Source organism: Erythrolamprus reginae, chromosome 3 (assembly GCF_031021105.1).
Source record: "Erythrolamprus reginae isolate rEryReg1 chromosome 3, rEryReg1.hap1, whole genome shotgun sequence".
NCBI classification, from domain to species: Eukaryota; Metazoa; Chordata; class Lepidosauria; order Squamata; family Dipsadidae; genus Erythrolamprus; species Erythrolamprus reginae.
Genome location: NC_091952.1, coordinates 92,693,406 through 92,765,494, shown reverse-complemented (window position 1 = coordinate 92,765,494; position 72,089 = coordinate 92,693,406).

Below are 72,089 nucleotides of genomic sequence, written 5' to 3'. Positions count from 1 at the left end.
CAGTGAAAAAAAAATCTTGCAAAGGCTTAGAGCTTGGCAAACATTTTTAGCAGAGAGTAACAATGAAAGAGCTTATAAACCAGTAAGAACTGGGAACATTGTTAGCACCTAATTAGGGCTGGGGGAAAAAACTTTGAAAAATGCTACATTCAGAGTATAAGATGCACCCAAATTTTCAGCCTCTTTTAGGGAGGAAAAAGGTGCATCTTATACTCTGAAAAATATGGTACATGATCACTATTTTTACATAATTTGCAGCAACTGCTATATAGCACAAGAATGTGTGCCATAAAATTAAGGATACATAATCAGGGGTAGCAAGACATCTGCAGGAATCACTTTTGAAGGGTCCCAAAGTTCCTCAAAAGTTAAAGCTGAAGTGTAAAGTTGAATATGATAGAACGGGAATATTCTACATATATGGTTTTTAATCATATTAGCTGTAATTAATTCATTAGATTAATTTAACGTGAAAGAACAACCCAAACAGGTTTTGATCCTAGCCATGGTGTGTGGTCTCTAATAGGCCACTCAAAGATCAACTCAAAAGGGCAGAGGTTTGGAAAAGAGTTAATATTAATTTAAGTAATTGACCATTCCTTGAATTCCTCTGAAGGAATTTACTATGGAAGAAGCTTCTGAAAGAAAGAAAAAACTTTCCTCATGAAAAGAAAGGAGGTTATGTTACATTTTCAGAACATTTTGAATTTTAAAAAATGGGTCGTATACATGACATTATTCTTTTCCTGCCAGAGGCAGGGTTATAACATTAACCTTACCATATAATTGTTCTTTTTTGAAGTAACTATGGAAATTTGGGGATTAAAGATTGTAGTAATATTTGTCAGTGTATTTCAATCATACATACGTGCATAGTAGCTAATATCCAATAAAGAAGTGGCATAAATATTCACATTTACATAGAACAATATAATTTGCCAGTTTTCTTCTTGAATATGTCTCCTGGGAAGTATAGATTCTTGGCTGATTTTAGCTATACAGTAGTACCTCAGCTTAACAGGTCATTAGGGCTGGGATATCTATTAAATCCAATTTAAGATCATTGATGTAATTTATGTCATTTGCGTAATTACATGATTGCTATTTTTACATCATTTGCAGCAACTGCTATCATTTGCCTCACGCAAACAGCATCAAGTAATTTCAATGAGGTAAAAACATCACTCTGAAAATTATGCTAATGGACTAAATTAAGCAAGTTATGTCAAATGTCCAAGCTGCTTCGGAATTAACATCCTTTGTCCATTATTTGAAAGTGAAATGCAAAATAATGTTTTGTCCATCACATCCAAGGTGGATAAAGAATTAGAAAATCAAGACTGCATTGTAATGAGTTAGAAAAATCAAGATTGTATTGTATGAAATCAGTTATGCTGCTTACTTGAGGGACAGCTTTCATTTTTGCTGCCGATTAATGCTCTTCCCTTTCTGTATGTTTAAGCTTATAAAATGGCAACAAGGAAAGTCCATAATCTTTACAAGTTAAAGTTGATGTTCCTCTTCCTTCTCTTTCTCATCTCCTCCCCCTCCTCCTCCTTTATCATTCAGTCAATTTTGACAAGGCCCTGAAATTTTCTCAACAAGATTTCAAAAGTGACTTGCCAATTCCTATTTCTCTCATTGGCTAAGAGAGAGGGACTGGCCCATGGTCACCCACCTGATTTTGTACCTAAGGCAAAACTAGAACTCATGGTCTCCTGTTTCTAGACACTACACCAAGTTGGATCTCTGTTTATCTTCTTGTCATATCCATTTATGAATAAATATATATATTTAAAAACAGTTAAATTTATTTATTTATATATATTTTTTTATTTGTTTATTTTGTCCAATACACAATAATACACAATGAAGGTTATAGAGGATATATACGAGTAGAATGTATCAAAGAGAGTATAGAAGAGAAATATAGGAGTAAAATATAACTAGAGAGAATAGCAAAAAAAAAGAGATAGAAGAGATAGAAGAGATAGAATGGATAGAAGAGATAGAAGAGAAGATATATGTGATATAAAAGATACTATAGGACATGGGATGGTAGGCACACTGGGGCACTTATGTACGCCCCTTACTGACCTCTTAGGAACCTGGTGAGGTCAACCGTAGATAGTCTAAGGGTAAAGTGTTGGGGGTTATGGGATGATACTACGGAGTCCTGTAATGAGTTCCACACTTTGACAACTCGATTGCTAAAGTCATATTTTTTAGGTCAAGTTTGGCGCTTAATATTAAAGCTTGAATCTGTTGTGTGCTCTTGTGTTTTTGCGGTTGAAGCTGAAGTAATCATTGACAGGCATGGCGTTGCAGCATATAATATTGTGGGCAATACTTAGATCATTTTTGAGGCATCGTAGTTCTAAGGTTTCAAGATCCAGGATTGTAAGTCTTGATTTGTAGGGCATTCTGTTTCGAGTGGAGAAGTTAAGGGCTCTTCTGGTAAAGTATTTTTGGAGATTTTCAATGGTGTTAATGTCCGAGATGTGGTATGGATTCCAAACAGATGAGCTATATTCGAGGATGGGTCTAGTGAAAGTTTTGTAGGCTCTCGTAATTAGTGTGAGATTTCAGAAGCAAAAGCTGCATAGCATTAGGTTGACTACACTTAAAGCCTTTTTGGCGATGTTGCAGTGGGCTTTGGCACTTAGGTCATTTGATATTAGTATTCTGAGGTCTTTTATCTGCAATATTTTGTTTGTTCAGTTTATATTTGAAGTTGATTTTTTTTACTGATATGGAGGACAGAGCATTTGCTGGTTGAGATTTGGAGCTGCTGGGTGTTAGACCAATCAGAGACAGAGTCTAGGTCTTTTTGGAGAATAGCTGTGTTATCTGTGGTGTTGAAGAATTTTACATTGTCGCCAAAGAGAACTCAGTTGCTAGAGATGTGATCACAAAGGTTATTGATGTAGAGGATGAAGAATGTTGGTCCCAGTACACTACCTTGGGGTACATCGCTTTTCACAGAGGTAGATATGGTACTTCCTATTTTAACCACTTGTTGTCTGTTTGACAGAAATGCTGTAATCCATCCGTGTAGAGATCCTGTGATGCCATAGGCTTTGAGTTTTAGAAGTAGTTTGTTGTGGACCACTGAATCGAAGGCTTTGCAGAATTCAATATAAATTGCATCTATAGATTTTCCTTGATCAAGTTGAGTTGTCCATATGTTTTTGCAGTGGAGAAGCTGCAGGTCGCAGTATAGTTTTTTCCTGAATCCAAATTGTTTGTTAGAGAGTAGATTATTAGTTTATAGGTGGAGAGTAATTGATTGATTTATAATTGATTCCATGACTTTACACGGGGCACAGCATAGTGATATTAGTCTGTAGTTATCGACAAGAGAGGGGTCACCTTTTTTGAAGATGGGGATGACCATAGCTTTTGACCATAGTTTAGGAAGTGTGCTGGTTCTGAAGGATTTTTCGAAGATTATGCTCAGTGGTTCTGCTATAGCAGAAGAGAGCTTTCTTAGGAAGTATGCACATAGACCATCAGGTCCGACTGATAGAGAGAGTTTAAGGTCACGGAATGCTTTTTCAACTCGGTCTTCAGTAAAGAAGACTGAGCTGAAAGAAGTAAAGACCGAGTTGAAAGAAGTAAAGTTTCTTCCACTTTTTTTCCTGTATCATCATTTAAGGGACATTCTCGCTTTGTTGAATTTATTTTTTAATAAACCTTTCTATCAAGGCTACCATTTCATGTAGCAATAACACTTAGACATATACTGCTTTACAGCCCCCTCTAAGCGGTTTACAGGGTCAGCATATTACCCTCAATAATCTGGCTCCTCTTTTTACTGACCTCGGAAGGATGGAAATCTGTGTCAATCTTGTGCTTGGTGAGAATCGAACTTCCAAACTGCTGGCAGCCAGAAGTCAGCAAGAAGGAGCCTGCAGTTATAGATGAGAATAAACTAAGAGGTGTTGCTATCCATCCTAGAAAAGAATAGGTGAGCGAAGTTATTCATTGACTTATCCATGTATGTAATTAAGAATTTGTGACAGCATAAATCCTTCAGAAAGTGTTCAGCAACTAAAACTTGCATATTCCACCAAAACCAATATTCCCTTCAATATCTATTGAATACCAACTTCAGTTTTCTCTGTAAAATGCTGTAGACTAGAGCAAAAGTACAGATAAGCAGGGCTGATAATCTTGGAAATGTAATAGAGAAGCAAAGAAACTAAGTTCATTTTAAATTATAGCAACTCTTCATGGCCATTACCCAGAGCAAATCTGGGATTATTATTACCAAATGCTAAACAGTTTTAAGATTATTCTATTTGTGTAATAATTTAATTTGCTGTTAATAATTTAGTTTGGAGTGTAAAATGTAGATATATATATTTTAAGCATTTTAACATCATTCCTTGTTTCCATGTTATTCAGGCAAAATTTGATAGCCCATTTCCACAATAAAGAGGAAAATAAACTGTTTGGTACAGATATCCAAATCTTGAAAAGACTGTTTTTCTGCAAGGAAATTCTGCCTTTTGAAAGATTTCTCCCAAATATTGTAGCCCTGGCTGTGGTTCTTTGCTCAGCAATGTGCCTGTATGAATACCCAGAACAATGAGTTGCGGAGAGGGGCGGCATATAAATCCAATAAATCTAATCTAAATCTAATGTGTAATACTTGGACAAGAATCACTTTGTTGAAGTGAAGAACTTAATGAAATTAGAATGAGCTCATCTCACCTCTTTGCTGCTTTCAAAGCAGAATGAGAAATCTCAACAACATACATTTCCTTGGTCAGGTAGATCAAAGTCATCTACACTGATCTAATATGATCTTTTTTTCTGACCATTAAGATCATGACCAGCTTAAAAGAAGTGACTATTTTGTTCTATGGGTAAAATAAAAATTTATAATCAATAACAATATTTCTACAAGGAAATAAACCAAGTAGAGTGATACTTCTATCTAATAACGCCTCTACTTAGGACCTTTTCTAGATAAGAACCGGGTGTTCAAGATTTTTTTGCCTCTTCTTAAGAACCATTTTCTACTTAAGAACCCGAGCCCGAAAAAAATTCCCAGGAAATTTGAGAGCGGCATGAAGGCCCGGCCAGTTTCCTGCCATTCCCCCTTTAATCCCAGCCATCTCAGGCTTTTCTGGGCTATCAGAGGAACCTTTTGATGGCACTTAAGGAGTGGCAGTGCAGAACAAATGGAGCGTTTTCCTTTCTCTGGGCACTTGGAGAGGGAATAAACCACTTTGCTGTAGTGATTCCCTCATGCTGCCTCCCATACACCTGGCGCGAGTTTGTCTCCGGGAGCATCTGGACATGGAAAGGCAAAAGGAAGCACTTCGCCCTGGCTGGATCAACTTGGCTTCAGCTAAACTGAGGAGTTACCACAGTGAAGGAAAGGCACAAGCTACAAAGCGAGTGAGCAAGAGGAGAGAGCATGGGAAGGAAGAGGAAGTAGGTAGCAGCAGCAGCTGCTGCTGCCTTTTGGTCAAAGGAGCAGGAGGTTCCCCACTCTCGGCCACCTGGGTCTCTCTCTCTGGTGCAGTGTATGGGAGGTAGCCTCGCGCTTGGTGTATGGGAGGCACGTGCTCCTTCTTGCCGCCTCAGAGAGCCTCTGGTTTTTTTAAGCCTTAAAGTTTTGGGGTTTTTTGATTCCCTTCACCTCATCTTCTTCCTTCAGCAGCGATTGTTCTCCTCCTCCTCTTCTTCCTCCTCCTCCTCCCATTCAAATTCCGAGCTTTTATTTCTTTCCCAATGAGTTTGCATGCATTATTTGCTTTTACATTGATTCCTATGGGAAAAATTGCTTCTACTTACAAATTTTTCTACTTAAGAACCTCGTCATGGAACGAATTATGTTCTTAAGTAGAGGTACCACTGTAACTTACATTAACCTTAAAATAGTTTAGACAATATACAAATTTAGTCTTGAGAATATCTTTAAGTTATCTTATCAAAGTTGGACTTGTTTTAAACTTATCTGTGTGGAATATACAGTATATATAAAACCAGAAAGCCTGAGGAGAAGGGGCCAGTACATTGTGCTGGGGCCCATGGAGGGAAATGTTTTAATAAAAAAAATTTAAAAACCAAATATGGGAAAAAAAGACAAAAACAAGTTGGTGACCACATTCACAGTGCGGGAAACTCAGCTTTTATTTTTATTTTTATTTTTATTTTTATTTTTATTTTTATTTTTATTTTTATTTTTATTTTTATTTTTATTTTTATTTTTATTTTTATTTTTATTTTTATTTTTATTTTTATTTTTATTTTTATTTTTATTTTTATTTTTATTTTTATTTTTATTTTTATTTTTATTTTTATTTTTATTTTTATTTTTATTTTTATTTTTATTTTTATTTTTATTTTTATTTTTATTTTTATTTTTATTTTTATTTTTATTTTTATTTTTATTTTTATTTTTATTTTTATTTTTATTTTTATTTTTATTTTTATTTTTATTTTTATTTTTATTTTTATTTTTATTTTTATTTTTATTTTTATTTTTATTTTTATTTTTATTTTTATTTTTATTTTTATTTTTATTTTTATTTTTATTTTTATTTTTATTTTTATTTTTATTTTTATTTTTATTTTTATTTTTATTTTTATTTTTATTTTTATTTTTATTTTTATTTTTATTTTTATTTTTATTTTTATTTTTATTTTTATTTTTATTTTTATTTTTATTTTTATTTTTATTTTTATTTTTATTTTTATTTTTATTTTTATTTTTATCTTTATTTTTATTTTTATTTTTATTTTTAATAATAATAATTATTATTATTGTTTTTTAATTGGATTTGTATGCCGCCCTTCTCCGTAGACTCATTGCACATGCTCAACCTCACTGTCAAATTTCCTCACATATTTCAATCCCATCTTCTTTTTCTCTAACATTCCAGCATTGAGCAAAAATGTTCGAGGGAAGGATTTCATATTTCCTGAACAGAAGTACAAACTCTATACAATTGTGCCTTAGATGAATTCCTTGCATTCATACAGCACAAGCAAAAAAAAAATTATACCACCTTATGCTTTTATACTCAAGAATTTGAAAAGGGAATTTTGGTTTTAATCAGTGCCTAAAGTCAAAGACTATCTCTATGTACTTGTTGTGGTTCAGCCTGGGACCCCTCCGGGAATGGCTGATTTGCTGTCGGTGTCCGGCTCAGAGGCTGAGGACCAGGAGGGGCAGACTGATGAAGAAGCTGAATCCCAGGCTGAAGATGAAGGACAGCCAGAGTTCCACCAGGGGGAGCTCTCCCCAGCAAGCAGCCTGGATTCCCTGGGGGAAGATGCTAGTGACTTCATAGATATGCGACAGAGGAGAGCTAACGAGAGAAGAACGCAATTGGCCAGATATTTCCAGCATTAGGGGTCGCAGCTGGGTTTGGGTGTGGTGCTTGGGAAAGGATAAAAGGCGGCCCCACCCTTCCTGGCTTGTGGAGTTTTATCTTGGAGATTCGTGAGACCTGTTTGTGAACTTTGGTGGCTACAATCCTGGTTTGTGCCTTGGACTCTTGAAACCTTGGGGGGGTGTGCCAGCAAGAAGCTTTTGGAATTGACTGGACATCAGGACCCTGTTGTAAAGTATTGTAACCTGTCTGCTGTGAAGACAGGTTTTCCTTTGTGCTTATTTTTTCCTGCTATAAATTACTTTTGGATTTTACCAGAGTGTCTGGCTATTTTTCAGTGGGTGTGGAGGTCTGGGAAAACCCAGACAGAACAGAATAAAACTCCACCAACCACCAGACACCTGGTGCTCATTTTGGAGGGGTGGTTTGGTTGTTTTGTTCCTTGCTCTTTGCTGCTGGTTCCTGGTTGGACATCTTTTGTTTTTCGGCTTCCTGTTCTTGCCTGTCACCATGGATGTTGCTGCAGCTGACATGCAGGCTGTCTTTGCAGAGTTGCGAGGGGACATTGCTCACTTGACCCAGACAGTCTTGTTCTTACAACGTCAAGTGGAGGTTTTGTCCCAGGCGGCCCCACCCCAGGCGGCACCTGTGGTACCACCTCCAGCACCTGTGCCCAGAAGGAAATGTTTTGTGGCGATGCCGGAAAAGTTCTGGGGGGACCGGCGGCTGTTTTCTGCGTTCCAGAGCCAGGTGCAGCTTTTTATCAACGCGCAGATGGTGCACTTCCCAGGGGATGACCACAAGGTGGCGTTTCTGTGCAGTTTATTGGCTGGCCCTGCAGCGTCGTGGGTGGCACCGTACCTGACCCGGGATGATCCGCTACTCCAGGACTACAATGCTTTTTGTGACTTGCTGCGTCACCAATTTGCGGACCCGGTGCAGGAACAAACGGCCACGCGGGCGCTGAAGCAATTACGCCAGGGTTCGCGCCCCCTGGTGGACTATATGGCTGACTTTAGGTCTCTGGCCGGGCACGTTCAGTGGAATGAGGCTGCCCTGATCGAGGCCTTTCAAGATGGACTATCCGACACGATGTTGGACGCCTTAGTGCATGAGGTGATGCCCGGCACGTTGGACGGTTTGGAGCGGCATTGCTTGGCAATAGAGGCCAGGCTGTTGGCCAGGGAAGTCCGTCGAGCGGGACGGTCCAACCCCCGTGCGTCAGGCGTCCCGCCGACACCTGTTTCGCGGCGGGGGTTGCCAACCGTAAGCACCCCGGCTCCGGTCCCTGCGCCCCGACGTTTTTCACCAGCGCTGCCTCCACGCTTGATGGATCGTGTTGCTGCCGGAGAGCCGATGGACGTAAGTTACGCCCGACCCCGACAGACCCCGGAGGAACGAGGGCGTCGGCGGGCAGCTGGGTTGTGCTTCTATTGTGGGGCCCCGGGACATTTTGCTGTTGTTTGTCCCCACAAGAGGCGGAGCACCGTGGCTGCCGTCGTTCCTGTACCCTACAGCCCTCCCGTGCTTCCCATGGCGTCCCCTGTGCAGTTACAGGAGACAACCCCTGGTGTCCCCGTTCCTGCCCTGAACTCTCCGATGGCGGGGCCTTCGTCTGGATGTCCCCCGTCGCCGGAACGATCGGGAAACGAGGGGGGCCCGGCTTGGTGGCAACACTAGGTCGGGCGGGGATCCCATTTTCGTCTGACTCCACGACTCCCGAATTCGGACCGTCTCGACATTTGACGCTTGCGGTGACCTTGCATATCGCGCAATGGACTCGGACTTACCCCGCGTTGGCCCTCGTGGATTCGGGGGCGACGACAAACTTCTTAGACGAAGCCTTTGCCCAACGTCATTCCTTGCCCCTTTGTCCTGTTACCCCGCCATTAACTGTGGAGACTATCGATGGGCGGGTTTTGTTGGCTGGTCCCATCCGTTTCCAGACCCTGCCGGTGCGGATGTGCATCGGAACTCATGAGGAGGCCCTACAGTTTTATGTTACCAAGGGGCTTCATTTTCCCCTCGTGTTGGGGTTGTCATGGCTGCGTGCACATGATCCACAGGTGGTGTGGTCTCAGAACTTGGTCACCTTCTCCAGTTTGCAGTGCGTGGACCATCACCGACATGTGTGCGCAGCCCAAGGCCCAGTAGTTCCCGCGATTCAATTACCCCGTTGCCTCGAGGAATTCGCCGATGTGTTCAACGAAAAGGAGGCGGATCGGCTACCACCACATCGGACGTATGACTGTGCCATTGACCTGCTTCCTGACGCCAAGCTCCCGGCTGGTCGTTTGTATTCCATGTCCGAGCCGGAGCTTGTGGCGCTCAAGGAGTTTGTGGAAAAGAATCTGGCCAAGGGATTTATTCGGCCATCCAAGTCCCCTTTGTCTGCCCCTGTTTTGTTCGTGAAAAAGAAAACAGGCGATCTTCGCCTCTGCTGTGACTATCGCCGCCTTAACGCCATCACAGTGCGGAATAGGTACCCCTTGCCTTTGATCCCTGAACTCATGGACCGGTTGCGGACGGCAACGGTATTCACCAAAATCGATTTGCGCAGTGCGTATAATTTGGTCCGGATGCGGGCCGGGGATGAGTGGAAGACAGCGTTTGGCACGCGTTACGGCCACTTTGAATATACAGTGATGCCATTTGGCCTCACCAACGCCCCGGCCGTGTTTCAACATCTGATGAACGACGTGTTCCGGGACATGTTGGACCATTTTGTGGTGATTTACCTTTTTGTGGTGATTTACCTTTAGTGTATTCCCCGAACCATGCCTTGCATTTGACCCATTTGCGCCGGGTCCTGCTCCGGTTGCGGGAGCAGCAGTTGTATGCCAAGCTGGAGAAGTGCCAATTCTTCCAGACTACCGTCGAATTCCTGGGGCACATTTTATCTCCAGGTGGCATTTCCATGGACCCGAACAAAGTGGCCGCACTTCAGTCTTGGCAACCTCCACGACGGGTGAAAGACGTACAACGTCTTTTGGGGTTTGCAAACTACTATCGGGCTTTTGTTCCAGGGTATGCCACGTTAACCACGCCCTTGACTCGGTTGTTACAGAAACAAGTCCCATTTGGTTGGGGGGAGGCGGAACAGCGGGCTTTTGATGCCCTGAAAGCGGCGTTCATGGCGGAACCGCTTCTGCGCCATCCTGATCCCGCTCAGCCGTTTGTGTTAGAAACCGACGCTTCAGATGTAGCGGTTGGCGCAGTGCTTCTCCAAGCCCAGCGGCCCGGTGACATGTTGTTTCCGTGTGCCTACTTCTCCCGGAAGCTGTCTCCCTCGGAAAGGAACTATACTATTTGGGAGAAGGAACTTTTAGCGGTGAAGGCCGCCTTTGAGCATTGGCGGCATTACCTGGAGGGGGCCCGTCATCAAATCGAGGTACGGATGGATCACCGGAACCTTGAGTATTTGCAGACGGCCCGGAAATTAAACCAGAGACAGATTCGCTGGTCTTTCTTTTTCGCGCGGTTCAATTTCCGCATCAGGTACACTCCCAGTGCCCAGAACCCCCGAGCGGATGCCTTGTCGCGCAAGCCAGAATACACGCACCCGAAAGAGCTGGCTCCTCTGCAGACAGTGTTACCCCCTGCAGCGTTGGCTGCCACTCAGGACCCAGTGGACTTGCGTCACCGTTTACGGGAGGCGCAGCGTGGGGATGGGTTTGTAGCGCAGAGAGTGCGGGAGTTAACACCCAATTCCCCATGGACGTTTCAAGATGGGCTGCTTCGGTACCGGGGGCAGCTGTATGTTCCCGCCGGCCCAGTGAGAGGGTTGATTATGACCCAGTGTCATGACTGTCCAGTGGCGGGGCATTTTGGGCTGTTTAAAACATTGGAGCTAGTCTCTCGGACATTTTGGTGGCCACGCCTTCAAGATGATGTGCGTTCCTATGTGGCCACCTGTGTCCAGTGTCGTACGGCCAAGGGGGTGACTGGAGCCCCACCGGGATTACTGCGACCTTTACCCACGCCTGAGAGACCCTGGGGTGCCGTGTCCATTGACTTTGTCACTCATTTGCCTGCCTCTGCTCGCTTCACGGTAGTTATGGTGGTGATGGACATGCTCACCAAGATGGTGCATTTTGTCCCTTGCACTAGGGTGCCCACTGCCCAACTCACGGCTCAAATGTTTATTAGTCACGTGTTTCGGTTACATGGGCTTCCGGATCGAGTGGTCTCTGATAGGGGCACACAGTTCACAGCCCGGTTTTGGCGGGAATTGATGTCGGCCCTGAATGTGTCCGTGTGCCTCGCCTCGACGCAGCACCCCCAGACCGATGGCGGTACAGAAAAAGTGATCGGGATATTGGAACAATACCTGCGGTGTGTCATGGCGGATCGCCAGACGGATTGGTCCCGGTTTATCCCTGTCGCGGAGTTCGCGTTCAACAATTCTCGTCACTCATCGACCCGGCTCACGCCCTTTTTCGCAAACTATGGATTTCACCCTCGCTTCTTTCCCTTGACCCTCCTAGATTCCCCGGTGCCTGCTGCTGAGGACTTTCTCTCAGAGCTGCAGGCGGTTCACGAGATGGTGAAGAGATACCTGAATAAAGCCAAGGAGGACTACAAGAGGGTGGCTGATCGCTCCAGGCGGGATGTGCCCCCCTTGGTGGTGGGGGATCAGGTGTGGTTGTCCACAAAATATGTAGCCTCTGAACTACCCCGGCACAAACTAGATCCCCGGTTTTTGGGTCCTTTTCCCGTTGAGCGGGTGATTAATCCGGTGGCTTACCGGCTCACCCTGCCGGACAATTTGCGGGTTCACCCTGTGTTTCACCGTTCGCTGCTAGTCCCTGTCCCTTCCGATTGTCCGCTCCGTCCCAATGTTCCCGTGTTTCCTGCCCCGTGTGTTCGTGATCACCTCCCTGAAGCTATGGTACATGACATTGTGGATTCCCGTTGGGTGGATGGGTGTTTCCAGTACAAGGTGCAATGGGTAGAGGGGGATCCGGATGATTGCTCCTGGGTGGAAGCGGCGTTGTTGGACGCTCCCAATCTTCTTCGGGCTTTTCACGCCCAGTTCCCTCAGAAACCGCGTCCTCTCCGCTGGCAGGTGGGGAGGGGCCTTCCGAGGGGGGATGGTGTTGTGGTTCAGCCTGGGACCCCTCCGGGAATGGCTGATTTGCTGTCGGTGTCCGGCTCAGAGGCTGAGGACCAGGAGGGGCAGACTGATGAAGAAGCTGAATCCCAGGCTGAAGATGAAGGACAGCCAGAGTTCCACCAGGGGGAGCTCTCCCCAGCAAGCAGCCTGGATTCCCTGGGGGAAGATGCTAGTGACTTCATAGATATGCGACAGAGGAGAGCTAACGAGAGAAGAACGCAATTGGCCAGATATTTCCAGCATTAGGGGTCGCAGCTGGGTTTGGGTGTGGTGCTTGGGAAAGGATAAAAGGCGGCCCCACCCTTCCTGGCTTGTGGAGTTTTATCTTGGAGATTCGTGAGACCTGTTTGTGAACTTTGGTGGCTACAATCCTGGTTTGTGCCTTGGACTCTTGAAACCTTGGGGGGGTGTGCCAGCAAGAAGCTTTTGGAATTGACTGGACATCAGGACCCTGTTGTAAAGTATTGTAACCTGTCTGCTGTGAAGACAGGTTTTCCTTTGTGCTTATTTTTTCCTGCTATAAATTACTTTTGGATTTTACCAGAGTGTCTGGCTATTTTTCAGTGGGTGTGGAGGTCTGGGAAAACCCAGACAGAACAGTACTGTTGCTTTTTTGTTCAGGTAGGATAGCTTAACATGTTTCTAAACATAATGGAGCACATTTAAATATTAATAACACTACAGTAGTTAGTAGTATTTTATAACTAGATATGTTAGTTTTGGGGGTTCAGGAAATAAATCTAATTTACAGGAAGAACCATGTATATCCAATTTACTCTCCCAACCCAACTAATTTTCTACTACGGCTTGACTTCCTGGCTCCAATCCTTCCCCGTAGGGAGGCGGAACCAATTAAGATGTTCCGCCCCAGACGCCTTAGGGACCCAGAGGGCTTTCAGACGGTGCTTGGGGTCATTACAGATGCACTCGTCCACAGTTCGGCGGAGTCTCTTGCGGAAGTCTGGAACAAGGCTGCAGTGGAGGCTCTCGATCGGATTGCGCCTTTGCGACCTCTCCGTGGCGCTAGACCCCGTAGAGCTCCATGGTTCAATGAGGAGCTCCGGAAGTTGAAACACCAGAAGAGATGTCTAGAGAAGCGATGGAGGAAGAGTAAGTCTGAATCCGATCGAACATTTGTAAGAGCTTTTATTAAGACTTACAAAGTGGCGCTCAAGGCGGCAAGATGCGCGTATCATGCCGCCTTGATTGCATCAGCGGAATCCCGCCCGGCTGCTCTGTTTAGGGTGACCCACTCCCTCCTTAACCAGAGGAGAGCTGGGGAGCCCTTACAGAGTAGTGCCGAGGATTTTAACACGTTTTTCACTGATAAAATCGCTCAGATCCGGGCGGACCTCGACTCCAATTGGAAAACAGAGTCGGCTGACAATGAGTCAGTCGAGGTGACTGGGGCCCGTACTTGTCCACCTGTCTGGGAAGAGTTTGATCTGGTGACACCTGATGAAGTGGACAAGGCCATTGGAGCTGTGAGTTCCGCCACCTGTTTACTGGATCCGTGTCCCTCCTGGCTGGTTTCGGCCAGCAGGGAGGTGACACGGAGCTGGGTCCAGGAGATTGTCAATGCTTCCTTGGGGAGGGGATCCTTTCCATCATCCTATAAAGAGGCTTTCCATCATCCTATAAAAAGTATCAGGAAAGACTTAATGAACTCAATCTGTATAGTCTGGAAGACAGAAGGAAAAGGGGGGACATGATCGAAACATTTAAATATGTTAAAGGGTTAAATAGGGTTCAGGAGGGAAGTGTTTTTAACAGGAAAGTGAACACAAGAACAAGGGGACACAATCTGAAGTTAGTTGGGGGAAAGATCAAAGGCAACATGAGAAAGTATTATTTTACTGAAAGAGTAGTAGATCCTTGGAACAAACTTCCAGCAGACGTGGTTGGTAAATCCACAGTAACCGAATTTAAACATGCCTGGGATAAACATATATCCATTGTAAGATAAAATACAGGAAATAGTAAAAGGGCAGACTAGATGGACCATGGGGTCTTTTTCTGCCGTCAGTCTTCTATGTTTCTATGTTTCTAAGAGGCGCTCGTGCATCCCCTCCTCAAGAAGCCTTCCCTGGACCCAGCCGTACTCAATAACTATCGTCCAGTCTCCAACCTTCCCTTTATGGGGAAGGTTGTCAAGAAGGTGGTGGCATTCCAGCTCCAACGGTCCTTGGAAGAAGCTGATTATATAGGTCCCCAGCAGTCGGGTTTCAGGCCCGGTTACAGCACGGAAACTGCTTTGGTCGCATTGATGGATGATCTCTGGCGGGCCTGGGACAGGGGTTTATCCTCTGTCCTGGTGCTTCTTGACCTCTCAGCGGCTTTCGATACCATCGACCATGGTATCCTTCTGCACCGGCTGGAAGGATTAGGGATGGGAGGCACTGTTCTCCAGTGGTTCTCCTCCTACCTCTCCGGTCGGTCGCAGTCGGTGTTAGTGGGGGACCAGAGGTCGACCCCGAGGTCTCTCCCTTGTGGGGTGCCTCAGGGGTCGGTCCTCTCCCCCCTGCTATTTAATATCTACATGAAACCGCTGGGTGAGATCATTCAAGGGCATGGGGTGAGGTATCATCAGTACGCTGATGATACCCAGCTTTACATCTCCACCCCTTGTCCAGTCAACGAAGCAGTGGAAGTGATGTGCCGGTGTCTGGAGGCTGTTGGGGCCTGGATGGGTGTCAACAGACTCAAACTCAACCCGGATAAGACGGAGTGGCTGTGGGTTTTGCCTCCCAAGGACAATTCCATCTGTCCTTCCATTACCCTGGGGGGGAATTATTGACCCCCTCGGAGAGGGTCCGTAACTTGGGTGTCCTCCTCGATCCACAGCTCACATTAGAGAACCATCTTTCAGCTGTGGCGAGGGGAGCGTTTGCCCAGGTTCGCCTGGTGCACCAGTTGCGGCCCTATTTGGGCCGGGACTCACTGCTCACAGTCACTCATGCCCTCATCACCTTGAGGTTCGACTACTGTAATGCTCTCTACATGGGGCTACCTTTGAAAAGTGTTCGGAAACTCCAGATCATGCAGAATGCAGCTGCGAGAGCAGTCATGGGCTTATCTAGGTATGCCCATGTTTCACCAACACTCTGCAGTCTGCATTGGTTGCCGATCAATTTCCAGTCACAATTCAAAGTGTTGGTTATGACCTTTAAAGCCCTTCATGGCACTGGACCAGAATATCTCCGAGACCGCCTGCTGCCGCACGAATCCCAGCGACCGATTAGGTCCCACAGAGTGGGCCTTCTCCGGGTCCCATCAACTAAACAATGTCGGTTGGCGGGCCCAAGGGGAAGAGCCTTCTCTGTGGCGGCCCCGGCCCTCTGGAACCAACTCCCCGTGGAGATTAGAACCGCCCCTACTCTCCTTGCCTTTCGTAAGCTCCTTAAGACCCACCTTTGTCATCAGGCATGGGGGAACTGAGACATCTCCCCCGGGCATATACAATTTATGAATGGTATGTCTGGATGTATGTTTGTTTAGAAAATGGGGTTTTTAAAATATTTTTAAACAGTAATTTAGATTTGTCGTAAATTGTTTTTCACTTTGTTGTGAGCCGCCCTGAGTCTGCGGAGAGGGGCGGCATACAAATCTAAATAATAAATAAATAATAAATAAATAAATAAATAATAATTAATGCAAATTCATTTTCATTAGACTTTGGTGGTACTATTGCTATTCTTGTAATTGCAGAAAAATATACCAAGATACATGTATTTCTTGACAATCCAAAGATAGTCATAAAACGCCTAAATCACATTGCATTCTGTATTATCATTATATCTTCCATCGTTTATGATCAACATATGCTTTTAGTCATTACCTTTCTGATGAAATGTGTTTAGATGTTTATAACACATTTGTGATTTTTAAAAAACAATTTTTTAAAAAACATTGTATTTTCAATTCTTCTATTTAAGCTTTTACAAGCTCTCTTATGACCAAGTGTAGTCACCTGAGTTATGAAGGTTTTCTCATAATGCTACCATGTTTTCCTGAAAATAAGAGATACCCTCCAAAAAATAAACCTTTCCCAACAATATTTTAACACATGCACAGCCGGTCTCAGTTGTAATGTCCATAGCAACAGCAGAGGGCGCCATTTGGCAGGAAGAATATAATGTTCTTATTGGTTGTCGTTAAAGTATAAATAACCTGTCACTTTTGCTGTTAACCAGTTCTGAAGTACTGTAAGCATTAAAGTTGTGTTGTACCTGCTGTTCTGGTCTTGTGAGTTACTACACCCATCATTTTCTCTGGTTAGTGTTCTGTTGGGCTCTCTGGTAGACTCCTCCCATAAATTCACAGGTACAAATTTCAGACACACACATGTTTGAAAATTCAAAACAATGTTCTTCATAATGAAAATTCACTTAAACTAAGCCCTCTTTTGGTATAGCAAAGAGCACTCGTCTCCAAACAAACTGGTAATTTGTACAAGTCCCTTATCAGTTCTGTGATACTTAGCTTGCAGTTGTGAGGCAATTCACAGTCCTTCTTCTTTCACAAAGTGAAACACACTTTGCTCTGGTTTAGTTTCAAAGCGGGGGAAAATCAGCACACAAAAGGTCAAAGTCAGTAAAGCAGTCACGAAACACAACGATCAGATAATCCTTCACAATGGCCAAACCCACAGGCTGCTATTTATAGCAGCCTCACTAATTACCACAGCCCCACCCAACCACAGGTGGCCTCATTTTCTTTGATAATAATCTCTCAGTTGTTGTTGCCTATGCATCGCTCTCTGCATGCGTGGCTGTCTCATTAACTCTTGTTCTGAATCCAAGGAGGAGCTAGATAATTGATCTCCTTCTGAGCTGTCTGCCACACTCTCCTCTTCCCTGTCACTCATGTCTTCTTGGCCAGAGGAGCCTTCATCATCAGATTCCACCGGGGGCAAAACAGGCCTGCAGCATGTGGATGTCTCCCCCACATCCACAGTCCTTGGGGCAGGAGCTGGGCCAAAGCTAACCACAACAGTTAGGGAGACAAAGCTGGAAATCAGTTAAGATGGCAAGATGAGCCCTGTCTTGTTCCACATGCCCCAAAATAATAAGACCGCTCCAAAAATAAGACCAACCTCTTATTTCAAGATTTTAAAAAATGTATACTGCATTTTAGGGAAATGCAGTATATATATTTGATTGGTCTAAAAAATAATGGCAAATCAGGGGGTATATTCTTTTTTCAAGGGCCAGCATGTTTCATTTTGGATCATGAAGCAAAGATAACAGCTGAATGATCATGAAGTAATTTATGTCTTTCCAAGCTATTTGTTTAATTGAATATATCAACCTACCTGCTCACATGCTTGAATATGGCTTTAGGCTGTTGTTATGTTTTTGGATGCAGCACTATCTGCAATAAATATTTAAGTTATTGTTTTCTTATAATGAAATCTAGTAGTAATAACTACAGTATAATAAAAATATGGCATATGCTTCTAGGGTGATAAAAATATTTCATTTTAACAGTGGGCCGTTTGTCTAATCTGTTCAAAGCATTTATTTAATGCTCTAGATTCATTTTCTTTGAAATCCTGGCAAGAACGTGAAATGCTATAGCTAATTTTCTTTGTAAATGTAAATTCCAATGTTTGAAAACATTGGCTTGAGATTATTAACTAACTCAGGCAGAAGTAACCATTATTATACTTGTGATGGATAAATATAGATGAATTTTAGAAGAACAACTAAACTAGCATTAAGGAAAGTAAATTAGAAGGACAAGATGAAATTTAAATCTATAAACCTATAAACCAGTTGACTCAGAGGGGAATTTAACTGCCATACATAAAATCTAATCTGCCACAGACATAGTGAAGCTGTCTTGGTATTTCCACCTAATAGAAGCACTGAAGAAATAAGGGATGCTATAAAATGAACATGCCATAAGATTCAGAGACACTGTTGAGCAATTTATCCTCACCTAAAAATTACTATGAATAAAAAAAAAATGTATCAAGCAAGCACAAAGACAAAAAAACAACAACATTGCAGCCTACCAGAAAAAAAGTGAATGGCTTCGTACATGAAAGTTGGATTGTTAAAAAAGCAAACAAACACTTCCTCATTTGCTAAATGATTTTGGTTCAATGTAAGCTTTCTACGCTTGTGATACTCCTTTCTGCTCTAGTAGCTGGTTCTGTCAAGGTAGTTCTGCTAGGTTTATTTCTCAAGGCGTTATTTATGAAAAGCAATTATGCTTGTGCTTAGCTTTAAGCACACTTTCTGAAATGTTTTCCGGAACATGGAAGGTAGGGAGGATTTTAAAAGTATCCAAGTCACTCACAAGTGTAAGTGTCATTAACTTTCAATGCATTATCAACTTTAAAGTGAGTGAAATGCTTTTTGAAAATTCTCATCCTCATACTTACCTGTATATCTTAGGGCAGAGTTTCCACATTCCATTCAAACCCATCCAAAGTGGGCCAGTAGCTTCAGCAGCCTTTATTTAAACATTATAAAACATCTAATATTATAATACAGAATTTATAAGAACTGCTAAAGCCAGTGGGGCAGAGACACAATATGAAGGCAACCAAGAAATAAGGTATTTCAGAAATCTATCATCTATCTATCTGTCGGTCTGTCTGTCTATCCATCCATCTGTCCATTTATATCTAATCCCAGCGGCCGATAAGGTCCCACAGAGTTGGACTTCTCCGGGTCCCGTTGACTAAACAATGTCATTTGGCGGGCCCCAGGGGAAGAGCCTTCTCTGTGGCAGCCCCGGCCCTCTGGAATCAACTTCCCCCGGAGATTAGAACTGCCCCCACCCTCCTTGTCTTTCGTAAATTACTCAAGACTCACGTATACCGCCAGGAATGGGGGAGTTGAGACACCTTTCCCCCCAGGCTTCTTTATATTTTGTTTCATGTTTGGTATGAATGTGCTGTTTGGTTTTTAAATATATGATAGGGTTTTATATGCTCCTTTTAATATTAGATTTGTTTTGTTATAATATTGTTTTTATTGTTGTGAGCCACCCCGAGTCTTCGGAGAGGGGCGGCATACAAATCTAATAAATAAATAAATGAATGAATGAATGAATGAATGAATGAACGAACGAACGAACGAACGAACAAATAAATAAATAAATAAATAAATAAATAAATAAATAAATAAATAAATAAATAAATATTTATTTATAACTTATTTATTGGATCTGTTAAGAGTACCCATCTCCACAAAGACTTTGGATGGCTTAGGATATGTCCAATATGTAAGTTAAAAACCCAATTAAAATGCTATGACTATCTGGACAAAAACAAGACTGATCAATATGCAAAGAAGACTCAAAACAGGTTCCAAAGACATCTTAATCTGATGGCTGGGAACAAAATCAGGTTTTAAGAGATTTTGAAAAAGGGAGGGAGATTGGGAGCAATGTATATATCTGGAGGGATACTATTCCAAAGCATGGGCCAGAGGAGATACTTCCTTGCCTGACAAGATAGCAACTCATTTAGAACATAAGAATTTAAAATTAAGCTTTCTTGAATTCAGTAGGTTTCTTCCAGATAATTGAATTTGGACATGATTATATTTAATCAACTCATAGCAAATATAACATCACTGGAAGCTAAGAACTGGTCAATCTACATGTATACATATTTATCACATCATTCTCTTTTGAGATGGAATCAGTATGCAAAGCACAGTAAGCAAAAGATGCTGGAGGCAAAAGATATGAAAATCTAATTAAATTTGGTTTAGCCCTATGTCCTATACCATTCACTATACTTCCTTGTACTTTTCTATCTTTGCAAACATCTTTGCATCCTATTCATAATTTGCCTTTTAGTCTTCACAATTCTCACCTCTCTTTTTTCCAGGATCTGAACTTCATAACTTTCTTGGTCTTCTCCTTTTCTCAACCTATTTATTCTTTATTTATAGATTCTCTCCATATGTCAAAACACCATTCTTTCAGGTTTATTATTCAAAATGGTATTTACTCACTATTCATTCACTAATTATTCATTCTTAACTCTATGTGATTTATTCTTAACTCTCTACAGTGATCCCTTGCCACTTCACGGTTCACCTTCTGCGGTTCACCTTCCATGGTTTCAGTGCATTGTGGGTTGCCTTCTGCCGCATGAATCCCAGCAACCGGTGAGGTCCCACAGAGTTGGTCTCCTTAGGGTCCCATCAACCAAACAATGTCAGCTGGCGGGACCTAGGGGAAGAGCTTTCTCTGTGGGGGCGCCAGCCCTCTGGAATCAACTCCCCATGAAGATTTGCACTGCCCCACCCTTCTTTCCTTCCGAAAGAGTTTAAAAACTCATATCTGTCACCAGGCCTGGGGTTATTAGAGCTTCCCTGTGGCCAATGAATGTTCCCTAGTATGACTGTTGTATGAATTGTTAATTGAAGTTTTTAAAATTAGAATTTTTTAATGATTGTTTATGTTATTAATTGTATTGTTTTTCTACTGTTTTATTATGTGTTGTGAGCCACCCCGAGTCCTCGGAGAGGTGCGGCATACAAATCCAATTAAAACAAAATAAATAAATAAAACATATCCCAAGTACAATTTTACTCATGATTTACAGTCTTGATTTGAGTAGGATCTGTAACTTGGAATCTACCTTGAAATCTAGTTGCTTGTCTCCTACCAACCATAAGATACAGGAAGTGAATTGAGATACTCAGTAAAAAAATAATCTAACGATAATTTTTTCAAAAGATGAAAAATTCACAGAATAACAAGATGACTAAGTTATAGAGTCTTTTTCTTTTGTGCTACATTCTTATTCATGTAGGGAGAATGAAGAATTACAGAAAATACATGAAGTTAATCCATTCATAAATCTCTTCTTTGACATTTAAAAACTAAAAAAATAGTAGCGCTTTTATATAATCTCTGCTATTTGATTACTTTTTTTCTTTGTAGAATTACATTCTTGTTTGGATGTGTCTTGTGAATAATCACTTAAGGATCATTAGCTGTGACATGAATAACACACATTTTAGGCAGACTGATGGCTTTCTAAATCAACATTAACCACGGAAATAATAAATTACAGCACTTCAGTAAATTATAAAGCTTGTAAATAACTGAAATGACTCAATTATTTTGCTGCTGCCGTCAAGCCTTTTGCACCTCCACCTCTAGGTAGTCTTTATGAATTGTTTCCCACCCTCCTCTGCTATGAACTGATGACAAACAGTAGTATAGGTAGTCCTTAACTTAGAACAGTTCATTTAGTGACTTTTTAAAGTTAGAACGGCATTGAAAAAAGTGATTCATGACCATTTTTCATCCTTACGACTGATGCAGGATTCCCATGGTCATGTGATCAAAATTCAGATGCTTGGCAACTGACTCAGAGTCTGCGGAGAGGGGTGGCATACAAATCTAAATAATAATAATAATAATAATAATAATAATAATAATAATAATAATAATAATAATAATAATAATAATAGAAATTAGTGAACTACGACTCTGGCATAAGCCCGTGAAAGTGGTCCCAGTGGTACTTGGCAAGCTGGGCGCAGTGCCAAAGGATCTCAGCGGACATTTGAAAACCATCGGAATTGACAAAATCTCCATCTGTCAATTGCAAAAGGCCGCTTTACTGGGATCGGCAAACATAACTTGCCGCTACATTACGCAGTCGTAGGTGCTTGGGAAGCACCTGACTGGTGATGAAATACGAAATCCAGCATAGTTATCTCGTTTGCTGTGTTGTACTGACATAATAATAGTAATAGTAATAGTAATAGTAATAGTAATAGTAATAGTAATAGTAATAGTAATAGTAATAGTAATAGTAATAGTAATAGTAATAGTAATAGTAATAGTAATAGTAATAGTAATAGTAATAGTAATAGTAATAGTAATAGTAATAGTAATAGTAATAGTAATAGTAATATTATGACGGTTGCAGTCTTCCGCAATCGTGTGATTACCTTTTGCCACCTCCTGACTTTATAGATGTGGTGAAGCATAAAAATGCATCTCCATTCTTACAAGCACTTGCAGAAAAAAAGCAGAAAAAGACAGAAAGGCTGCATGCTGACAATTGCCCCCTGAATGAAATCCTTCCATTCTTTTTTTCTGCTTGCGAATCTCTTAGATCTAGAAAATCATAACTAGCTATATGATGAGTAATATCTGTAGTATTCTGTGGCACATGAATCAGAAACACCCTTCTGATTGCAGATATATTTAAAACTTATACTTCATATTTCTTTGAAGCAGAAATACCTCTTACAACCTCCAATGCTATTGAAATCACAAAGTATTAATATATGTATCTGTGCATGACTCTTATGATTTGTGTGATGGCTTCATGTTACAAAAGGTGTCATTTGAACCTCCTAGCCAATGTCCATGTGGCCAGATCAAACATTTATGCGTGGTATAATTCATTTCCCTATGTTAGATAGATCATGTCAAAGCAAGAGGAATTGACTTTCCTGTCCTATTCAATTACATCTCATTAGTAGCATCCCTCTCTGAAAGCCAGGTAACCTCCCTCCATTCCAATTAGAGATGTGCTGATGCTAAAATAATAATAATAATTTAAGTTCACATGTAATAAAAATTTTGCCAGAGTGAAGTTGCACAGGGATTACTCTGATTTTTTTTAAAAAAAATATTAAAGTAAGAAAGGGATTTATTTCGGCTTTGCATAACCTTTAAAAAGCTTGACACTCTTTCAGAAGTTCGGGTCTCTTTGCACAGAGGCATCGATGGCTCGTGGTCACTTCCTGGAATGGCTGTAGGAAGAACCAATGTCAGATCCATGAATCTGCCCTTCTTCGGGAGAAGGGGGGGATCCTTACCTGCACTCTATTGCTTAATTCCATGTATCCTATATTCTGCATGGCATTGATTTATCCCCTTTTTGCCTGGTGCCTTTGGGGAATGTAAGGGGATGGAGGCCCATGTGGGCTGCATTGCCTGAAAGCCAGCATAAGATGACCATGAGAAATTTCCATTATTGCGCTCTCAGAGTGGCTGGTACAATATCATCTTCACACCTGTGGATTGGCTGAATCCACATTGGACTGTTGGGAGAGGCTCCTGATTCATTTTATTCTACTCGTACAGTGGTACCTCGTCTTACGAACTTAATTTGTTCTGTGATGATGTTTGTAAGAAGAAAAGTCCGTAAGATGAAACAATGTTTCCCATAGGAATCAATTTAAAAGTGAATAATGCGTGCAAGCCCATTAGGAAAATCCACAACATTAAGGCTTTAAGAAAAAAAAAGTGGCGGGCAGATGAAGCTGAGGCGAACGGAGTGGGGGGAGGGACAGCGAGAGGTGGGAAGAGGTGGCAGTCCCAACAAAGCAAGGTGAAAAGAGCCTCTCTTGAGATCCATGAGTCTTTGCCTCCCGTTTCTGTCCACACCACTGTGCTCATTTCCACCACATCTTTCTCCTCTCTTGAGCTCCATGAGTCCCTGCCTCCCATTTCTGTCCACACCACTGTGCTCATTTCCCCCACACCTTTCTTCTCTCTTGAGCTCCATGAGCCCCCGCCTCCCGTTTGTCTGGGCGCTGGGACATAATTATCCCTTCCCCCAGTGCCCAGAGAATGCAAAACGCTCCCTTGATTCCACGCTGCCAGATGGAATGGAGGGCTATAGGTCTCCTGGGTCGCTGGGAGAGACTTCCTCCCTCCTTGACTGCCCCGCTGTGGCTTCTGCCCTCCTTGATAACACCTGCTACCTCGTTCTTCTTTTCCTCCCCCTTCTTTTCTCCTCCTCCTTGTCCTCCTTTCTTCCTCCTCCTTCTCCTATTCCTTTCCTCCTCTTCCTTCTCCTATTCCTCCCATTCATCCTCCTCCTTTCTTTCTCTTCCTTCCTCCACCAGCATCCAAATGACTGTCCCCTCTTCTTGTCCCTCCGCTGTCACTCCCCCCCCAGGTCGCTCACTCATTCTCTGGTGTGCAGGGCTGGGAGATCTCTCTTCCCCAGCTGTGTCTTCTGGAGTGCCATAGGGCAGCGCTGGCACAACTTGGGGAAGGAAGGAAGGGGCTTTAGGAATGGGTGGAGGGGGTCGGTTACGGGATTCTTTTTCTCCTCTTCCTTCTCCTCCTTCTCCCCTTCTATTTCTCCTTTTCCTCCTCCTCTTCCTCTCCCTCCTCCTTTCTTTCTCTTCCTCCCTCACCAGTATCCAAACAACTGCCCCCCCCCCATCCTCCTGGATCTGTCCTTTCTGCTGCCAGGATATCCCCTTTGCTTGCTTTAAATTCTGCTATTATAATGCCTCCGAAACCAAGGGAGGAAAAGAAAAAGAGACTTGGCCATGCAGTATGGAAGGGGGGAGTTTGTCGCTGGGGTTCAAAGAAGCGCCACCAAAAATTAAGGGAATCCCAGTGAGGCGAGACTCAGGGAAATCCCAGCAATGCAATAACTGGCACTTTGGCTGGCAACGGAAGTCCGGAGTGGCGATTCCCACTGAGGGGAGCCTCAGGGAAATCCCAGCACTTTGGGGCATCCCAGCAGCAGCGGCTTGGGTTCATAAGATGAAAATAGTTCTGAAGAAGAGGCAAAAAAATCTTAAACACCGGATTCATATCACGAAAAGTTCGTATGAAGAGGCGTTCATAAGATGAGGTAACACTGTATTGTCTGAGGGATCTCAGAGCCTTTTATTATGTCCTGCTATCACCTCTGTTCAATAAAATGTCCTGCTATCACCTCTGTTTTGAAATACCATGTTTCAAGAGCCTTTACTTTCTTGAATAAGTGGGAGAGGAGACATCTTACAATCAAAGTCTTCTGTTATCTGGTCATTCTAGCGAGTGCTGGAAAAGGACAGAGGCCTGGATGAAGAAGAGCTGCTAAAATTACACAAATGTTAAACAAAGCTGGAAAAGATCCTTGGCTAAAATGTGTACATTTTCTTTTTTTTTTAAAAAAAAAAAAAGCTAATTTCACCAATCTCACTTTGATTGATTGGTCAATTGGTTGATTGGCTTCCTGAAAATTAGCTGAACTTTCTTTGTGGCTAGCATTCCCCTAACTATATCTCTCTCATTTATTATTATTTGGATTTGTATGCCGCCCCTCTCCGAAGACTCGGGGCGACTCATCCTCTGGAATCCTCCTAGCAAAACTATTTCATATTTTGTGATTTGTTTAAGAGGAAGTGCCCTTTGCATTTATTCAGAAAAACTCAGATGTTGTATACAACAATGGGAATGCCATGCAAACTGTGCTCTGGAGCACAGTTATGATCAATCACTGCTCTGAAATTATAATGTAGCCTTCTGTTACTTCATTCTCTCTTCATTTTTGGCCAGCAATCATCTGGACTTCTGCTCTAACAGTAAATGTACTTGTGTTTGTTTTTTGCAGTTTTGCTTGTAATCCCGCAGATGATATTCTACAACTAGATCTAAAAGACATTTACAGTTATTAACATTCTGAACAGCTGGACTCTTAAAAGCTGTTACCATTTCTCTCAGAAGTATAAAAATACAAAATTGGATATATTTATAAAGTGAAGAAAGGTTGATGATAACTAAGCATGTTTTTATGCAGGAAAATCTCAGATAGTTCACAACTAAGTTTTTCTGCTCCAAACCATTTTGGCAGAGTCAGAAATGAAGCCATTCTTCTCTGGATACATAAATGAGAGGCAGCTTGTAAAAGAAAAATACACAAAGACACAAATATAGCATCAAAGATAAAGGCTGTATTCCTAAATACAAGTTATTAGGGAATAGGTATCATTGAACAGCATGGAGATTACTGGTATGTAAACTTCCATAGAAATGTAAATTCCTATAGAAATATCCTAATCATCATTTTGAAATTGGCAGAGATCATTCCTATTATTGGTTATGGCAAAAATGTCTTAATACAAGATAATATTGTTTTTGTTTAAAACTCCCTATTAGCCAATTTTTATAATGCAAGTAATCCCCTTCATGGATTACTGCCTAATTGTGGCAAAGGAGCTTGTGTAGCTCAATAAAGCTATCAGCTATGGATGGACAGGTCATAGCGGAGAGCTCTGACAACAGAGGATCCACTGGAGTATTTTTGCCATGAAAACCCCATGGGCAGTACCAAAAGGCAAAAAAGATATGACACTAGAAGATGTGCCCTTTAGGTCAGAAGGTCCAATATGTTACTGAGGAAGAAGAGAGGGCTAGTACTAATAGCACCAGAAAGAATGAAGTGACTGAGACAAAGCCAAAAGGATGCTCAGCTTTGAATGTATCTGGTGGTGAAAGGAAAGTCTGATGCTGGAAAATCTATTCTCCAGAGGTACCTGTAATTTATTTATTTTATTTATTGGATTTGTATGCCGCCCCTCTCCATAGACTAGGGGTGGCTAACAACAATGATAAAAAACAACATGTAACAATCCAATTTAACAAAACAACTAAAAACCCTTACTATAAAAACCAAACATACACACAAACATACCATACATAGCTTGTAATGGCCTAGGGGAAGGAATATCCTAACTCCCCCATTCCTGGCGACAAAGGTGGGTCTTGAGTAACTTGCGAAAAACAAGGAGGGTGGGAGCCGTTCTAATCTCTGGGGGGAGTTGATTCCAGAGGGCCAGGGCCACCACAGAGAAGGCTCTTCCCCTGGGGCCCGCCAAATGACATTGTTTGGTCGACAGGACCCAGAGAAGGCCAACTCTGTGGGACCTTATCGGCCGCTGGGATTCGTGTGGTAGAAGGCAGTTCCGGATGTATTCTGGCCCAATGCCATGTAAGATCCATGAATCAAGGCAAGCTAGATGTGGTCAAACGAAGAGACGAAAAGACTGAGCATTGACATCTTAGGAATCAGCAAATTAAATGGACAGGAATGGGTAAATATAATTCAGATGGCCATCAAGTATACTACTGCAGGAAAGAATCCCTCAGAAGAAATGGAGTAGCCTTCATAGTCAATAAAAGGGTGGAAAAAGCAATACTGGAATATAATCCCCAAAATGACAGAATGATCTTAACCATTCAGTATCAAAGTAGTCCATGTCTATGCCCCAACCACCGGCACCAAAGAGGCTGAAGGTGATCAGTTCTAAGAAGACCTACAACACCTTCTAGAATTAACACCCAAAAATTATGTCCTTATTAACACGAGGGATTGGAATGGTAAAGTAGGAAGCCAAAAGGTAACTGGAGTAACAGACAAATTTGGCTTTGGAGTAAAAAATGAAGGAGAGCACAGGCTGATAGAATTTTGTCAAAAGAATACAACAATAAACACTCTTTTCTAACAACCCAAGAGATGACTCTACATATGGACAACACCAGACAGTCAACACATAAATCAGATTGACTATGTGCTCTGCAGCCAAAGATGGAAACCTCTATACAGCCAGTAAAAATAATACCAGGAGCTGACTGTAGCTCAAATCATGAGCTTTTCATTGCAAAATTTAGGCTTAAATTGAAGAAAGTAGAGCAAAGCACTAGGCCACTCAAGTATGAATTAAATCTTATCCCTGATGAATATACAGAAAGGTGACAAATAGATTTAAGAAATTAGACAGAGTGCCTGAAGACCTATAGATGGAGATAGTTATCAATACTGTCCCAAAGATGTTGTGGTTCAGCCTGAGTCAGATCAAAGACCATCTGCGTCTCTGCTGGCTCCATGCCCGGGGGAAGCTGAGAGCGGAGAGGAGAGTTCTTCGCAGTCAGACAGTGCAGGCAGCAGTCACGAAAGTGAAGATGATGCAAGGCCTGGGAGTCCTGGGGAAGGGCTATCTCCAGCAAGTAGCTGTGATTCATTGGAGTCCCTGGATGATGACGCACAAGCTATCATTAGTATGCGACAGAGACAAATAGCTCAAAGGAGAAATCAGCTGCGTAGATATTATCAGAGTTGAATGAGAAACACCAGGGGGTTGGGTGTGGTCCTCATTAGCAGGGAAGGGTTTATAAGGCATGAGAACCATTCCGGCAGCGTGGAGTGTTATCAAAGGGGAGTTGGAGTTATTATGCATTTTCTCTTAGCGTTTTTGTTCCTGGCTCGTGGCCCAGCAGCCTTGAAGACCCGTGGGAGGTTGGTGTCTGTTAACAACAGCCTCGTCTGGCATTAAGGATCCTGTGTTTCTGTATGAACAATTGCCTTCGTGTATCTATTTGGAGTTCCAATGTTTTCCTGATCTGTAAGGACATTTTCTGTTGGCTTCTTTTCTCTTTACTATTATAAAACTGTGTTTGGATTCAACCGGTGTGTCTGGCTTATCTTGTTGGGTTGGTCATAGCTTCCGGAGTGACCCAGACAGAACAAAAGAAAATGAAATATAAGAAAGCAAAATGGCTGTTTGAGGAAGCTTTGCAAATAGCCGAGGAGAGAAGGGAAGCAAAAGGCAAGGAAGAAAGAAAACTTTCATCCAACTGAATGCAGAATTCCAGAGAAGAGTAAATTGACAGTGAAAAGAAAAGAAGAAGGCAATAGAACAAGGAGGACTAGAGATCTCTTCAAAAAAATTGGAGATATAAAGGGAATATTTTATGCAAAAATGGACATGATAAAGGACCAAAATGGCAGGGACCTAACAAAGGCAGAAGAGATTTTTAAAAGGTGGTAAAATTACACAGAAAAACTTTGTGCATAACAGCTTAACAACACAAGGTTTCAAATATAAAATTTCATTCTCCTACTGCTTTCCAATAGTTCACAAATTGAGTGTAAATTTGACAATTTTTGTAAAAATGTCAAAAAATAGGGTAGTTTCAGCCCACTTAAAAAAATAATCTTCTGGAAACTCTGTTAAATCATTCTCATTAGAAAGAACCTGTTTCAAACCCATTAAAAAGTAGGGCTGGGGTTTCATCGCTTTTGTATAAAGTCTTAAAAATAAGGACAAAATGGAGGGCATTGCTATGGCAGTGTTGCATCTTTTATATTATTGTTTTGCCTTGTTTGTTTTATATAGACATCATTACTACTATTATATTGCATTGGTCCATAGTGACATTGTTACCTGACCCAGCAATTCCATCACCATAGGAGCATGCCTGATAGCCATGCAATACTAGCCACAGGTGGGTTTATTGGTTCAGGATCACAAGCCTGTAGTTTGGTTTCTTCCTTGAGGTTCAAAAGCCTTGTGTCTGGTTCCCAAGCTGACAATTGGGCAGCTTATCCTATGTTCCCAAGCCTAAAATGTGTGTTTTATATGATTCCTATTAAGGAGTGTGCAGAACTCTTCAGTTATCAAGGACATGCACATAGGAAAATGTGGGATTCCAGCAGATATCCAGTAATATGAATAATTATTCAGTCATATAAGACAAATATATTGATTTACTTGTGGCTAATGTACAGTAATTCCTATATCCTTTAACTATTTTTTTATAATACAGTGATCCCTCGAGTTTCGCGATCTCGATGTTCGCTAAACGCTATATCGCGAGTTTTCAACCCGGAAGTAAACTCCACCATCTGCGCATGCGTGCCCTTCCACGCATGCGTAGATGGTGGAGTTTCCCCGCCGGGCAGAGGCTTCCCTGGGTCTTCCCCCTCTTGCCCCGGTAAGGCGCGAGCAACGGCGTGGGCGGGTGGGCGGCACACGCGCGGGGAAACCCCAGGGCCGCTTCTCAGCTGAGAAGCGGCCCCAGCAACAGCGCGGGGGGTGGGCAGCACGCGCGCGCGCGGAGGAAACCCCAGGGCCGCTTCTCAGCTGAGAAGCGGCCCCAGCAACAGCGCGGGGGGCGGGCAGCACGCGCGCGCGCGGAGGAAACCCCAGGGCCGCTTCTCAGCTGAGAAGCGGCCCCAGCAACAGCGCGGGGGGCGGGCGGCACGCGCGCGCGCGGAGGAAACCCCAGGGCCGCTTCTCAGCTGAGAAGCGGCCCCAGCAACAGCGCGGGGGGCGGGCGGCACGCGCGCGCGCGGAGGAAACCCCAGGGCCGCTTCTCAGCTGAGAAGCGGCCCCAGCAACAGCGCGGGGGGCGGGCGGCACGCGCGCGCGCGGGGGAAACCCCAGGGCCGCTTCTCAGCTGAGAAGCGGCCCCAGCAACAGCGCGGGGGGCGGGCGGCACGCGCGCGCGCAGGGGAAACCCCAGGGCCGCTTCTCAGCTGAGAAGCGGCCCCAGCAACAGCGCGGGGGGCGGGCGGCACGCGGGGGGCGGGCGGCACGCGCGCGCGCGGGGGAAACCCCAGGGCCGCTTCTCAGCTGAGAAGCGGCCCCAGCAACAGCGCGGGGGGCGGGCGGCACGCGCGCGCGCGCGGGGGAAACCCCAGGGCCGCTTCTCAGCTGAGAAGCGGCCCCAGCAACAGCGCGGGGGGCGGGCGGCACGCGCGCGCGCGGGGGAAACCCCAGGGCCGCTTCTCAGCTGAGAAGCGGCCCCAGCAACAGCGCGGGGGGCGGGCGGCACGCGCGCGCGCGCGGGGGAAACCCCAGGGCCGCTTCTCAGCTGAGAAGCGGCCCCAGCAACAGCGCGGGGGGCGGGCGGCACGCGCGCGGACAAGCAGCAGCAGCGAGGCGGCGGGGAAACCCAATCTTCGGCTCCTCGCTGCTGCTGTGGAAATAAAAACACCATCTGCGCATGCGCAGATGGTGTTTTTACTTCCGCACCGCTACTTCGCGACAAATCGATCATCGCGAGGGGTCCTGGAACGGAACCCTCGCGATGATCGAGGGATCACTGTATAAAGAATAATATATTGTGTGCTTTAAATATCTAAGCATTCACTTTGCTGCTTGCCAATGTTTTTCATTTTGTTCAGGCATTATATCTAGCCAATTGATTTATGCTGTAAGATATATTTGGTCTAGACCAATTACTCAAATATGAGAGACTACCAATTAGAGATTGATACATTTCCTTATCGGTACTTGTACTAGAAATTTCCTTTTTTTTAACTTCTATCTTTACCTCCGCTATCCAATATCTATCACCATCCAGAGAGGATTCCCCTACTGATGAATCTCCCATTGAAGAGTCCTTGTCAACACATCTACTAATAGTATTACTGTCTTTAAACATTGAAGTCTCAACTCAACACTATCCTTCATTCTGTTATCTTCCTGTTCAAGCCAATTCCAGCCAACATACTCCATAAATTTAGCACTTGCACTAATATATGTATTTTTAGTACCATTCACCTCAAATCTAAATGCTGTATAACTTTGTCCATAACTTTTGCATCTCATTTGGAAACCAAGGACCTAGAGTATGGAGGAAGAATAGAGAGGCACACACTCCAAGATGCTTCAGGTTCAGTGTAAAGTTTCCACAGTCTGTGTTGATTTGGGGAGCCATGTCATCTGCTTGTGTTGGTCCATTGTGCTTCATTAAGTCCAGGGTCAACACAGCCCTCTACCAGGAGATTTTGGAGCACTCCATTTTTCCATCCACATACGGGCTTTATGGGGATGGTGAGTTAAATTTTCCAGCAGGACTTGGCACCTGCCCATACTGCCAAAAGCACCAAAACCTGCTTCAGTGACCATGGGATTACTGTCCTTGATTGGCCAGCGAACTCGACTGACCTGAACACCTTAGAGAATCTATGGGGCATTGCCAAGAGAAAGATGAGAGACATGAGACTGAACAATGCAAAAGAGCTAAAGGCTGCTTTGAGACAGTAATTGCTGCAAAAGGGGCCAAAACAAAATATTGAGTACAAATGTATGCTTATACTTTTCAGATATCCAATATTGTTCTATGTACAATACTTTTTCTATTGATTGCATGTAATATTCTAATTTTCTGAGATGGGAGATTTGGGGCTTTCGTGAGCTGTACCCCATAATCATCACAATTATGAGAAATAACAGATTGAACTATATTGCCTTGCATGCTATAAGGATCTCTCATATATTACATTTCACCTTTTAAGTTACATTACCAAAATAAATGAATGTATGCATGATATTCTAATTTTTTAAGTTTCACCTGTATGATAATGGTTGACAAGGTTTATGTAGTAAACTTAGCAGGTCTTTAATATGTCCTGCTTTCAAACCATTTGAAGGCTAAAATAAACAACTTGATTTAGGGTTCCTTTTCCAGCCTAGTTGCCCTGTATCATGCCACCTTGATTGCATCAGCGGAATCCCACCCGGCCGCTCTGTTTAGGGTAACCCACTCCCTTCTTAATCAGAGGGGAGTTGGGGAGCCCTTGCAGAGTAGTGCCGAGGATTTTAACACGTTTTTCGCTGATAAAATCGCTCGGATCCGAGCGGACCTCAACTCCAATTGTAAAACAGAGTCGACTGACAATGAGTCAGTCGAGGTGACTGGGGCTAAAAGTCTTTGTCCATCTGTCTGGGAGGAGTTTGACTTGGTGACACCTGATAAAGTGGACAAGGCCATTCGAGCTGTGAGTTCCGCCACCTGTTTACTGGATCCGTGTCCCTCTTGGCTGGTTTCGGCCAGTCAAAGGGTGACACGAAGCTGGGTCCAGGAGATTGTCAACGTCTCCTTGGGGAGGGGGTCCTTTCCGGCCCTTTACAAGGAGGCACTCGTGCGCCCCCTTCTCAAGAAGCCTTCCCTGGACCCAGCCGTGCTTAATAACTACCGTCCAGTCTCCAACCTTCCCTTCATGGGGAAGGTTGTTGAGAAGGTGGTGGCACTTCAACTCCAGCGGTCCTTGGAAGACGCGGATTATCTAGGTCCTCAACAGTCTGGATTCAGGCCCGGCTACAGCACGGAAACTGCTTTGGTCCCATTGATGGATGATCTCTGGCGGGCCCGGGACAGGGGCCTGTCCTCTGTCCTGGTTGTCCTTGACCTCTCAGCGGCTTTCGATACCATCAACCAGGGTATCCTTCTGCGCCGGCTGGAGGGGTTGGGAGTGGGAGGCACTGTTCTTCAGTGGTTCTCCTCCTACCTCTCCGGTCGGTCACAGTCGGTGTTAGTGGGGGGTCAGAGGTCGACCCTGAGGTTTCTCCCTTGTGGGGTGCCTCAGGGGTCGGTCCTCTCCCCCCTGCTATTTAATATCTACATGAAACCACTGGGTGAGATCATCCAAGGGCATGGGGTGAGGTATCATTAATACGCCGATGATACCCAGTTGTACATCTCCACCCCATGTCCAGTCAACAAAGCAGTGGAAGTGATGTGCTGGTGCCTGGAGGCTGTTGGGGCCTGGATGGGTGTCAACAAACTCAAACTCAACCCAGACAACACGGAGTGGCTGTGGGTTTTGCCTCCCAAGGACAATTCTATCTGTCCGTCCATTACCCTGGGGGGGAATTATTATCTGCAACTTGGGCGTCCTCCTCGATCCACAGCTCACATTAGAGAAACACCTTTCAGCTGTGGCAAAGGGGGCGTTTGCCCAGGTTCGCCTGGTGCGCCAGTTGCGGCCCTATTTGGACCGGGAGTCATTGCTCACAGTCACTCATGCCCTCATCACCTCAAAGCTTGACTACTGTAAAGCTCTCTACATGGGGCTACCTTTGAAAAGTGTTTGGAAACTTCAGATCGTGCAGAATGCAGCTGCGAGAGCAATTATGGGCTTCTCTAAGTATGCCCATATTACTCCAACACTCCGCAGTCTGCATTGGTTGCCGATCAGTTTCCAGTCACAGTTCAAAGTGTTGGTTATGACCTATAAAGCCCTTCATGGCACCGGACCAGAATATCTTCGGGACCGCCTCCTGCCGCACGAATCCCAGTGACCGGTTAGGTCCCACAGAGTCGGCCTTCTTCGGGTCCTGTCGACTAAACAATGCCGTCTGGCGGGACCCAGGGGAAGAGCCTTCTCTGTGGGGGCCCTGACCCTCTGCAACCAGCTCCCCTCTGAGATTAGGATTGCCCCCACCCTCCCTGCCTTTTGTAAACTCCTTAAGACCCACCTCTGCCATCAGGCATGGGGGAACTAAAACATCTCCCCCTTGCCCATGTTGTTTTGCCATTTGATTGATTGACTGTGTGCCTGTTTTTAATATATATTGGAACTCTTTTATGAATTTATTAATTTTAAATTGTAATTAGATTGGTGGGCATTGGATTTGTTATTATGTACTGTTTTTTATTATTGTTGTGAGCTGCCCCGAGTTTGCGGAGAGGAGCGGCATATAAATCCAATAAATCTAAATCTAATCTAATCTGTCACCACAATATTGGTGAAGGACAGAATGGAAATACCATTAAATGTTTTTTGTTTTTGTTTTTTTAAAGGCAACTGGACTTTCTTTGTTTTTCCTTGAAGTTGCTTTCTCATCCAAGAAGTTTATTCAGTTCCAAGAATCTCCACAGACAGGCAAAATGGAAGATAGAAATGGAAAATGGCACCTTCTGCTAATGACCTATTCATTGTCAAAATGAATATTTTGCCATTTTTCACAATAATATTTTCCTGCTCCACTTCTAAATGTCTGTGTTCTATGTTAAATTGTCTTAAGCCAATTCTGTTTGGTTGGCATGACAGGGAAAGTATTCTGAAAAATCTCCATTCCCACTCCACTCCAGGGGAAGGATATTGAAAAATCTCCATTCCCACCCCACTGATATTTCTCCGAACTACTCAAAATTTCTGTTACTGGTTCTCCAGAACCTGTCAGAACCTGCTGAATTTCACCCCTGCCTTAAGCACTTTTTGGATAATGTGCATCAATTTGTTGCAGACTAACAGCAGCAGATCTGACCTAAGACGAACCCATCCCTAATCCTTTCTAATGGCTTCAACATGTCCCTTTATTTGAAGATGTTCACCCAGCTGTCCTAGCAAAAAGAAAATTTGGCCAGTTAGAATGCACCAATAACAGTCCTTTTAAACAAGTTACTGTATTTTTTATTCCATAAGACTCACCTAGGTTTAGAGGACGAAAACAAGATAAAAATCTTTCAGGCAGAGCCTGAGAGGACCTCAGATAGATGTCCTCTCATGTGCCAGTTCTGCCTATTGACTTCTGCATTGCGGAAAAGACACAGAAGGGGTGGGCAGTAACAAAGACAGACGAGGCAGGGTTCAGCACTGTAAAAGGACCCCATGGTGGTGGCCCAGCTGCTATTCACCAAAGGCACACAGACATTTCCAACCAAATTTTTTTGGGGTAAGTGTGCAGGAGTAGGCTACTGCACGGACGGGGGAGAACGCAATGGGGTAGCAAAAATGGAGCTCCACCCCAGAGCACCCAATTTGCACTTAAAGATGTTGAAAGAAAATGCAGGGCATCCTGCATAAGCCACATCCACAATGTGGTAGTAAAATTTTTGGTAGCTCTTCACTGGAAATATGTCTTATGGAACAAAAAATACAGTAATTGTTAGGCCAAAGCCATTTTATTTGACACATTTGGCCTGCTCACACTCTATAGTATTCTATTATGCATTTTCTATTGTAGGAAAATAGGAGGAGGTTGTTAGTATGTAGCCATAACAAATTCCTTGTAGAAAGCCAAGGTTATCTTTTGTCCCTGCACCTCTGCACCTGCATTGAAGGAGATGGGTAGAGTCTGCCAGCATGGCAATTGAAGATTGGACAATATGATGGATTTGTGGGTATGGGGACAAGGATTTGAACTTTCAAATGTGTGGTGAAACCAAGAAGACTTCAGATTCAGGTTTCACTCAGATGTACCAACATGGCCCTGTTAATAAATTAGAACTTTGGGGAATCCTTTCCCTCGGACTCTGACTTAGTTTTGGATGCTATTTGGAACCCTGACAATAATTTTCTTTCTGTGCTTTTTTTAAAAAAAAGATAAGTCTATTGTAATGCATGTTATTATTTTTCCAGCCAACTGAAGTAAAAGAGTTTTATTGACACAACTAAATAGCTGACTGAGAAAATGCTGAAACAGTACATCAGTATATATGCTTTTTTTAAAGTTCTGGGAGGAAACCAGTTTACTTAAGAAAAGATAAATGGTTCGTGCCAGGTTATGAACTGGAAACCTTCTGTATGCTAAGCAAAAATCAAAATCACTATGCTACTTGAGCACCAACAATAATAACAACAATTATATAGAAACATCTATGGTACCACAAAGGGGTAAGCAAGGGATGTCTATGGAGATTTTCAATCATCTAGGTCATGGTTGTCCCGAATGTCAACTGAAAACTAAAGAAGCTTCTTGGATGAAAAACAAAATAGTTTCAAAGGAAAAAAAGTACCAAGAATGTCAAGTTATCTTTTTGAAAAAGAACCTCTGAGTCCTCGGAGAGGGGCGGCTTACAAATCTAATAAATATTATTATTATTATTATTATTATTATTATTATTATTATTATTATTATTATTATTATTATTATTATTATCTTTGAAAAAGCAAGGTATGTTTATTTTAAAGGTGGTGATTTTATCCATACATGTATGCACTTCCAAACTATGCCCAGTTTCTAACTGGTATTTATGTTATCTGTTCTGTGAATTAAATCCTCTCTTATCATAAAAAAACCTGTTGCATTTGTACCCACAGACTCTACTTTCCATTATACATTACTTTTTTCATTAGAATATAAAATTTTGAAGTATTGATTAAATACTATTATAAACTTTCTGGATTAAAATAAAAACTGGATAAGCAGATTTATGCTGTAAAAAAAAATACATCAAGAAAGAATGTGGCTAATTGACCCATTCAGATGTTAAAGTTGAATGAACTTTGTATTGAAGAAAAGGACATTTCTTCAAAATTAAGGTACTGAAGATCAAAACAAATACTGTATATAACCCCAAACAAACCTGATAGAAAATAAAGTTGCAAAGGAAGCGGAATAAAACACGGACACAAGAGCTGGAATTTAAATTGGGTCACTTTATTTAAATTAACATAACTTTAAATAATGTAACTGTAAAACGTTATAAACAAGCAATGAAAAAAGGACCTGCAGAGGCCAAACAAACTAATGGGGCGGAAATACCGCATAAAACATTCCTGGCCAACTAAGGGCATAACTCCTTGCTGATCCAGGTGAGGGTACCCACCTTCGCCTGGATCTGAGCCACACCCTTAAAGCATATGGGAGGAGCTCACCCTCTAACCCCTTACGGGAAATTGGATAAGATGAGTCCCATGGGCATCGCCCTCCAATCCCCGAGGTTGCGCCAACCTATAGTTCATTTTGAGAGGCGGCCCATCATCTTGAAAAAATGCCCAAAAGAAACATGTGCAGTTGCTACTACCGCCCATTTCTGCCCCTAACCTGCCTACCCCAGTGACCATAGGGAAGCCAACTTGCCAAATTATGATACTAACATAGCGCCGCACCCCCTAACCAGTCCATCCTTAAAGTCAGTATGGAATAGGTGAAAAAACGGTTGCTTCCCGTGGGTGAGACCGCAAAAAATTCCTATTCGGCCCCGAGGCGACCTCTTTTAGGCACACTGTAAGATAGAGGAGGGCAGACAGGTGTTCACTTTCAGGATGCCGAGCCGAACAGGGGGAAGTCTTGTGATGCAGCCCTTTAAATAGGGTGCATCCAGGACCGCCCCTGAGGCTCGTCAGGCTGCATGCCATGCTAGTGCACAGTCAAAAGCCGACAGTCTCACCGATGGACATATGGGAGTCGGGGTGGACTGCACATGTGCGAGGAGACGTATTTCCTGCTCCTTCGCAATTTTGGCAGGCATTTTAAAGCACCAGCCATGCATTTTTCTTTGGAAAGGTAGAGCAAACCCATTATTGTATCCTACAGATGATACAAATGTAAACATATATTTTTACATTGTTATTATTAGCTGTGATATCAGTGTTCAGTAATGACCATGTACTGTTAAAAGATGGGGCTACAATTTTATTGTGTAATTTACTGCACCGAAAAAGTTGGAAGTCACTGCTTTTTCTTCCCTCTTTTTCCTTTTCTTTATTCCCATTCCCCTTTCCTTTTCTCCTTACCCTATATCCTGTTGTCTTTATTTCCATTTGTATTTTATATTAAGACAAACAATTCAATAAAAAGTGATTTAAAAATCGCACTGTAACAAAGCCAATCTTCAAGAGAGCTTGGGAATTTCACACGTAACTTGGCAATGCTCTCTTGTCTTGTTTCTCCATTCCTTGTGTAATGTACTTTGGGAAAGTGTCAAATCAAATTTATAGACAAAGAACATGTTTCCCTTGTTTTTGTTTTTAATAAATCTTTCTGCATGTATCTCCTGCATTAAACGGGCATGCTCAATTGCAGCACAAAACCTCTCAAAAAAACTATAAAACTATGACATGACCTGAAAAGAGAGAGAAACCATAGTAATATATACACCTAGCAGTCATTAAAAAATCATTTTCACATCTGCCTTAAAGAGAAAAAAAAAATACTAACTCATTCCTTTAACTTCTCATTATTCTAGAAATGTACAATTTACTCTGTTGCTTGTAATTCTTTACTGCAATAGTTTCAAATAAGGTTTGAAATAAACTGTTTTACTTTACTAACCCAGCAAAAAGTACAATGGTATCTCAGCATTCATCTGCTTCAAAACTTGTTGAATTACCTACTAGATTCATTTTGATGTTAAAAATGTTGTTCTGATATTCATAGTTTCTTTGGTATTCGGTGCATTGCAAAAGAAGGTAGAGACTAGTGGCAAAGGATTTATAGGAACTCTGCTATGCTATCATAGGGTAAAAGACAGACAGAATGTTTTTCCCAGCCAAAACAAAGGATCACATGGTAAGTTGCCTGGTTTGTTTTCACACTCATAGTTTTAGTACCTGTTATGCCGGCCAGAACCAATTGAGTAACAAAGTACCGCTGTAAAAAGTGTGTGAAAAGTAGGGGGTTTGGGGTTTTTTAGAAATTGAAAATAGACTCCCTTTAAGAATATCATTACTAACTCTCTTTCTTTTTTTTTTCTTTTCTTTTTTCTTTTTACACCTGAAGGTAAATATAAAAGTATGGTTCAGTTTAAAATATAGGTCGTCTTTATTTTGCAACCATTTGTTTGGTGACTGTTCAAAGTTTATAACGGTATTGAAAAAAATGACTTGCAACTTATTTTCACACTTACAACTGTTGCAGCATCTCTATGGGTATATAAATTTGAGCAGTTGGCAAACTGGCATGTATTCAATGCAGCAGAAATTTTCTTGTAGCTTTTCCTAGAGCTGTGCCTTGCAATAAACCTGTGTTTGTGCTGTGCAAACTGTTCCTTTTACCTCACGGTTTTCTTCAGGGGTGTCAAATTCATGTTGTCACATTGTCATCATGTGTTTATCGTGACTTTTCCCCCCTTTGCTAAAAGAGGGTGGGAGTGGCCAGCGCATGACACATCTGCCCCTCAGTCTGTGACTTTGAGACCCCTGTGCTACAGTATGCATTGTAAGCTGTGAAGCTTTCTATACAGAGGTGTGTGCCTTTCCAAATCATGTCCAATCAATTTAATTTACCACAGGCCAACTCCAATCAAGGTATAGAAACATGTCAGCAACTGTCGAGAGAAATAGGAAGCACCCAAGCTAAATCTCAAGTGTTATTGCAAAAGATCTGCATACTCCTGCTAATGTGATATTTTATTTTTCCCTTTTGTAATGAATTTAAAGACATTTCTAAATGTTGTCATTATGGGAACTGAGTGTAGATTAATGAGAAAAGAATGAATTTCAACAACTGTAGAATTAGGCTCCAGTACAACAAAATGGATAAAAGCGAAGAGGATGTGAATACTTTTAAATACACTGTATATGTAGTGCTTTTTACCATGGGCAGAGACTGAAACCGGCTATGGATTATGTGAAAATGGGGAAACAGTTGGGGTTTGACTTCTCTTTCCAATGTTATTTTAGTATATGGGTATAGAGTAGTCTGAGTCCCCAATTTTTAATTTGAATTTTATTAAATTTATAAGCCACCCAACTCCTGATGTACATTGTCTAATTTCAAAAAGCTAAATAGGGATAGAACTGATTACAGTGTTCCCTCGATTTTCACAGGGCATGTGTTCCGAGACCGCCCGCGAAAGTCGAATTTCCGCGAAGTAGAGATGCGGAAGTAAATACACTATTTTCGGCTATGAACAGTATCACAAGCCTTCCCTTAATGCTTTAAACCCCTAAATTACAATTTTCTATTCCCTTAGCAACCATTTAGATTATTACTCACCATGTTTATTTACTAAAGTTTATTTTAAAAAATGCTTTTAAAGGCAGACAAAAGTTTGGCAATGACATATGACGTCATTGGGCGGGAAAACTCATGGTATAGGGGAAAAAACCACAAAGTATTTTTAATTAATATTTTTGAAAAACCGTGGTATAGACGAACCCGCGAAAATCGAGGGAACACTGTACTTCAATGGAAGATCATCAAGAAATGGAAAATCCAGGGTTGAAGTTAGATTAAAGAATTTGGGATTTGTTGTTGTTATTATTGTTGATTTGGCTTTTCACATTCCATAAAATGGCATTTTGTATTGCCAGCAAGAAAAGGCATGGTGTCATATAATAGCCAAGAATGGTGTTTGACTTGGAGACTTTAAACTTATTTTTAATCAGTGTAATCCTAATCACTATTCACTTAATCACTATTGGCTAAACAGGAAGGAATAAATGGCCATGATAAAAGAAAGAGAATGCATGTGGACAAAATATGCTGATATGGATTTGTGGAAATAAGGAGGTGGCTGATAGTTTCCCATTCACGTTCTTCTGAAACCAAAAGATTTTATATTCTTTATTCATGTGGATTAGCAATCAATATAAACATTTCATTTGAAGTTTTTTTGGGGTTTTTTTTCAGAATACTTTTTTATTTGTTTTCCATCTCTAAAATCTAGATATGTCTTTTTAAAAAAAAATCTCTTTATTAATTTTTCTTATATCATTCCCATCACATATTATTTTGAATTACAGATTATACATATTCTCAGTTAACATTCTGACAGTAAGTTTTGACCGGTTTCATTTCATTATATACATTGTATTTCATATTTTTAAATTCTAAAATCTATTACGTTCATTAATTATACACGGTAACTGTAGGTCATTTCAATTGTACTGTTGTTTCATATTATGTTGCTTTTATGTTCTCTTTTGAACCCATTCATGCCATTTTTGCCATGTTCTTTTTGATTCTATTAATTTATTTCCCTTAATTGAGTTCGTGAATTTGTCCATCTCTACACATGCATATATCTTATCTATAATTAAATCTTCCGTTGGTATCTGATCACTTTTCCAGAGTTGTGCTATCGCAATTCTCGTGGCGGTGTTTATATGTGTTGTGAGGAGCATTGTTTGTTTTGAATAATGTTTTCTCCAAACTCCTAAAAGCATAGCTTCCGGTGTGAGTTCTATTTCCTCTTTCGTAATCTCTGTAAGCCAAGTATGAGTTATTGTCCAAATTTTTTGTATCATGGGGCAGGACCACCACATATGGAAAAACGTACCTCTTTCCTTTTTACACTTCCAACACGAGTCTGATAATGTTGGGTGGATCTTTGCTAATCTCGCCGGTGGGAGGTACCATCTGCAGAATAATTTGTAATAGTTTTCCTTATATGCTGCCGAAAGGGTTATTTTGGATATTGTGGTCCATGTTCTTTCCCAGTCGGCAATATGGATGGCGTGTTGCAGATTTTTTTCCCACGCTATCATTGGTGTTTTGGTCGTATCTTTTATTCTTTCCTGTTCTAAAAGTATTTGGTATATTCTGCTTATTTGTTTGTTTTCATTTCCTATCAGAATCTTATCTAATGGGTTCATAGATTTTTGAATACCGGGTGTTTGATTGTCTTTTTTAAATCTGGATTCTATTTGGGCGTATGTCCACCAATCCATTTTATGATTTAATCTTTCCAGTTCTTGTCTAGATTTGAGTTCCCCGTTTGGGTGTAATATGTCTCTGTACTGGATGGTTTTGGCTATGTCGATCAAATTTGGGTAGATGATGGCTTCCATAGTGGAAAGCCATCTTGGAATTTTGTTGTAGTGTTTATTTTTAATTTCGTACCAGGTTTTTAGTAGTGATTTACGGATCAAGTGCCTGTCAAATATAGTTTGTTTTTGCAATTTATCTTTCCATAAATGCGCATGCCAGCCTGTTTGTAAGTCATGGCCTTCTAATACAAGTATTCTCTTATTTTTTAAGTTAATCCACTCTTTTATCCAAATTAGGCTTGCCGCTTTGTAGTATAATTTTAGATCCGGGAGCCCCAGGCCTCCTCTAATTCTATTATCTTGGAGATACACATATTTTATTCTTGGCCTTTTGTTTTGCCAGATGAATTTGGAGATGATTTTTGATTTCTTTAAAAAGGTTTGGTTCCAAGTTAATCGGAGCTGTCTGAAAAAGATATAAAAATTTGGGAAGAATATCCATTTTTATTACAGAAAGACCTAACATTGATATTTGTAGGTCTTTCCATTTCTCTAAATTTCTTTTGGTATCTTGCAATAATTTGTCATAATTTTCTTTTTTAAGTGTAATTGTTTTGTTTGTTAATATTAATCCTAAGTACTTCATTTTTTTTGTAGTTTGGAGTTTAGTAGTTTCTTCTAATTTCCTAATTTGTCGTATACTCATGTTTTTTGTCATTAACATTGTTTTCTGTTTATTTATTTTTAGACCTGCAAATTCCCCAAAATTTTCAATTTCTTTGATTAGCTCTGGGCCAGAGCTGGTTGGTTCTTCTAAAAAGAACACCATGTCGTCCGCATATGCCTGTAATTTATATTCTTCTTTTTTAATTTTAATTCCTTGTATATTTTTATTATTTCTTATTTTATTTAGTAGTAGTTCCTGTGTCAGTATAAATAATAAGGGTGACATTGGGCAGCCTTGGCGGACTCCTTTTTCTATCAAAATTGGTTTTGTAGTGTCTCCGTTTATTATTGCTCTGGCCTTTTGGGTAGTATATATATTTTTGATAATGTTTTCAAATCTGTTACCTAATTTCATTTGAAGTTTGCCTGCTTATGTTCCCCCTCCCCATATCTCTTTTTACCATCAACAAAGAGGGAAGCCTTATCCTAAGATTTTCAGGCTAATCAACTCTACTTACTAAACTCTGCAGCTTAATGCTAATAATGTATACTTTGCATACTTCTGCACATGCTTACTTGGTTGATATTTTTTTAAAAAATAGTTCAGTATAAACTATACCATTTTCATCTGTATATTCTGAATGACAACTTTACATCTACAGAATCTCTGCCTTCACCTTCGGTTTATTTTTCAAACTAAGCCTTCAAGTATTGAAAGTTCACCTCCAGACCCAGTGATCCAAAATGATAAATGAACTTCTGAATTAAAAGAAGATGCTGCTATTATTTTAAACCAGTGTAGTCACTCGGACTGAATCTGGGTGTTATTCAGCTTATTGAAAGAAAGTGTTTTGGGGAAACATGTGTTTTCTATTGTAAAATCAAGTTTTAACAATGAATGTAAATAATTACCCTTTGGACTTTAAACATTTATATGTGTCACATCATGTCAGAGTATTTTTCATGGTCAATAGGTTGAAAGGTTATAAAGTTGAAACTGTGTTAGTGACACAATTCACCAGTGAAAAGTGATTCCTATTGTAATACAATGAGTCTTTGCTGCTCTCTCTTGGAAAGAGATGGTAATGACCACTGGAATATATTTCTTTAAAGTCTGGAACAGCGATTTCAAACAACCAAGCTGTTTAAAACAACAACGGCAACAAGAACAGCTGATATTATGGTAAATGTGCTCTGTGTGTGCACTGAAACCTAATCAGATGTTTGAAAATACATTTGCACTCTGTAGCTTGGTGAGTAAAGCTGCTTTCTACTTAAGCCAGTACTGATGAATTCTCTTGATTAAATTTCAAAGGTTTCTTAGATGTTGATCTCCTACTATGATATGTGGTGACATGACCTATCACAGAGTCAAACTTTATTATGATAATGATTAATGAAAAGCAGGGCAGCAAAAGTTTGTGCTTGCTGCTAAATACAATTGAAATGAATTTGTATTCCTAATGCAAACTCAGTAACTCAGACTTTGTCAATGAACATTATGTCAAGATATGTAATACTTAAGATTACAATATATGTCCCTCATCTAATTACAATGATAATCCTGAGATCAATTTTATTAGGTGTCATTAGGAAAAGGAAGTAAAAATGTAAATCTTAATACAATTCCATCAGGCAGAACAGTGAACTTAGATGACTGAAGTCCTTGGAGGAGTCCGCAGTTATGGTTGAGTCTGCCATGTTTTATGAAATTAAGGAGTTGTCATTGTGTCATTTGACTGCTAGTTAGTATTCATAGACTCTGCTAGTCTTATTTCTGTTTATTCTACATAGTGGCTGTTATGGTCTTTATACTTTATGTCAGTGGTGGTGAACCTTGCCCAAACTGGAATCCTGGAACCACGAAGTCTTCGGGTTTCTGGCATGTGCATGCAACCACATGTGCAATGCAACCACATATGCAATGGTCAGCTGGTCTTTGAGTTTCCTTTGTTCCAGCTCATATGAAGATCAACTGGCAACAGCACACAAGCCCACAGAGTGGGCTCTGCATGCCACCTCTGGCATGTATGCCATTGGTTTGCCATCACGGCTGTACGTTGTAACTAAGTATTGTTTTTATTTTATTTCATGAGTAGTGTTGGGTGAATCAAACTTTGCAAAGTTCAGCATGCCAAACCCAAACCTGAACTTTTTAAAAAGTTCGGGTAAAGTTTGGGTTGGGTTTGGCATTCTGCTGAACACTGCAAAATGCCGCCGCCTGGGAGGAGAGTGGGGAATCCCATCATGGGATTTCTCACCTCCTTTTGCTTGCGACGCTGCAAGCAAAAGGAGGTGGGAAATCCCACAAGGGAATTCTGGGGGGGGCCTTTGACATCACGGAGACTACTTCCTGGCCAGCCAAAATGGGGAGGAAGGAGTCTCCGTGATGTCAAAGCCCCACCCCCGGAATCCCCTCGTGGGATTTTCCACCTCCTCCTGGACAGCAGCGTTTCACGGTGTTCGGCCGTACGCCGAATCCAAACTTTGCCCGAACTTTTAAAAAAATGTTTTAAAAAGCGCTGCTGCTGTTCGGGTTCGGGTTTGGGTAAAGTTCGGGTTCGGGTTTGGCGAACTCACCCGAACTTTGCCGTGAAGTTCGGGTGAGTTTGCCGAACCTGAACTTCATGAAGTTTGCCCAACACTATTCATGAATACTAGGTCTCTTGGTCTTTCTTAAGTTGTTTTGGGTGACTTTACAATAACATTATGTGATTATAATAGTCTGAGGTTATTTCTGAAATGTTTTTGATGTGTGGCAGTGTTACCCTTTTCATGGTCAGGGCCGCCATCAGGAATTTTGGGGGCCCATACAGCCTAAGTGTCTGGGGCCCCCCTCCCTTCTTCCTTCCTTCCTTCCTTCCTTCTCTTTTTCTTTCTTTTTTCTCTCTTTTTTTATTTTCCTTCCTTCCTTCCTTCTTTCCTCCCTCCTGCCCCATCCCCTTCCTTCCTCTTTCTTTCTTTCTTTCTTTCTCTTTCTTTTTTCTTTTTCTTTCTTTCCTTTTTTCTATTCTCTTTCTTTTCCTCCCTCCCTCCCTCCCTCCCCAGTGGTAGTGATGCCAGAACGCCCTTCCCTGGGGATGGGAGCCGGGGGGGGCTCCACTGGTCTCCCTCGACAAGACCTTTAGCAATACACCAGGCAGGCCTCTTAGCCCCACCAAAGAAATGGGTGTTAAGGAAGACCCCCACCCCCCACCTTGCCCCAAACACTGGCACTCTGCATAACCCATGCGGGGGCTTTGGCTTCCCCTCTGCAGAACAGAAGCTGGGGACCCCTCCCTGCACACACACCGGATCCCTATGGCCCATCCAAGGGCTGGCAAAATTGGTGTGCCCCCCCCACCTGCTTTTCTATCTCTCTCTCTCTTTCTCTCTCTTTTTCTCTCTTTTTCTCCCCTTTCTCTCTCTTTTTCTCTTTCTCTTTTTATCTCTTTCTCTCCCTCTCTTTCTCTTTTTGTCTCCCTTTCTCTCTCTTTCTCTTTATATCTCTTTCTCTCTTTTGTCTCTCCCCCCTCTTTCTTTCTATCTCTCTCCCACCCTCTCTCTTTCACTTTATCTATCTCTTTCTCTCCCTCTCTCCCCTTCTCTCTTTCTTTCTCTTTCTCTCTCTTTATCTCCCTCTCTCTTTCTCTCCCTCTTTTTATCTCCCTTTATCTCTTTTTCTCTCTCTCTTTCTCTCCCTCTCTCTCTTTGTCTCTTTCTATCTCTTTCTCTCCCTCCCTCTCTCTTTCTCTTTTTATCTCTCTCTCTCTCTTTTCCCTTTCTCTCCCCCTCTCTCTTTGTCTCTTTCTATCTCTTTCTCTCCCTCCCTCTTCCTCTTTATCTCTCTCTCTCTTCTCTTTTTATCTTCCTTTCTCTCTTTTTCTCTCTCTCTTTCTCTCCCCCTCTCTCTTTGTCTCTTTCTATCTCTTTCTCTCCCTCCCTCCCTCCCTCTCTCTTTCTCTTTTTATCTCTCTCTCTTTTTCTCTCTATCTTTCTCTCCCCCTCTCTCTTTGTCTCTTTCTACCTCTTTCTCTCCCTCCCTCTCTTCCTCTTTTTATCTCTCTCTCTTTTTTCTCTTTTTCTCTCCCTTTCTCTCTTTTTCTCTTTCTCTCCCTCCCTTTCTCTTTCTCTCTCTCTCTTTCTTTCTCCCTTTCTCTCTCTCTTTCTCTCCCCCTCTGTCTCTTTCTATCTCTTTCTCTCCCTCCCTCTCTCTTCCTCTTTTTATCTCTCTTTCTCTCTTTTTTCCCTCTTTTTATCTCCCTTTCTCCCTTTCTCTCTCTTTCTCTCCCCCTCTCTCTTTATCTTTTTCTATATCTTTCTCTCCCTCCCTCTCTCTTTCTCTTTTTATCTCTCTCTCTCTCTCTCCCCCTCCCTTTATTTCTATCCCTTTCTCTCTCTCTCTCTTTCTCCCCCCTCTCTCTGAAGTGGGGAGGGCCGGGTTGGCACCAACGGAGCTCGAGACGGGGTGCAAAAGCAAACCACTCTGCCGGACCGGGCCCGGATGAGGCGAGCACCCGGCCGCCCAAGCCTCGTTCCCCAACGCCGGCAGGGGCTCCGACCTTCGCCACGCACTTTACTTTATTCCGGGAGGATCGCGCTGCCAAAGGCTCCATCGGAGCTTCGAGTCCTGGGCGTGCCTTTTTCTTGCAAATGAGTCCCGCTCCCATTGGTTAGGCAGGCGGCCGGCAAGAGAGGGCCGGTACTGCGCCTGTGCTCACTGGGAACAAATTACTGCGGGAGCCAGGGCCCAGGGGGCTGGCAACCCCCCCCCCCATTTTTAAATTTGGCCGGGCCCCTGACGCCTCAGGGCTCGGTCGCCGCCACCAGGAATCCAGGAAACCGGGGTCAGGGGTCTCTGGGGCGTCGCACTGGGACAGCGCCTGGAATGTCGGGCGTGCGGGCTGATGCGCGCTCTCCCCATCCCCTGCTGCCAGCCCAACCCAGAAAATTCAAAGTAAGAAAAACCTTCGCTCTTACTTTGAATGCTCCGGGCAGGCTAGCAGGGAGATGGAGAGAGCGCGGTGGCCCCCGCTGTGAGAATGCTTGCAGGGAAGAGAGGCGGAGCAGACGGGTGGGTGAGGGCAGCGGCGAGTAGCCACGGCGGCGCGATGGGGCTAGAGGCGCGGGGCGCCGCGGCTTCGTGCGCGCCCTTGGAAAAGGATGCGCGGGGGGGCCTTTTGGGGGACGCTGGCGCACGTGTGCGAAGCCTACAACTTGCGCTTGTGTTAAATTTTGTTTCGTTCCCAAATGGATTTTTTTACACAGAAGGCTGCTTAGGAAAGAAACAAAATTTAACACAAGCGCAAGTTGCAACCGCCACCCCGAAGGGGCTCCTACCTTGGCCGCACACTTTACTCTGGGACTGGAGGACGGGAGGAGCCGAAAGCCACCGGGAGAGGACTGGGCTCAGCAGGAGAAGCGCCGGGCCCCCGCCATTATTCAATTTTCCTGGGCCCGGTACGCCCCTCCCAGTAATATCCGTCTATCGGCGGCCCTGTTCATGGTTGTATTAGTTGTGCTATTGTAGGATGAATGGAAGATATTTCTTGATAAAAACTCAACCACAGTTTCAACTGGAAACCTGAGCTTCTAGATCCACCTCTAGAGAATTCCTGGAAGCTTGGCATTTAAACAAATCAATCATCAATGGCACATAAAAATAAACTGCATTTACAAGCCATTCAAAAGAGACAATAAAAAGTTTTAAAGATAGCAAAAACAAGGACATATCCTTTCTGGCAGGTAATTCCCAAATAAGCAGGGATTAGCACCAGGTAATCAGTAAAGCAGGAAACAATACCCTAATCAAGAAACACCCTCATTAATACTAGTAGGGCAAACTACTATATATAAACAAGGAGCAATTGCCACATCTCTTCTGAAGCAAAAAGTACTAATTCATAACACATATTGATCTATGGCAGCGGTGGGTTGCTCCCGGTGTAGCCTGATTCTTAGAACTGGTAGCTCCGCCAACTCACCCAGAACACTTTTGTGTATGCAAAGTGGTGGTACAGGGTTTTAGAACTCACTACTAATCTATGGGTCCTGGTGTACACCATGAATGTATGCTTATATTTACTACTGAGTTTTCAAGAGTTCCATTTTAGCCAGTTGTTCAATAGATTCATCCACTGCTTCCGTTATGTAGAGATTAAACAAAATCTTAAAGTACAATAGAAGTAGAACATTTTGTTATATATACCCATCAAATTTTGCTGTGGTAAAGAAAGAAAATTCCTTGCCACAAAGTTTAAACTAAACTCGTGGACTCATAGCAATCCACATGGATAAGGCTACATTTCAAAGATGTGGTTTTCAGCAGTTATCTGTCAAGTCTCTTTGGGTTTTGTCGGATTGGAAAGTATGCTAAAATGTAAGTAAACAAATATGGAAATAGACACTCATCCCCGTTTTTATTGCCCTATCAAAATATCCATCACCTCCAAACGAGTACCTTGAACAATAGAATATATACAAGGCAGAAGCTGCCGGATCAAATCCCAGTAAGGGTATGGCTAGCTGATGAGGCCAGAACAAGGCCGAAATAGTGCTATCCTAGTCTCCCTTAATTTTCAAATTCAGCAAAAACATGTGACATACACACACACACACACACATATATATATAACAAATATATATATATATATATATAACAAATATATATATATATATATATATATGTGTGTGTGTGTGTGTGTGTGTGTGTGTGTGTGTGTGTGTGTGAATGATGAGGCAGCAGCCATCTCGATCACCGGAACATAGAAACTTTAATAAAACCACTTAGCTTTCGTTAGCGTGCTGCTAACTTCGTCAGAGTATTAAAATGCCATGGGAGACAATCACCTTTATAAAGCATTATTCAATCTGCTCATTGCCCGCGTCATAGGGCCACACCCTTCCCTCCCCTCTGCGGCAAGCCTAATTGTGGGCTTGCTCATGCTGGCTAAAGGGGGATCTACCGCTTTTACTCGTGTCTGTTGCCTCTTTCCCTCCCCAAGGGAGGAGGTGGAGTTATGAGGCAATACTTCGGAGGTGTTTGGTATTACTTTCCCCCCCCCCATTATGTTCCCTTGCTGGAGCAACATGGAGGTAGAGGGGGAGGGGCACAATGCAGTGCCAACACAGGGGACAAGGGGGGATTAGAACAGTGCAGACCTAAGACGAGGGCATGGGCAAAAAAATTGCAAGAGCAGACATGTACCACTATAGAAAGTAACAACGATAATGGGGGGGGAAAAGTAATACCAAACACCTCCGAAGTATTGCCTCATAACTCCACCTCCTCCCTTGGGGAGGGAAAGAGGCAACAGCACGCTAACGAAAGCTAAGTGGTTTTATTAAAGTTTCTATGTTCCGGTGATCGAGATGGCTGCTGCCTCATCATTCACACACATACCTGGAACTCGCATTTTTAGGACTATTCTTTATATATATATATATATATATATATATATATATATATATATATATATATATATTTTTTTGTTTTCGTAAATTTTCACGGGTATATGTATGTAGATTGTTCTGAGTTCGGGTTTTGCCTTGTGTAATGTTTTGCATGTCTATGCGACGTTTCGGCGAAATCACATTCACCATCTTCAGGCTGTAGTTCCAATCTTTGTGTTTAAAACAACACAAAGATTGGAACTACAGCCTGAAGATGGTGAATGTGATTTCGCCGAAACGTCGCATAGACATGCAAAACATTACACAGGGCAAAACCCGAACTCAGAACAATCTACATACATACATACGTACATACATACATACATACATACATACATACATATATATATATATATATATATATATATTGGCTTTATTTTGGCCTCATCAGCTAGCCATACCCACTGGGACTTGAACCTGCAACCTTTGTCTTGTAAGGCAGAGAATTATCCTCTAGGCTCTGCACCAGGGAAGGGTTACATATTTTTGTGTCGAATTACCCTGGTGTATTGAAGGAACATCACAGCTCCTTATTTGCCTCTCGGCCCAACCCAGGGCCATTTCCAAGACAGTTAATTTTATTGATAGCCGACAATTCTATCTGTATGTGTCATATGGGTTTTTTTTGCTGAATTTGAAAATTAAGGGAGACTAGGATAGATCTATTTCGGCCTTATTTTGGCCTCATCACCTAACCATACCCACTGGACTTGAACCTGCAACCTTTGCCTTGTAAGGCAGAGAATTATCCTCTAAGCTACAGTATCCAATCCCTTCAGCTCTGCACCAGGGAAGGGTTACATATTTTTGTGTCGAATCACCCTGGTATATTGAAGGAACATCACAGCTCTTTATTTGCCTCTCGGAAACACACACATATATATTTCCATATTTGTTTATATATATATTTGAGTGTCTATTTCCATTTTTGTTTATATATATTAACGTAAAATATTTTAGAATAAAGCAGTATGCCCTATTTTGAAGAGTGTTGAATAGGTTTTACAATTTTATTTTTGAGCATGCACACTTTTGCGTTGTGTGTCAAAGTTCAATAGACAGATACTTGCATTCCCAGTTTCACAAAAGTTCTAAAATTATATCCCACTGACATATTATTTCTTTTTTATTTTGGAGTTGTCATGCTTCATTCTAGTACAAACAGCCTAGGAATGTTGGCATAGTTCTGGAACTTACAGCTTGAAATAATATTTTGAAAGCAAAGGACCACTGCTGGAAGCCAGCTCCAGGTCTAGCTGAACATACTATGAAAGAACAGGACAGGAGCGCTTCCCACTGTTCCATCAATAAATCCATGGTAATGCGATTGTTTGAACATCTAACCACCTACAGTTTCTGAAGCCGTGGCTTCCCAAGAATCTGTGCTTCACCTGTCACACTGGAGTATTTCACTTTAAAAAGAAAATGCCTATGGTAAAACAAGCATCCAAAGGGCTGATCCCTTTTAAGGTGTTGTACTGCATCTGGAGAAAACGTAGCTTAGGAAATAAATAATTGATATGAAATTTTATTAAAGTTTTCTAACAGGGGATATGATATGATAAAAATAAATTAAAACATCTGGAATGCTCAACCTTTATGAAACAGCCTTCCCCAAGGCCAAAATCAGTTGGCCAGTGCATGCATGCACACTGCAGCTGACATAGAGCAATGCCTCGCATGCCCTCCGACATGGCTTCATGTGCCACCTATGGCACACATGCCCTAGGTTCACCATCACTGTACTAGTTGGTAGGATTGCTATGTCTGACTTCCAAACTCCAAATAGCTATTAGACGACAGGGGAAAAAAACCTTTGAAAAGTGTTTGGAAACTTCAGATCGTGCAGAATGCAGCTGCGAGAGCAATTATGGGCTTTCCCAAATATGCCCATGTTACACCAACACTTCGCAGTCTGCATTGGTTGCCGATCAGTTTCCGGTTACAATTCAAAGTGTTGGTTATGACCTATAAAGCCCTTCATGGCACCGGACCAGATTATCTCAAGGACCGCCTTCTGCCGCATGAATCCCAGCGACCAGTTAGGTCCCACAGAGTGGGTCTTCTCCGGGTCCCGTCAACCAAACAATGCCACTTGGCGGGACCCAGGGGAAAAGCCTTCTCTGTGGCCGCCCCAGCCCTCTGGAACCAACTCCTCCCAGAAATTAGAATTGCCCCCACCCTCCTTGCCTTTCGTAAGCTACTTAAAACCCACCTCTGCCACCAGGCATGGGGGAATTGAGATATTCTTTCCCCCTAGGCCTTTACAATTTTATGCATGATATGTCTGTATGTATGTTTGGTTTTTATATTAATCGGTTTTTAATCATTTTTAGTATTGGATTATTATTATACGCTGTCTTACTATTGCTGTTAGCCGCCCTGAGTCTCCGGAGAGGGGCGGCATACAAATTCAATAAATGAATGAATGAATGAATGAATGAATGAATGAATGAATGAATGAACGAACGAACGAACGAACGAACGAACGAACGAACAAACAAACAAACAAACAAACAAACAAACAAACAAATAAATAAAAAGTCTGTTGAGATTCTCAGTCATCCAGGTCATGGTTGTCTCAAAAATGCTTTTTCAGGAGACTACTGGACTTTCTTTCTTTTTTCTTTGAAGATGTTTTGATTCTCATCCAAACAGCTTCTTCATCTCTGTTTCCTCATTATTCTGTTAGAGCTGAAGAAGCTTCTTGAATGAGAAGCAAAATACCTCCAAAGAAAAAACAAGAAAGATGAGTTGCCTTTTGAAAAAAACACTTTTGTATCTCTTGAAAGAGATACAAAAACTTTATATTTAAAAGTGTGTGTGTGTACACAGGCATCTACATGTATGCCTTCTAAAATTTGTCTGCATACCATCAGTAATATTTATTTGATGTAGCAATTAATGGTAAACTGTCAGAAATACCGCACACTTTGAGGCTGTTTTGAGATGGAATAAGTGGGAAAATGCTACTTTGATATTCATGCAGTTAATGACAACTTAAGCCTCCAGACAAGATAAGGACAGGAGGAGAAAGATTGAAATTGCTGTTATTAAGATATGATTTCACAAGTAGGGACAGGACCTGAAATTATCTTTCCCCATCAACACACATAACCTTGCAACTTCCAATAAACTTGGTTTGGAAGGATCAATTGTAACCTGATTGCAAAGTTAACTCAGAAATGAGACCTGTAATTGCTGATTTCTGTCCCCTTTCTCCTTTTCTCTTCCTTCAGTGACCATTTTAATAAATTCTAAAAATTGTACATGAGAAGTTTCATGTCTGTGTTTATAACTAAATCAAGACTAGAACTTTCTGGAGAGCTAAATCAGAATGGAATAGGTGCATGACTATTTGAACTATCCAAGAAAAATGTAAATCTGTTCCAAATTATCAGCCTCAGCTAGAATATGCTTTGGGGGGAGGGAGTGAACATTTAGAAAGCAAAACAGACAGATGTATGCTTCCCTATTTATTACCATCTCATTCTGCTGAAATTGTAAAAAATATTTTTCTTTTATCTGTGAATATACATTTCAAAAGAGCTTTTTTTAGTACTGAAAAGAAAGTCGAGTGGATGATGGTTTTGAGAGTCAGCCTCCACAATTAATAACTTATGGATCATTTCTCTTAAAATATAGATTCATTCAGAGCCCAAAGCTTGTTAATTAATCCAATGCCCAATTCTTCATCAGATAGCTCTCCAGATGTATTTTTATACCCTGTGAATCAAGTTATTTTTAGAAAATATAAGATATAATGTATATTTTTGCTGAAGATTTGTTTATCTAACAGAAACTATAGTTGTATAACTCACCTTCATATGGACTTGCTGACTGTCAGCTGTTTTGTTTTACTTTGTACTGTTTTTCTCTGCACTCAGAGATCAACCCCATTCTTTGCTGTGAAATATTAGTTTTTGTCAAAAGTATAACTCTGTGCATTTTTCCTGTTATCAAAATTGTGCATGCTACAATAACTGATTCTGTCAATATAACTATAGGTCTGTCTAATATGCAGGAATAATGAGAGTAGCCTGATTTGACCAGAATAAGAATGTTTAGCCAGGTGTACAGTATATTAAAGTGGCAATGTCCAGCTTCAAATTTATGAAAGGTACAGGTTAAGGAGAAAAAAAATGCCTTTACTTTCTTCTCCCAGCCTTGCCAAAATGTAATACAAAAAGGATAGTGGCTTTTGCTCACAAAATCACTCGCATCCATCATGTGAAAAAGCATCTCAAAACTGTTCTTCCCAAGAGTAGGTTTAAGCTATAGTACAGCCATATCAAACAGTTCCAAAACTTTGAGGCAATTTTCTTTGAAAGTATTTCAAAGAAATACTTTCTGTCTCTTCATACCTTCATTCCTGCAAAAAAAAGTTCAAGAACAGATCCAATTCGGGAGTGGAGTGGAGAGGAGTGGAACAGTGGAACAGTGGGGTGGAATAGTGGAATGGAATGGATGGAATAGTGGAGCAGAGGAACAGTGGAATGAAATGGATGGGATGGGATGGGATGGAAAGGATTGGAATGGAATGGTGGAACAGTTGAATGGAATAGAATAGTGAATAGTGGGATATAGTGAGCTGGAATAGTGGAAATGGGGAGAAATGGAATGGAACAGTGGAACAGTGGAATGGAATAGTGGAAAGTGAATGGAGTGGAATAGAGGAACAGTGGAACAAATCTGTTGGCCTGCGGCCAAATCCAAATCACAGTCCTCAGTTTGACACCACTGATCTATTCGTAACTCTTCTTCATAAGAGCGTATTTATTTTCTCTCGCCCATACCAGTCAGCAGGTTTATCCAAAGCTACTGGATTACGGTCAAAGAAGGAAGTCCTACCTCCAAATTTACAAGCTAAGATAATAAGGCATACCGGGAAAGAATGGAATAAACATATACGGATAATGGATTTTATATCCTCATGCTATCGTTCTGCTGAACCCCTAATCATAACAGTACTGTCTAATGACTATGCATATTCGCTCATGTTGTATGGCAGTATTATTATTATTATTATTATTATTATTATTATTAGAATAGAATAGAATAGAATAGAATAGAATAGAATTCTTTATTGGCCAAGTTTGATTGGACACACAAGGAATTTGTCTTGGTGCATATGCTCTCAGTGTACATAAAAGAAAAAGATAAAAAGATTTGTCAAGAATCATGTGGTACAACACTTAATGATTGTCATAGGGGTCAAATAAGCAATGAAATCATCATCATCGTCATCATCATCATTTCATCTTGTCTACCATGCCCTCTTATTGGTATCATTATTATGATTATTATTGCCCTGTTGCTGAGAGCTTCTGCACTGGAGACAAATTCCTTGTGTGTCTAATCACACATAAAGCATTGTTTCAGTTCTGTTTTGGTTCTGTTCTGTTCTAAATTCTGCATAGAAGATACGTTCCATACATTCCCCAGCTTTCACCTTTAAAATTACTTTTTTGATGGCAACTCTCAGGCTAGGAGAGAGGATTTTAAATTTCCTCAAGATTTTCAGGCATTACTTTTAGTCCTGGAACCTCCGATTGATCACAGCTATTCTGATTGTCATTGGTTGCAAGAGTTATAAGATAAAAGTTTTCAACACCATCTTCTGTCAACATCTACAGATACTTTTCCTCGGAGATGCCATCGATTTCATCTGGAGTCTTTATATGTAAAATGTGCTTCAACATATTGAGATAGAGCTCATAATTTCTAGGTAAATATGTCTAACTCCATTCAAGCCAATCTCTTAATTCTTCTTTCCCTGAAGAATTAAACCAGTGACAGGTAACCTTTTTTTCCTCGGGTGCAAAAAAAGTGTGCATGCATGCAACAGCATGCGCATGCCTGCTGCGCCCCCCCATGCAATGCTGCCCTGCCAGCCACGGTCGCCCTCACATGTGCGGGTGACTCCATGCTCTGCCTTCCCTTGTGCATGCACTGGTGACTGCCCCCCATGGCTCATTTTGGTGCTAGAAGACCCAGGAGGCTTCAGGACGGCCTGCTATCACTGAAACAAAGGGGGCAATCCCCGATCTCCACAGTTGGAGATCACACTGCCTTCCTCCCTCCTGTGCCTTTTCTGATCTCCCCAATTGCTTTCCCAGCATGCATTGGTTTCCTTCTGGATTCCTCCCTTCTGTGCCTTCTGCAATATCCCCAATTGCTTTCCTCAGTGCAGCACATGGAAATGCCCCACCTCCGTTCATGCACGTCAGAGCCCCAAAGACTAATTGGCCGGTGGGAGGCATGCACATGAGAGGGGGGCCTGATTGGGCGATGGCTGGCATCCCAGTAGAGATACGTGCTACGTGTGCCATAGGTTCTCCATTATAGAATTAAACAGTCGCCCAAGGTAAAAGGCCAGAAAAGGAGAGCTATCCATGTAAATAGAGAATGAATAGAGAGTGAATAGGAAAATGAATAGAGCTTTGCTAATTTTGATTTAAAGCTAAAATTATGATTTGGAGGAATGTTCCACCTAAAACCAATGTGAAATTTGTGCAACCCAGCTGTTCTGTTACGACAAATGAAATGCAATGAGAAATTTGCCACCGAATACCAAAATTGTTCGTCTTAAATTTAATACATTTGAATTTAATTTTATAGGCAGCCTGTAAAATTATCTTCCTGAAAAATTTTCCTCTTTAGACAAGCCTTTGGATATCTCCCAAACCCTGCCCCAGTTTTTATGTGGTTGTTTGGCTTGAACAGGAGCCTGAATTATGCACTCTACCTCTGCCAATTCAAATGTATCAACTTTAATCCTCATTGCCTATTCACATTGTACTTGAAATACGGATGGCTTCTATTGCTGTTTACTCAATTATCCAGCAAGCTTCCATTCTGAACACTGCTTTCCTTTGCCCATTTTTTTTAAAAGGATGGGGGTTTTTTTTCAGCTGCTTTTATTTTATCATACGGGGAAAAAAATACAAAGCAATATTAAGTGATTTGCAGTCACTAATGCTGAAGCTATTTGGGGATTCTATATTAACAAGCTTTTGAGGCTACATAGTTGAATTTCCTCATGAATGCTGCCCTGAAATCAGTGTAGCCTGAACAACAGGAAAATTCAAGATGCTAGGAGGCTATCACAGCAGGAGAGCCATAAGCAACAACAACATCTTATCAACGAGATGGGGGTTTTAACAGACTGGTTCTCAGCTGCATAGAATAGTGAATGAAAATACAGAAAGCTAAAATGGAGGGAATAAAAAACACAGAAAGATGCCTTTAGGAAGGGACTCAGTTTAGTAAGGCAGGTTCTTTTCCCCCTTCTGCAAATCAAGAGCAATTTAAAGTAATAATGACTGATAGTTTTCGGCAGCTATTCTGACTTTTATCCTATTGCAGGGCACAGTTCTCTCACCTTTGTTTTTTTTTTTCTTTGATTTCAGCATTCATTTTTTATGATGTTCATTTTTTATGATGAAAGCAGCCCTCTCTGAAGCGAACAGATGAAGGGTGCCTCTTAAAGTAGTTCAAAGATACCGCTAACAACTTGGAACAAAGGGAAATTACTGTACAGATCAAGGGATTAGAAGGAAATGGTTTTTTTAACAGATTTAGAATCAAATATAAACAATGGTCGAGTGATGGAAGAAGAGTAGTTGCTTCTGACTTGCTAATCATCTAAGCACATATCCCTCATAATAGGTAGTTTATATTTGTCACAAACAAAAGTGGATCTATTTTGAAAATGAGTGAAATCACAGGATCATGAAATAGTAAGTACTGGTTCAGACAAGAATCAGAGAAATTATATATAGTGTTGCTAGGCAGAAATTAGACATAATACAAGATTAACAACGTGAGGTAACACGATGGTGAGTGCTCTGTGTTGATCATTCTCAACTTTAAAACAACAGATTTTTATAAGTAGTTCACTTTATTCGTTATTTTAATTTTAAAAATGGTTAATTCATGAATGGACTGATTATGCAATAGTGTTTTTGCCAAAAGGAAAAAATTGTTTCCTGTGCAAAATCACATTTCTAAAAGTCACCCTGTCTTTATACAAATGATGAAGGCTCTTTATTCAGGATAAAAATGAGGGACACATTGAGCAATGAGTAAGGCTAAAGCCAGCATTCCCTGTAAGCTGCGTGCGTGCGTGCATCCGCCCCAAAATACCCCCCCACACAGCCTTTTCCACGGGCGCGTGCTCCCCATCCCCCTGCCAGCCCACGGGGGGGCAGGGGCGGGGAAGTGCTGGCAGTAGAAGGGAAGGGAGCCGTGGCCGCCCCTACCTCCCCACGGTGCCTCTTGCCCCCTCACGTCCCTGGCCTCTCCGCCCTGCCCCCCGCCCGCCTGATCCACTCCCTCTGCTCCTCCACCACCACTTGCCTTCTCCTGCAGCGGTGGTGACTGCGGCTTCTCAGGATGAAAGCGCTCCCAGCCAGGGGGCTGTGAGAGAGGGCTTTCTCCATGTGCTTCAGAAATGCCCACCCCGCCCCTCTCGCAGCCCCTTCGCTGGGAGCACTTTCATCCCAGACTTCCAGCAAGGAGGCTGCAGTAGAGGCAGGGCAGGTGTTCCCGAAGCACTAGGAGAAAGCACTCTCGCAGCCCCCTCGCTGTCGGTGCCTCCGTTCTGGTGCTCCGCCTCACAGCTGATCACCCTGCCGCCGCCCCATGGCTACTGACCAATGCCGCTGCTGAGAGAAACAGAGAAAGGGGGGCAGAGAGAGATAACAAGAGAGAGAAGAGAAAGAAAGCAATAGAGAGAGAGAAAGAAAACAAGAGAGAAAGAGAGAGAGAGATGAAAGGGGGGAGAGAGAGATAGCAAGAGAGAGAAGAGAAAGAAATCAAGAGAGATAGAAAGAAAGAGTGAGAGAGAGAGAAAGCAATGGAGAGAGAGAAAGAAAATGAGAGAGAGAGAAAGAGAGAGAGAGAGAGCAAGAGGGGGAGAGAGAAAGAGAGAGAAATGACTCTTGATTTAAAGCATATGGTAAAAAGCACCCAAATAATAACGGGAAAAAAACCCCAGCCGTTTGTGTGTATGTGTGTGTGAACTCTTGAACCATTTCCAATAGCTCACCTGTTATTGGAAATGGTTCAGGAGTTCACACACACACACACACACACAAGGGGGGAGGAGACAGGGATGGAAAAAGAGGAGAAGATAGTAATAAAATAGATTTTGGTTTTGTTTTATTATTAATTTATTTAATAAAAAAAGAAGGGAATTTTTTTCTTATTTATTTATTTATTTATTTATTTATTTGTTTGTTTATTTGTTTATTTATTTATTTATTTATTTATTATTTATTTATTTATTCTTCTATGACGCCCAGTCCCAAAGGGACTGTCGCTCAGATACTATACTTTGCTGCCCACACCGAAAAAAAATAGAGGGAACATTGGCTAAAGCTCACAAATGCTGAAGTCATTCCCATTCCCCTCAGTCATAAATTCTATTCATGTGGTGACAGCCAGTTTGGTGCAATGATTTAGACCTCAGGATAGAACCTGGGAAATGGCGAGTTCTAGTACAATCTTGGGCCAATTGGATTACTGTGGACTGGTCACTCCTTCTCAGCCCTAGCAAAGAAGAAATGGAAAAACAATTCTGACAAAAAAAAACCCTTGCCAAGACAACTGCATTTGTCTAGGAAATATTCTAGAATTGGACACAACTGAACAGAAGAAAAATAAATTCTTGAAAATCTCTATGCATTTTCATTTCTTATCTTCACAGCCGTTTGTTTATGCCAATCCAATTAATGTACAATTTCAATTATTCCAATCCAATGAATTTGCACTGGTTTTCAAATTCAGAAGGAAACAAGATAAAGAAAGCATGCTGGGCTTGACTTCTGAAATTCCTTCTAATCCCCATTTATCAGCAGTGACTACAAAAGAGGGTTAATCATCTCTATATTTTCTTCTGTGTAAATATAGCAATACAGTTTGTGAATGTGTGCATTCATGTTTCCACACTCTGATGCCTCTGCTTGTATTTCTATGCATGACTGAAGCTAGGAAGCAAAAGCAGATTGTGTAGATTATGCTCTGGGTCGTGTGACCAACAAGAGAGAGGCCTCAAAAGGGAAGAGTCAGGAACATTCTGGGCCATTACTTAACTACCTGTCCTATAAGAATCAATGAGGGGAGAGGACATTACCCTAGGGCACTTCTATGCAAGGTGCTGCTGGGCCCAATTCTGTCTCCACTCCTATTTAACATATAGATGAAACTGCTGGGTGAAGTCATTTGTCAGCACTGGATCATCAGTATGCCAAAGACACTCAGTTATACATTTATACCCCTGGCCAGACAAATGATGCTTTTGACCCAGTGCCTGGAGATAGTGAGGGTCTGGATGGAGAGAAAGAGAAGGCAACTCAACCCTAGCAAGACAAAATGACTTTGAGTTTTGGCACTTCCTGGATCGTATTTAACTCTTGATAGTTTGATGCACAACTTTTGAAGTATTCCTAGACTCACAGCTTCTGCTTGAAGAACAGGTGGAAGCCAACCCTATGGGGAACTCTCCATCCAATTGCATCCAAATTCATGGACTGGAAGACAAAGCTCAAGGTTACTCATGCCTCACTCATCCCAATTGGACTACTTCAATGTGCTTTACATGAGGTTGTCCTTGAAAAACACTAAGAAGTCTCAATTGGTTCAGAATTAGCAGTGTTTACTGGCATTCCCCGGTGTTATAATGCTGTTCTGCAAGCAACTCTGACTCCTAGGATGTTCCCAGCTGCAATTCAAGATGCTGTTTTTTACTTTTAAAGTGCTGCGTATCACTCAGTTGCTTACAGGATCACTTCCCCTGGAGATTTTTACCCACCCCAGCACCACTAACAGGACCCTCCTTTCTATTAAACTACATTATTTGTTGGATTATAGGAGACAAACTCTTTCTCCTGCATAACTTGCCTTATGGAACTGCCTCTCCCTGAAATCATTTTGGCCTTTAGAAGGCTGGGTAGATCTGGTTCTTCCCCCCAGAAACTGATCAGTGATGTTACCTGAGCCCAATATAGATGTATTTATTTGGGAGGTATTATATTATGGTGCCTTGGTATTATATTACATTTATTTGGTGTTTAGAAAGTACTTTTGTGAATGTGTAAAGAGAGAAAGAGTACGTTGCTGTTAACATCACCTAGATCTGGAGATTTTTCATGTTTAATTCTTTGTGGGATCGCACTTCGAGAGTTATGTATGTAGAAGATCAGCCGTATTCATTCTTGAATAAATAAATATTATTTGGGAAAATTCAGTTGTACTTTATGTATCTTTTTCATAATTTAGGCATATTCAAATAAATAAAATAAATAATTTCCACTTGCTTCATTTATTTTCCTGTCACTAGTATTAAAATATCACATCCCTGACACATCTTTGCCTTCCAAAGATGCAATCAATTTATGTAATAGCCTTGTAATTATGCTGTGGGTACATGAACCCATAGACGTGAGCAACAGATAACCCAAACTTTAAACCATTTGGCAAGAAAAAAATACCAGACGGCTGAAATATGTAGACATACTTGATTGGTGTGTGAAATTCAGAACCAGAAAAAAACCTTTTTTGGCAAGCAAAAACTCTTTTGATTCTTTGATGTGATTAGTACAGATTTTCAAGAAGAGATTAGGAAATCATTTGTCTGTAATGGTCCTCTGCTCAAGCAGGGGATTAGACTAGAAGACCAACAAGGTTCCTTCCAAATCTATTCTATGTTATTCTATATCCTACTCCCTTAATAGTATTTTCAATACATTATTCTTCAATATATGCCATATATATGGGTTGGGCCGAGAGGCAAAAAAGGAGCTGTGATGTTCCTTCAATATACCAGGGTGATTCGACACAAAAATGTAACCCTTCCCTGGTACAGAGCTGAAGGGATTGGATACTGTAGCCTAGAGGATAATTCTCTGCCTTACAAGGCAAAGGTTGCAGGTTCAAGTCCCAGTGGGTATGGCTAGCTGACGAGGCCAAAATAAGGCCGAAATAGATCTATCCTAGTCTCCCTTAATTTTCAAATTCAGCTTAAACATGTGACATATATATATATATATATATATATATATATATATATATATATATATATATATATATATATATTTTCTTATGGAGAACTTGTGGAGAGGGGCCGCATACAAATCTAATAAATAAACAAATAAATAAACAAATAAACAAATAAACAAACAAACAAATAAATATACTACTTCATTTTAAGATTTGGGGATAGAATTTATTATTTCAGACTTTTCCCTCTCTATCCAACTGCACACACATTGTTTTAAACACATGTACTCACAGACTACACAGCTTTTACCATTTAAATTCTGCCATTAGGATTTATTTTGAGAAAATCCTTTCTGAATGGAGATAAACAGTATAATATAAAAGATGGTCACAAAACTCACTTCATATGGGCAATTTCTAAACTTACTTACAGATGATAAGATGAAAGTATTTGTTTATCTGTCTGAATGTTAGAAAGAAAAAGGGAAAAATGGAAAATTGGGAAAACTTTAACCAGAGGTGTTACTCTGTGTCCAATCTGAAAATAACCTCAGGTTTGTTTTTTTGCTTTTGTTTTTCTTTTTCCTTTTCTGCTGTGATGTGAATCTGTTTCCAGATTTTCTATGCATCTGTTCTTATTTAAAACACATTTCTCATTTATCAGATTGATAGAAAGCAAAATCTAAAGAGAACCCCATTTTAACGGTTGCAAGAAGGATGTTTATATAATGCAGCCTTTCTCATGTTCAGTTTGTAACAGATGACAAACATCTGTCCTAAGTATCTTTAGCATAATTAATTTTGCGGTGAATTATAAATTAAGTTTGTTATGAAATTTCAATATTCCATGACAACACATAGTCAATATTACAATGATGCATCTGAGAAATTATTCTAATTCAGATAGATATGAAATGGCTGCCTCTTACTTTAATCACTATTAAAATGATCTTAAAAACATATTTATAAGTAAATACCCTGATTAAAACTATCAAGTCTAGAATACAAATGATTTTTTTCCATGCTTACATTTAATGTGTAGGTTGAAGTGATTGGATGATCTGGATTCTGATACTGAGCAAAAGTTATTGACTTATTGAAGTAGCAACTACATGACTGCAGAAGAATCTCCCTCCCAAAATTTCTCTGATAATTTGAAATCCAAACTAATAGAGATGCAAGAAGTCCCTTGTGGGCATATAGACAAATTCCAACTTTCAGAATCATCTGAGTTCAGATTAGTACAGTAAATAAAATTAATCTCAATCACCTTTAGAAATAGCTTTTCATATATATGAAGCTTTGATTGGGTAGCTTCAAATTTCTAGTTCTATGTAACCCAAACCCTAAGTCCTTTCCAATATGAAAATAAAGCAAGAAATATATTGATAATATTAATACATTAACATACTATTTTATGTATTAATTAATCAATCATTTGGTTAATATTTAAAATGTATGAAGTAAATAATAACATCCCCATAAACACCGATTTGGCAAAATTTGGTCATAAAAGTAGAAAGGAGCCACTTAATTTTTCAGCTCTTATTTTTCTTTTTTGTTATTTTTTTTTCTTTAAAAAAAGGCAACATAGAAAACATACACTGAGCAAGATAGGCTGTAGTTTAAACCACATTAATGATGTCAAGTGAAAGCTTGGGAGTCCCAATGCAGTGCTTTACTCCTAAATGCAGAGGAGGTTATATTGTTTTATGAATTGCATTGAGGCAAAACATCTTAAACATCTGGAATTAGTCCATAGTTGCCTTTATGGAATGTTGATTTGACACCTGGGTTGGAATATTTTCATTTCTTCAAGCTATTAAAGATAATGCTGGGTTTCGGGTTCACAGTTTGAGCTCACTGAACTGTAATGCTGCAAACTCTCTAGTGCATACGTAGCCAGAGCAACGTTTCTCTCCTTCAATCCCAAAGCCCTTTCATATCTTCCCAGAAGCCTATTTCCTTGTCACAGATTTTCTCACTTCAGATGCCTGCGGCATAATGACCCTGAATTTCTCCCTTGCCATCCTTAGAATCAATAACCTTAAAACAATATTACTGGTCCCTTCTGAGTGCAGGTCTGAGCCTGCCATCCATTCAGAGGTAAATATATAGAAGAAAAAGCTAGAGAATGCTTCAAAACAAAACGAACCCCTTCATTTGGATTAGATCGAGATTTCCTATTTATCATACTTTTTTATATATAGTGCCAACTATTTTTTCTTTCTCTTTCTGTTTGTGGGTTTTACATGGATTGGGGGGAAGGAGAGAGAGAGAAAGAATAATAAAAATAATAATAATTTATTAGATTTGTATGCCGCTCTTCTCCGAGGACTCGGGGCGGCTCACAACAAGAGAGAGAAAGAGAGAGAAAGGAAGGAAGAAGAAGGAGAAAAGAAGGAAGGAAGGAAGGAAGGAAGGAAGGAAGGAAGGAAGGAAGGAAGGAAGGAAGGAAGGAAGGGGTCGAACAGAACAAAACAGTACAGAGGACTCGGGGCGGCTCACAACAAGAGAGAGAAAGAGAGAGAAAGGAAGAAGAAGGAGAAAAGAAGAAGAAGGAAGGAAGGAAGGAAGGAAGGAAGGAAGGAAGGGGTCGAACAGAACAAAACAGTATAGAGGACTCGGGGCGGCTCACAACAAGAGAGAGAAAGAGAGAGAAAGGAAGAAGAAAGAGAAAAGAAGAAGAAGGAAGGAAGGAAGGAAGGAAGGAAGGAAGGAAGGAAGGAAGGAAGGAAGGGGTCGAACAGAACAAAACAGTACAGAGGACTCGGGGCGGCTCACAACAAGAGAGAGAAAGAGAGAGAAAGGAAGAAGAAAGAGAAAAGAAGAAGAAGGAAGGAAGGAAGGAAGGGGACGAACAGAAAAAAACAGTACAATACAATACAATAGAAAAGAAAAGAATATAATTCTTTATTGGCCGAGTATTATTGTGCACACTAGGAATTTGTCTCTGGTACATAAGCGCTCAGAGTACAAACAAACAACAAGTTACAATGGTACCTCTTCTTAAGAACGTCTCCACTTAAGAACTTTTCTAGATAAGGACCGGATGTTCAAGATTTTTTCCCCTCTTCTTAAGAACCATTTTCTACTTAAGTACCCGAGCCTGGAAAAATATTTTGAGTAAATTTGAGAGTGACATGAAGGCCCAACCAGTTTCCTGCCATTCCCCCTTTAATCCCATCCATCTCGGGCTTTTCTGGGCTGTCAGAGGAGCCTTTTGGTGGCATTTAAGGAGGCTTTGGCAGTCCAGAGTGAACAAAGCATTTTCCTTTCTCTGGGAGCTTGGACAGAGAATAAACCTCTTCTAGTGCCCAGAGAAAAGAAACACTCCCTTCACTCTGGGCAGCCGAGGAGTCACCACAGCGAAAGAAAGGTGCCAGCTACAAAGCGAGTGAGAGGAGGGGGGAGCCCTTTAGCATAGGAAGGAAGAGGCAGCAGGTAGCAGCATCACCAGCCAGTGTGTGGGAGGCAGTGTATGGGAGGCAGCCTTGTGCCGGGTGTATTGGAGGCGCGTGCTCCTCCTCGCAGCCTCAGAGTCCCTCTTTTTTTTAAGCCTTAAAGTTTTGGATTGTTTTGATTCACCTCACCTTACCATCTTCCTTCGGCAGCGATTCTCCTCCCCCTCTTCTTCCTCCCACCCAAATTCTGAGCTTTTATTTCTTTCCTAATGGATTTGCACGCATTATTTGCTTTTACATTGATTCCTATGGGAAAAATTGCTTCTTCTTAAGAATGTTTCTACCTAAAAACCTGGTCACGGAACGAATTAAGTTCTTAAGTAGAGGTATCACTGTATATGTAATAGACCATAAATCATAGTTATAATCAATAATCATAATTAATCAAAATTCATTAAGATGAGAGAGAGAGAGATGCCATTTACAATACAAGAATGGAATTATAGGAATGGAGCAGAAGAAACATCTTCGATTAAAGCTGAATATATATGTCATACCAGGCTTATCCTGATGGTGCAAATTGACTCCTTATCTTCCTTATATTTGGCTGCTATTGCCTGATTCTGGAATGTATCAGGACATTGGTTTATACTGGTGTGTGAGTAGGACTCTAGATGCTATGATTCCCTGGGGTCACAGCGTCATACAGTGAGACAGATGACAAAGTGATGGGTACAACATAAGAATATGATGCCAACATGGAGCTCTTGGAGCTATTTATCCATTTCTTAACCTGATTATATGCCTCATTATTTGGGAAGACAGAAGAAAGAAGGAAGAGGAAGTGAAGAGAGAGTGCAACTTGTTTATTTTTTAATGCCATTGCTGCTCATCTACTATCATGCAGGATAGAATCTTTAAAAAATATATACAGCTTGCTGTTTTCTGATTTAATTTTCCTGTGCATGTAGGTGTGTCTCTCTCACACACACACTCTTCCAAGTATAAAAAGGCTAAGTATTCATATTTCTTCCTCATTCTCTTGTATGAAACTCCTCTGATTGGTATATGAATTGGGTCTATTTGTTGAACATGTAAGAGTATTATTTATTATTATTTATTTATCATTTAGATTTGTATGCCGCCCCTCTCCGCAGACTTAACTACAAGTGCTTCTCTTTTCAGATAAAGACTTTTCCATGTTACATAAATTTGAACATGTAAGAAGATTCAAAGTTTTTGCAGACTGTCATGTAAAAGGGCAGCCTAATAACAATGATTAATGAGTTATACTAATATCATTCTGAGTCGCATTCAAGAATCAATATCCTAACTGGATAACAGCTGAAATATAATGTGTAACTGAATTATTTTGTCATTCTGTCCTCGGTATATTTTTTTGTGAAAGCACAGTTGCTAGGGAAACCACATTATCCAACTTTTTGTGTGTGTGTGATTCCATTTCAGACAATTCTCTTTTACTAAAGAGACACTTATCTATCTTCTTTTTATAAAAACAGATACTATGCCATGGGCCAAGGTCTGATCTTCAGTGGTCTTGTGAAGCACTGTAGATGACAATGAGCAACCATAGACGCATCTTGTACTTACTATAACATTATTTCCATGGTTATAAATTCTCCATTTTACTTGAGAAGATAGTGCTTACTTTGAAGCCATTACAGGACAGCAGCTATTTATAGCAATCTAATAGAGCCAGAGATCATTCTACAGATTGTCTCACTCCACACAGTTGGGCCACAGAATGGAAAAAATGGATTTACAAATTTACATTTGGCAGTGTCTAGTTGAATTATACAGCCCTTTGTTTATACAATTACAAAAGCTAGCTGATATGTAATGATAAAATCTGAGGCTTCTGATATGTAAAAATCAAAGCATGCTTTTTGAATACAACTGTAAATGTTTAGATAATTGTATATTTTTCTAATATCAAATATCTCTCAGATAATACCAGACTGGAAGTGCCACTGACAGTGCCTAGATTTTCTCAAAGAAATAAGTTGAACATCTGAAAGCAAGAGAATAGTGAAACATTTATATAATGTTGTTAAGAAACCTACTATGGCTAAAGAAAATTCTGAGCAAATTTCTTCCTTGAAATAACATTTGCCATATTATGTTCCCTTTTAAGAGGGAAATGACTTTGCCTTTTTCTCCTGTACAGCTCCACCTCAGTTCAGCTTCTCTAGAAATACTCATCCATTTTGACTGAAAACTGCAGGATAATGAATTATCTGACATTTGTTCTAAACTTTTAATTTAAATCATTGGGTTTTTTTAAAAAAAAATCTATGTTTTCCATGACTCGAACTTCCAAGAATCAAACCTACTACAAAATACAACTGCTTTTTTGAAATCTCTACATTCCAGCCTTAGAAATCTCCAGCAATCATCTGATATTTACCCCAAACTAGTATGACAAATCCTGAGATTTGTATGGATGACTGCTAGAGTTTCTGCATCCAAGATATATTAAATGTAACCTGAATCCACTATCTGTCCCCTGACCACTGATTTTATTGACTTTCACACTAGACATAGCTTCCCTACATGTGACAAGCATTGTTTCTTGTGTGTATGACTTCAAAAGGTGACCAATTACAAGTAACGTGAACATCCAAAGTTGCGACTCCCCAATTTAATGCTCTTGACAGGGGTTTAAATAGGGAGCCCTTTAGGGAAGGAGCCAATCAGAATTTCCCTGCTCCACTTGTTGGACTGGAGTGAAAACTTCCCAGCTTCTCAGGACATAACTAAAACAATGCCCTCCTGAGATGACACTTTAAGATACATTCTTAGTAATTTTATTGCAGAAATGTAGATAGAAGCCATATATTCTAAAAGGTTAGCAGAATTGGGAGAATGTACAATATAGCACATAGAGATGTAATTGCCAAGATTAAGACTGATGAACCCAACCAAGTCAACACTCCAAGACAATTTGATTTGCTTTATTGAGTACATCATTTAAGCATGCATGAAAGCAAAACCAATTCCAACCACCACCACCCCCAGTTTTGGTAAAATTAAAGACTAGATGTTTCCCTCCCTCCTTGTCACCAGTCACCATTATCCAATTAGGTGTTCTAGCATCTCCCTAGCAGCTCTGTCCAATCTCTGGCCAGTACCTGTTGAGATGACCTTGGGGTGATGAGTCTGGGCTGACATTCCAAGCCTCTTCCTTCCCACTATACTGTGTGACAATCTGAGAAACAAAAAGATGGCTGTGGCAGCCTACATCCATTTTGAAGTTGACAGTAATTTGCCAATGTTGACAAATGCTTCTCTGTTGAAATAATGTTGAAATGATATATTCAGATGGAATAGTCTTGTCAAAGAAGCAAAAGGTGGCACATATGAAGAGATTGGACAGTTATTTGTCCAGAATGGTGTAGGGTCTCCTACTTGATCATGGGAATTGACTGGAAGACCTCCAACTCTGTTATTCTGTATTATATTTATTTATAGGAACATTGAAATCAATAGCTCACCTGAGCCTTGGCACTGGGGCACAGAAAAGGTAAACAAATAAACAGACAGGAAAAGGGAAAAGTAGCAATGGCTTCCTGTTCTTAGAGGTAATGAAACCAGCTTTGGGGAGATTGACCTAATGTTGCCCATAGAATTTCTTAAAAGAGTTAAATATGTAGAGCTTGGTATAACCGACTGGCCACTCAGAAACCTAAGTTGAATTCAATTTCTTTGGCAGACTTAAAACAAAAAAGTATCATTCTATTAGCATAAGAGAGAAGAAAGAACAGAGCTAAAGTTTGTGTTTGGCCACATTGAAGGAGTTGAGTTGAGCAAATGAACAAAATCCAGAGTGACCTACATTTCCCAATCTAAAAGATCTGGGAATAGGAAGGGAAAAAGGAAAGAAATGAAAGAAAGTGAAGAGAAAAAAAATCAAATGAAAGGTAAGTAAAAACAACATTAAATTCTAAATTCCCTTTCAGCATACTTGACTGGTAATTGCCTCAAAATATTTATAAGCATTGAGATTGCTTCTAATAACTGCTTTTTACTTCAATTTTCCTCCTTCAAAAACCATAGTGCCTGAGTTTGCCTTGATGTATTATTTCCCTTTATGTGCTTATGTGAATGTATTTTAGAGCATTGAAAAAAAGGGGGTAATAATAATATTACTATTTAAGACTTTAATATAGAATTTTAATTATTTCTTCAGATGATACAATGAGCCTAGTTCTATACATTTAATTAACAAAATAATGAGTTTTAAATGTAATAATGATAAAACCTTTGTTTATTTACTGATATTTTATTCCTCATCCATTCTTTTCCCACTTTTCCTTTTTTTAATTTTTAGTAGTTATTTATTCTGTTCTTATTTTTTTTAACAATTATGTTTTTTTTAAAAAAATAGCTGTGATTTTTGTTCAGTTGGGTAAGGGAAATCAATTGGCCAGATCAGAGTCCATTGGTGATCTCATATGTGAATCTGAAGCTTCAGCAATGTATATTGTATCAGAATTGCCATGATATTTCCAAACACTTTGGAGGCCCTTAATTCAATTTAATAATAATAATAATAATAATAATAATAATAATAATAATAATAATAATAATAATAACAACAACAACAACAACAACAATAATAATAATAATAATAATAATTTTAAAAAAAAACAGCAAAAACAACAAGGGTCGGAAGGGACCTTGGAAGTCTTTTAATCCAACTCTCTGTTTAGACAGGAAATCCTACACTACTTCAGGCAAATGGTTATCCAACATCTTCTTAAAAACTTCCAGTGTTGGAGCATTAACAACTTTTGGAGGCAATCTGTTCTGTTCTTTCAAAGTAAGTCTCCATTTTCCTTCACAAATTTGTTGCAAAGGGCATGATTTAATCAAAGCTTTCTCAAATCAAATCATCCCACTGATGCTTCCCAGCATTATAAATTGAATCCTTTGCAATGAGCCACACTAACATTACCAAAATAAATAGTTTTCACTGGTGTTATAAACATCTCAATAAGCAAATATCAGATTCTGCAGTTGATTGAGTCTCACTTATTAAAAGTAGACAGAAAGCTTTAATAGTTTGATTTTAGCCACTAAAATCAGGCTAGCATCAAGAAACAAATGTTTCCTTTTTATTACATCCTTCTCTTGGACTTTTGAAAAGATCAACCTTTGTGAATAGGTTGATAGCTGCTGTAAAACTCATTATAAGATTTAGAATCATTGTTTCTCCAGATCTCTATATAAAGGATTAAACCAGGGATGGTATTAAGTCGGAAGCTCAGTCAGCGTGGAACACAACTTTATTAGAATCAACATGAGTTCGGTTTAATAGATGAGGAGAGAGCCACAAACAGAATAACAGGATATTTATACCCTCCCACTAAGAACAACCAACCAATTAACTTGCAGTAAATCTCCCGCCAAAACAACCTAACTTCCTTTAGTAACAAACACAACCAATAGAATATCGCCGGCTGACTTACCGGCCCCACGGCGCTGTTGCGGAAGGGCCGGGCAGACTCGGACCCTTCCGATGGCGGCCGCCATCTTGTTTTCGGCCGAAATCTCGCGAGGCGAGATTTCGGCCGAGAATGCCCTTCCCACGTGGCCGGGCATGACGTCGGGTCCGGGCGGGGCCTGCTGGCCCTATTTAAGGGACAGCAGGCCGGGAAGAAAGCCTGTTTGCCCGGACCTGATGCTAAGAGCAGACACCCACCCGCCCTTCCCTATTTTGCAGTGTGCCTAGTGGGTCGCCTTCGGGGGCCGAATGGGAATTTTTTGCAGCCTCGCCCATTAGGCCAGGCTGTTTTTTCGCCCATTCCACACTGGGGAGATGGATGTGCGGTTAGGGGGTGTTTGTGTTTAATTAGGTTAATTGGCTTACCTCTGGTCATTGGGTAGGCAGGTTAGGGGCGGAAATCTGGGTGGTTTCAGCAACTGCGCGTTCTCCCTTGGGCATCTTTGGGGATGATTGACAGGTTCTCTTCAAGCCCATGGTGGGTGCTACCTGCGCACTTGGGGGGAACCTGTCTTTGGGTCCCGCTATTGAAGTCCCAGGGTAGGGGTGAGCCGGCGGGACCCCCCTCATGCGAGGGCATGGCAGGGTCTCAGGTGAGGGAGAGGTCCCTCACCTGGACCAGCATCGACTACGCCCATAGTTGCCCAGGAATGTTGACCTTTTACGTCATTTCCGCCCCGGAAGTATTTGTTTGACCCTGCAGGTCCACTGTTTCCGGGTCATAGTTGAGTATGTTGATTTATGCAAATTTATGCTAATCCATGCTAATTTAATTAATAAATTATGCAAATTTATTATAATAAAAATGACCCAAGTTTAAATCCAGCTCTTGTGTCCGAGTCGTTACTCCGTCTCTTCCGCAACAGCAATACCCAGTATCCGGGCAGGACATAACAATCTTTCCCAC